We start from the raw sequence: 71,167 nt of genomic DNA, 5'->3' as shown, positions 1-71,167 counted from the left end.
TACGAAAAATATAACAAAATGTATCTATTTTGTTCATAACCTTTTTTATTTTTGTACCCAATTTACTGCTAGTATAAACAATGTATTTTTTTTTCTATGTTTGATCTTCAATGCATTGTATCTATCAAGTATTTGCTATATATACATTTAAAGAATATTTGAATGCATTTCCATATTTGTAAAGCCGAAAGAGCTATGGCTGTGATATTACCAATTTCTTATCCTTTTTATTAAAATGCCATGTAAAACAGAACTGTTTCGATACATACATACATACATATGATCACGTCTATATCCCTTGCGGGGTAGACAGAGCCAACAGTCTTGAAAAGACTGAATGGCCACGTTCAGCTATTTGGCTTAATGATAGAACCGAGATTCAAATAGTGACAGGTTGCTAGCCCATCGCCTAAAAGAGGAATCCTAAGTTTATAAGCCTATCCCTTAGTCGCCTTTTACGACATCCATGGGAAAGAGATGGAGTGGTCCTATTCTTTTTTGTAATAGTGCCGGGAACCACACGGCACTGTTTCGATTGTTGATGTTAATAGCACAGAATGTATATATTAAAGTGCGTTTAAACCACAGGTTTTAATCATTTAAGTATGAAGTATAAAATTTAATGAAATGGGTGTACCTACAGATCAACACTGGTTTATATAAAAACATCACATTCTGGGATTTACATATAACTAACATTCATTTGTTAAATGATTGAAAATAAAGATAAATATAATAGGATTAACTCTAAATATTAGGCATACAAAAATGTGTAAATACTACTTTGCTACTAATTTTGTAAAGGATTTTACACATTGTACGTAATTTATTTTGGTAATAAAAGAAAATTTAAAATTATTAAGGCATTTTATTTCATAGTCGTCCTTTCATGAAGAATACTTGTAAGAGTATAATTTATCCGTAGTCGCAGATAGAAAATAGTATGTATGTATTATAATATCCTAAAATACCTCCGCAGCTATTTTACGGCAAGATATTAAAGCGTTATAATTATATTGTTAATACAAATATATAGTTTAATGCTCATTATCACATGAAAATATTTTTTTGAAAATTCGGTCTGCTTTTTAATTACCTTACCTTACTGTTTTACTTAGTGTTTGTACTTTAATGTCGATACTTTGTTTTCCCATTGCTTTATTTTTGCAATGTTTTAACCCTGTGCATTATCAAAAAAATACTTTTTTTAATCTTCTTATTTTTGCTTCTAACCTTAAAAAAATTTTAATGAATAATTTCAATTCGATAATAAAATATAATGCTGCCATTTCTATCACCATTATAAAATTTATCAAAATAATTTCATAAATTTTATAACGAAGTATCACAAATTGAGTAGTTATATCTTCACATGTTTGTTATTTCTTGTGATTATTGTTGTTAGTGTATCCATACGAATTAGCAACTGAAACAAAAAAATATCAATTTTAATATCCACAGAATATATGATTGAAATACATTGTAAAAAAAATATAAGTAGTATCTAGGTGTTAGGTATATTATTTTTATGGTTCAGTTCAATCCGAAGATTAGCACTTACATAATTTAATGTAAGCTTAACCACTTTTTAATTTTAAAGATTACAATATTACGTTATTTAGGGACGTACTGGTGAAATGTCAGGTCAAGAATACACGAATCAGACAAGCGTGTATGAAAAGAGGAAACAGAAGTATGCAGGGATCATGGCAAGTGAATGAAAGTGAAAGTGAAAAGTTATAGTCTCTGCCTACTTCTCTGAGATAGAGGGATGATTTTCTGTATGTTTTATTTAATTAACACAATAGGTATCTTACCCTTAAAATCTTCTTCATAATATTGCAACATCTTCCACAACACTTCCCCTGGAATTTCAGGCTCTGGCAAAGCGCCACCATGTCGTTTCCTAGTCGCCTTAGCGTCTATATGTGAGAGAAGAGACTCAAAGTTCGTTCCGTGGAAATGAATGCGAGACCGTAATTTCTCTCTCATGAACGGTTTGAATATGGCGAATAGCATATTGAAGACGTAGGGCTGGTTAACAATATGGACAGCCTTCAGACGGATTGGAACGCAGTCCTGAAAAAAGGAAATTTTATTTTCAGTATTATTTTTTTGTTAAATATCACTGCCTGTCAAATTTAAATATCCTCATAGTACCCGGTTGACCGAGCTTTGCTCGGTCTACCAGAGATGGCGCTGATATAGTTTCTTAAAACGCGGTTTTTAAAATGTTTATATATCTTGGGAACCAAGCTTTTCTCGAACCTAGGACCTTGATAAATCGATTCCTTGAGCCGAAAAGCCCCTAATCTGTAACTTTCATGCAAATCGTTGGAGCCGTTTCCGAGATCCTGATTATATATATACAAGAATTGCTCGTTTAAATATATTAGATTAGTGGCATACGAAGTTAATCGATATCAAAATAACTATAAAACTATGTACGTATGCATGAATAATTTTTAATGCTTGTTGTGCCAGATTTTTTGGCACAGAAGGCTTTTGATTGGAAGGAGTTAGCCTTTACGATCTTTTATAAGATCTAAGACGTATTTATGTAAACCTTCGATCTGACCTTTTATTAGAAGATAGATCCAAGGTTTACATAAATAGGGATCATGGCAAGGGAAGCATGGCAAATGGCAACCCTCTCTGGCAAAGAAGTGGTATGATATGTATTCAAGAATTCCTAAGAATAATTTTACAGAACAACTCACCTGAATCCAGTCTATAACCATCTTAGCGAACGACGGCGTAAACTGCATGACCTGCGTCAAAGACAGGCCCTTCATGTCCAGAATAGAGATGACTCCGTTGACCTGGGTCAGAGGCTCGTCCATTGCAGCCTCGAGCCCCAGTTGGACCCCACGGAACACCTCTGTGAGGGACACCTTGCGTGGGTTCCACCGCTCTGAAATGCAGCGACAAGTTCTTTGGCTTCACGTTAATAAATATTTATTTAGTCCTAATGAACTGCCAATGTTATTTTGCACTTTTTCAAAAAAATATGAAAATATTTTTAATGCCAAAATCTAAATATATATTTTTTTTAATACAACGGTTCTTAAAATATGAACATCTTCTTATTACTAAATGATTTTTTCAAATAGTAATACTATTATAACTACGCCCTTCATTAGTTCCTTCATATATCTTCAATTATCCTTGAAAGTGTATCTTTATGTTTATTTTGGTTTTTAGAGGCTTCTTTTGTCTATCATTTTGGTCAAATGCCATCAAAATATAAAGCCACATAAGTAGTTGTGACAGCTATTTGTGCCTAAACTACGGAAGTTGTGAGTACCACGAGTAAGTAATACTTCCACGGACTAAACACTTGTTTGGCAGCCGACGTAGCAACTAATCATTATCTCCTACCAAAGTTGCAAAATACATAGCGGACCTTAAACGTGGGATTAGTCAATGACAAATGAACCGACACTTTAGAAGAACAATTTTTGTCACGGAATATTTTACATATACATACATATAGTCATGTCTATATCCCTCGCAGGGTAGCCAGAGCCTATAGTCTCGAAAAGACTGAAAGGCCATATTTAGCGGTATGATAGCTTCATGATAGAATTTAGATTAAAAAAAAGTGTCAGGATGCTAGCCCATCGACTACAAGAGGAATCACAAGTTTATAAGCTTATCCCTTAGTCGCCCTTTACGACATATACGCAATATTTAACTGTCTTAAAAAAATTTGTTGGTCAGAAATCCGTCATTGGAACATTTGATGTTCTTTTAAAATCATTGATCATTTGTATATACATACATACGTATAGCTACATATTTTTTTTCTTATGATAGCTAGGGACAGTATTTTTCCTAAAGATATTAAACCCAAGTCAAAGCTTAAATATTATATTCATGTTCAAGAGCTTCATTTTTTTTTCCATGTGCCATTATATCACCACATCAAGGTCACGCTGATTGTGTCGTGTCTATCGTTGAACATTAAGGGCGACGTAGAAAGTTAACTACGAAGTGATTACACATCTTGATACAGCCGCATTTTCTAATAAATCATAGCTAGAAAATATGTAAACGAACTAGGTATAAAAAAGATCATTGGTTACTTTGTACAATTCATGTCATGCTTTATCAAAAAACTGCTGGACATTTCGGACAGGACATAGAGTTGGCAATCACAGAGGCAAACTTTTTGTCGGCCCATCAATTATTTCAGAAGATTTTTAGAATGCCACATTTACCTCAATGTTCACTATCTGTGTTTATTTTATTTAGGTGTAGATATCTTTTGAATAGTCGCCTAAAATATTTATTACCTCCGAAGTAGGTTTTTATTTATTATGCGCATGCAAAATAAGTAACATCTACATATAATCAAGTCTATATCCCTCCCTCCCTTAGAGCCAACATTCTTTAAAATACTGATAGGCCCCGTTCAACTGTTTGGCTTAATGATAGAATCGAGATTCATATAGTGACAGGTTGCTAGCCCGTCGCCTAAAAGAAGAATCCCAAGTTTATAAGCCTATCCCTTAGTCGTCTTTTACGACATCCACGGGAAAGAGATGGAGTGGTCCTATTATTTTTTCTTTTGGTGCCGGGAACCACACGGCAAAATAAGTAACTTATGCACAATCGTGTTAAAACAATAACTATGTAATTGATTGTAGCTGTATGACGCAAACTTGTCTTGATTGCTAAACACATCTTAGATTCGAGGTTGTTCAATTCGTTGCCATTGCTACATACACTTTTCGCATTACTCAACCTAATAAGTGTACTGAGTGAAATAATAAGCCCTTAACAAACTTTCATCACACATCGCCATAATACTATTCTAATTAAACTACTCTCTGGGATCGGTATAATATGTAATAGGTCTGTTTAATTCGTACTGACCGCGCCTTCTTTTTATTTTTACCTATATGGTCCTATACTAAGTATAATAATGATGACGAGTAGGTATACAATCAAAAAATCATCTGTTTTTACCTACTTATTAAATACTTAATACAGAAAACTGAAATTGCTTCCCAATATCTCCCGTATTGGGCAGTACTAGAACGGATTTTAGAAATTCCCACGGGATCAAAAAATAACAGAATTGTGTACCAAAAACAAAGTCTTGGAAGAGCGGTGGTTTTTAAACCCTAAAGATTATAATAGGAAACATAGACCATTTAATGTTTTATACTCTAGAGGAGGAACCGACACCAATTCCAAAACCAACAAGTTTGATCTCAATACCGCAAAAAGTTAGTCAAGTAAGCAAGGTGAACATGAAGATAAGTTGGTAATCTGAAACAAATGTGGTAAAATTAGCATTGAATCTCTTCTAAAGTAGTATATTCCTCGTCACACTGCATATCATAAAAAGTGAATACCTAATTACTTAGAATTTTTGGTATGATGTCTTCATTATTTCATTTAAGAAAAGTTTTTAATAAGAATCCATGTAGGTAAACTAAAATACTTATGTTAAAAGAGTTGGGAGTAGGTTTTCATTTGACCAATTACAAGAAAAGATGTGCACTGCAATGATAGGTACCTACGTATAGTGACAGGCATGAATAACCAATATCATGGATACAATTTTGAGAAATCAAATAAAAAAAATATGAAATGAAAATGTGAAAGCCACCACACACCACACTCATATTAATTATGATGGGCAAAATATTGTATGTATGTATTATATTATTTTTATTGTTAATGGACAATTATACTAACTACGTATGTACTAAGTACTGTTAGGACTATACTATACTAGTAGTACTAACAGAACTTGCCAATATCTTTACTGATAAAGTTCACTTTCACGAAAATTTTACCAAAGCTTTAACCCTAACTTCGGAATTTTAGCCATCACAATATGAGTGTGCGTGTAAACCAGGCCTTAGCCTAAACTGACCACCTGACTCGACCACCATGATGCGCCGGCCGTGTTGGTCCCGGGGCGAGAGGATGGACACTATGGACTCGTCGAAGGCCGGCCGAACAGCTGATGGCATCAGGTCATGGCAGTGCTCGGGGTGCGATCTTCGGAATTTGTAGTACGCTTGTATCTGGTGAGGAGATCGAGGGTTAAATTAGCGAGCAAGAGATATTTTCTCTTTGATTTGCTTGATCTACGAAAACATCGTAACAGATACTAGTATCAGTTCTTGTTTCGTCCTCTCTAGAGAGGAACCTGTAAAGTCCACCTGTAACGATCTGGAATGATAAGGTACATAGGTAATAACAGTAAACGATTTCAGTCTGACGTACACAGGGAATGCTAACCAAAGTTTAATCATGATTTTTTTTTTCCGGTTGCCTGAATGTGCAATTGTCCATAAGGGAATTTTTCATGAACATGTAGTTAAATTACAAATAAGATATTTGTAACATGACTGTGGTCTGATGTCGATCGGCGCTTTTTGAAACAGGTACGCTCTTTTTATCGAATACCTTAATCACTCAATTGCCAATGCTCAATTATATGAATAGTGTTAATGGTGGATTACACTTCTTCTGAATCGTGGATATAGGCGGACCTCAGGCTCTAAGGAGGAACTGAAGTCATGAGGACTATACGTGTAAGATGTATGATTAACATTTAACAAATAAATTAAAAATAAACTGTTACATACCCTTTTAAAGGCGCTTTCTGCATAGAACTTGCACGGTCTCAAAAATTTCATGAGGAATTCATCCTTGTTGATTGGTATAGCAAGATTGGACTCCCCTAAAATAAGTTTAATTATTTTAATTTAAGCACTTATATTTAAAAAAGAAAGAATCGTCCCTTGTATATATTATGAAAATAAACTTATAAGTACCTACTTTACAATAGATGTAAAGTAGGTACTTATAAGTTTATTTTCAAATAAATATAGGCATGATGATAGCATCATCCTATATTTATTTTATTTAAAAGGTATCTTCTTAACTTTAAAATTATGATAAAATGTAGCAAATTAATATCATCGTCATTTGCCCTCCGGATTTTACTGCCAAGTTGTAGTTCAGGTAAATTCATAGAATAAGGTCATTAGCTTCAAAACTTACCGAATACCTTCCTAGCCGTTATATGAAGAAAGATAATATCTTAGTCTTATATTAGCATTATTAAGTATGCACATAAAATTGGCATAGGTATGCAATAACTTCTCTTAATGTTTTCTCACTTGAACAAATAGTGTCTTAGAGGCAATCATAAAAATAATTACGAAAATTTACATTTCGTATGACATCAAATGTATTTTTTTGGAATAACCTCAAATAATTTTATACATAACTAATTATAATTTATAGAGATTTAAGGAGGACTAAGTTGCTGTCAACAGCTAAGAAAATTTTTTGTTAAGATTATATTTGCAAAAATTATTTATAACGCTTTATTGGTACAGATCTGTGATAGTGAAATTTTCATAGATATAGTTCGTTGACACTCTCCGGTGTATCTCCGGTATTTATGATCCATGAAAAAGAAGAGCGTCAAATCTACATTGGCACTAGTTACATTATTTTGAGGTCCATTGTAAATGGAACTAATGATGGAAATCATTATATGGTACTTAGTTCCGTCATGTAACTATGAATAGTACCTACATACTAGCCTCAAGGAAGGGTATGTTGGTTTACGTTATTGGGATTTGACTACGGAATCCTAAAAACCATAAGCTTATGCTTAGCAACAAAATAAAATAAATAAAAACCTACCATAATCTCACCATACTATTGCATTTATGCATTCATACCTACGACTATTATAACAACAAATAAGTTTCTTGCAAAGTGACATTAGCAATCATTAGGTTTATGTTGAATTGTTATAGCAGTTTTTATAGTGTACTTCATTAATATTTGCATATAAAATTAATTTTAATTTGTAGTGTGATTTTCTTTAGCCTTCTGACAGGTCAACAAATTATTGTATAAGCTATTTATATAATTGTTTTTTTTGTTCAACCAGCTAGCTACCCTGTAGCAAATATCATTTCCTGACGCGTCATCTTAGAACATTGGTTTTGTAATACTTTCTTCTTCATTCGTGCCTTATAAAATTATCAAATACCCATGTTTATATCCCCGGCTTCGCACAGGTAGCATTTAAAGATTAAACCTTCCTTAGAAAACCCTCTTTCCAACATTTCAAAAAGGAGAAAAAAACCTTTACTGTAAGTATCCGAAGCCTTTGAATCTTTTCGAGACTTTTGGCTCTGTCTACCTCACACGGATCAAAGACATGATAAAAATACGTGTCTACCATTTATTTATAAATTTATGTTATAATAATTACATGTTACCGAATCCTTATTATGTACTAGAGTTTTTGGACTCAGAAAACTATGTTTACGTTTTCTTGTTTACCTACTCTAAAAAAAGTAAGTAAATTTCTCTATATTTAAAAATATATTTAAATTTACGAAAAAAAATTTTAACGTTTCGCAAGTTTTACAAGCAAAATACCGGATAACAACTTTAAATAAATCTTACAAAGTTCATAATGACTGACATTTCCATCTAATTGAGTTGAAAATGCTACCGGTTATTGCGACCTGAGATTAGTTACAAAACTTGTCAAACATAAATTTCTTAAGTAACATGGAGGAAAGTAATTATAATTCGGACTTTTAAGCCTTATGATTGACTTGTTTACGTATGAAAATAAATCATTTCGTTTTTTGTTATTATTAAAGTTGGCTAAAGTGCTACAACAACAGAAAAGCTATTTAAATTATACCCTTTCCACTCGGCAAAAAAAGGCGCAGTATACTCGTACAGACACAAAAACTCATACAATCAGGTTTTTAACCCTTATCGGATGGGGTAAATAAAGACAAAATTCTCGAAAATACTCCGAGGCCACGTTCAGCTTGCTGTCTTAATAACGGAACTTACACTTAAGATGGTGATAGGTTGCTAATGCTAATCCACCGCCTAAAAGAAAAAGCTCAAATTTTACCCCTTTTCCCTGATTAACTTTTACAATTTACATGGAAAGAGAAGCAGCTGACACACACTGTTTTTCCACACTCTTAGAGTAGCATGGAAGTTTACTTGGAAACAAACAAAAATTCAGCAGATATCCCCTGTACGTTGTTTTCACATGAACTATGGTAACGCAAGAGTTTGTCATATATTGGTTGACGATTCATAAGCGTAGGTAATACAAAGTAAAGATAGGTAAGTACTGATATCGAATATTATGGCTCCGGGCACAAAGCAACTGAGCTATGATTGTGTGCAGAGTACGGAACGCACTTTATGCTCTGAATATAGTAGGCCCAAAAATTAAAATTAAAATGTCATCATCTGGTTGCTGAATAATCATGTATCTGAAACAGCGTAGAGTTTTATTACATCACGTCTCTTTGCTTTTCGTTATTTGTTTTTGTGTAGGTACTCATCAAAAAGCGCGTTTTCAATAATAGTAATAATATCTCCCTTTTTTTTACTAGAACATTTCGAAAGATTGAATAACTCGTATAAAGTGGAGGCGATGATCGTCTATTCACAGAATACAGGTGGTTCTATCGGACACGGACAACCATTACTCCCATCGATGGATTTAAATGTGAAGCGTAAGTGACTTGAACTAAGGCATAGTTTAAAATAAGTTTTATTGTCAAACACCGTAATTTTGGTAGAGCTTATGTGCTTACTTCTTAGATACACTTCCCATACATTTATGTAAGCGCTTAAGTTGACTTGACACCACTTAAGCGCAACCGTGTTAGAATTTTTTTACAATCTTCCGCTTCTTGAATCTTATGCATTTGAAACAACCATCGTATTCAAATTGAGAATGGTGCTTGCTGATGCGGCTAATTACCACAATGAAGTTGATATGAGTATCAATTTATAGGTACAATGACCCGTGCCCGACATTTCGTTGTGAGTTCAGTTGGCAATTGATTATAAGACATATCTTAGCGAAGAAATAATCTTCAAATAATAAGTACCTACGTAATAAATAAGTGAAAACGTAAACAGAAAATACTGATAAAATTAACAACAAAGCAAAGAGAAGTAAATACATATACACAAATTAATATTAATGTACTTAGAGACATAAAAAGAAAGTTATATTTTTTATCTTAAAAAGGGTATAAAATTACGATGATGTAGGTACATAACATGATAAATTAACGTAAAGGAATAAAAAAAGAACTGTTCTAAATTATTATGAACTTAAAAAAAGAACCCTGAGAAATACGGCCAGGGTCAGAATTGAAAAAATACCTACCTATTCGAATTCACTCAAAAAACATACGACTCGCCTGATGGTGAGTCTATGGACCGAAACAATTAGATGTCATGGCTGAGTTACTAATCTTTAGTAAGGATTTTGATTCATCTTCATTATTATTCGACTTATCAATTCTATTCGATTTTAGGTAGGATATTTTGTTAGGTCAGTATCGATAAAATTACAACACGTTTTTCTTTTTGCACCAAAACCAGTGACAAAACAAGGACTCCCAAAAATATTTACTTTTGCATAAAACTGTCTTTAACTTGACTAAATATTTTTTTAAATAGGTATGCAGTTACTGAGATAACAATATGTCTTTACCAACTCCAATGTGCAAATATCAATCATATTATATCGAGGCTTATCTAAGCCATGTCTTATTACTTATTATCAATAAATGATATCATTGTTAATTCAATGCTTCTGTTGAAGTAAATATTGTTTAATTAAATTTAACGATACCTACATTATATTATTTGGTCTACTCTTAACTTCCCAACAATGACCATCTACTACCTGCTCAACATTGCAATGGACAGAAAACAAGATGATGATGATGTGAGTGTTTCATAAGACAAACTTTGAGAACACAAAGAAAATAAAATTTTAAAATTATGAGAACACAAACAAAATTAAATAAGAAAATTAACTTAAAACAAAGCTTATTTATTAATAATTAAAGCACAAATTAATAATAAAGCACAACTGAATTTATGTAATATATTGTGAAACTAGAAAAAGCGAAAACAATTCCCTTGCGAAAGTCATTGTGTACCATTTCCTCTTATATGAACCTGTATCCTACTACTGCATAGATCACGTACTTATTTGCTCACAAATATCAACACAGAAATAAAACTAAGTTGCTAACATTTCGCAACACATTTGAATACTTGTTTTACCAGTCCAGTTACCTTTCAATAGTTTCCTTAACTCTTCTAGAGCTGCTTTTACAATTTCAGGGGTTTCTCTCAATTCCTTCTCGGCTTTTTCTAAGTAGATTTTGTCTGTGACAGGTCCGTTTTCCAACTGAATCTTATTACCACCCCACATAACAAAAGGTGAACCATCAGCATTAAATTGCAACTCCATCGTGTTCTATCTTTCAATAATCTTCAATAATAATTTTTTTCACACACTTAACATCTATTTCTATTGCGTCTATCGCAACAGCCGGGGAGACCAACTCTGCAACTTCTGTATTTCGACAATCTTAACCCTTCACTCGCATTTTTATTTCGTAACGACACGGATATGAAGAGACGTGAGATCTATAGACGCGCGAGCTCCACACTAGTTTTATACTACACTACACTAGGCTCGAATCGAAAGCTCGCAAATGTTTGTTTATATAAGGACGACGACAAAACACAGTGCGCGCGGACCACGCTTAGTGTTGGGACTGGCCGGCTTTCTGCGCCCGCACATCTTAACGGTATCCCACCTCTGACACCGACAGACGATGGCCACTCACTTATTTTACCTTCTCTCAATAGTCGACATTAAAGATAAACTACCATGGATGAACACCTCGCTGTAAATCCATTGATATTTAATATTTTCATGTCATATGGCAATATAAAACGTTTTTGGGCAAATCATTATCTTATCATGAGAATACAAAAAATAAAACATAATTTTCACTTGTCCGATTGCATTGGATAAACAAAAGAAACTCAAATTAATGCTTGTACTAACACAGATATCAAGCTAATAAATTAAGCTTAATACTCGTATAAATATTAAAAATTTGTTAAATGCATCCTTCCATTGTTACTTTTTGTTCTATTTTGTATATTTAATCGCACCTTCATGGTAATTTTCTAAACTAATATAAAGTGTTTCTCAGTAAGAGAAATATAATTGCGTTGTACGAAAAATTAAGTACTTTCTAACTTTAAATTCATTAGGTAATTAATTCACCTTCATTATCATTGTATGTTCCAAAATATGACAAGCAAGGTTCGCATCAATTGCGTTTACGTTGGCATTTATCACGTTCAATGTCTGAACTGAAACAATGTTTCCATAATTCTTTTATTCAATTCTGATTTTCTCATATTTATCTCTCTGAGCATGGCGGCCTGTTTGGCGCAATTGTCGGATTCTCGCCTCTGAACCATTGGTCCCGGGTTCCGGTCAGGTCACAGTGGAAAGAGATTTAATCTTAAACATGCCACGAACTGACTTTGCGGCCAACGCAATCTTTAAGATTGTCAAAAAAATCATACTGTATTTCTGTTTGCACTTGAAGCGTCGTTCTTTATCTTATATATTTTACACTTGAAGATGAGCATCTTATAACTTAATAAGTATTACTTGATACTGAATTACGAAAATCAAAGTTAGTATGTATACAATTACCTAAGTATGAATAAAGAACGGGTAATATAGACTGTCTATCAAAATAGTCAGATAATGAATCTCTTACGATATACAAACTGTGTGTACGATGTGTAGCAGTGTAGGGAACTCTTACACTTGGACTTGTATCATGAAAATCTAAATAGCAAATTAGCAGAAAAAACAATAGCTGAAAGTTAAAATCCAGGCGCAGTATTATTGGCGTCAGTCTTATTTTGTTTGTTTGTTTGTTTTTTTAATCGCGCTATTCTATGCATCTACAAATATAATTTTGTACTTAGTGTTCCGAGTTTCATGGGATATTAATTTGAATATAAAGTAAAAATCAAATTAAAATAATATTTTAATTTTATTTACCAATTACCTTTATAACATTTTTAATATAATTATTTGAGCAATCCAGGCATAACATAAGGTGCTCTTATAAGGCACCTGTTGTAAAACTATTTTTGGAATGTTTTCTTACCAAATTTATAAATACAATTTGTACCTACTTAATAACCTACTTAACGACATGTACCACCAGTGGATTTTAGTCAACTTATGATATAAAATCGTATATTCCTAATCGGTTCCATTCCTTTACGTGTCTATTTGGCTGATCCGCACCTTGTGTCACGGAATCGGTGTTTCAAACCCCAATGTAGAGTAAATCTTTAGCTTTCCAAATTTGTACATAATTATGGTCATTATTATGAAAACTGTAAACCAACCCTTTTTATAATTATAAGGTGTGCGTCCTTTTTGTCGCCTATTCCATGATCTTTTTTTTATCAAACGAGTTTAAAAAACGCATTTGACAAAAATACTAATACTATACAATAATATTACAAATACTTAAAGAAAAACTCACAAAGTTGAAAACTAAAGTAATTAAATAAAGCGTCGTATCAAAAACACTGTGCTTAGATTTTAAATTAAAACTGAGGGGTTGGCTATAGTACCTACACAGGACATGCAGCCTCGTGAGACAGTTATCGCGCGCCACGACTATATATACGGTCGCATAAGGGAATGATTAATGTAGAACCAATTGTCATGTCCTCACATCGAGTAAAATTCAAGGCACACTTTGTTGATATTACTTACAATGTATAATTAACAAATATATATTAACATAAAAAATTCTACTCCCTGCCCTAGTGCCCTGTAAAGTTTCTTAATAAATAGTTTACAATATCACTTCAAATAATATTATTTCACAAAAAAAGTATAATATTATTTAATATCAATAAACGTAAAAATCCATTCAAAAACCTACGAAGACACCACAGAATCTAAAACGAAATAAATTAAATATCTAAAATAATGAGAGCGAAGATGTCTTAATGCTGAATAAGAGTAAGTAATACACTTACATTCACAGCCTTATTATTTTAAAATAATAACTAAAATTCATTAAAAAAGATACATATGAATTTCATAAACAAAATTACATTTATAAAAAAATAAACATAAACTCAATTAATGAAATGATTCTGTACAATTTTACGCAAAAAAAATAAATAAGTCCTTTATTTTTCCACTAACTTACACTATGTAGAGATGCATTATATGATAAAATTTAGAGTTAAAAATTAGAACACAAAAACCCTATCATTCATACTCAACCAGTTTAAATAGATACCTAAATAAAAACCTCTCTTTACGTACATAGCTACAACATTTTTAGTAGTATAAAATATTTCTATTTTGAACTTATATCTACTTGGTCTTTAAAATATGAGATATATTTTGTACGTATAACTTACTCGTAATTATATTTACTCATTTGCAAACTATGAGTGATAGGTAAATGGAAGGAATAATAAATGTGTTAATCTAGGTGTTTTAAATGCAGTCTGAAAGAGCACTTACATGGAAAAATACATTAAATTTTAGTATTTTAATGTTTTCAAAGTATGTATAGTGCCAATATTATGCATTTAAAAGTCCTCATGTAACATTGGAAAGTGGTTGGCAATTTTCCAAGAAAATTCCATTCCACTGATTCCGTGACTCAACTATTTTTATTTACTTTTGAATATGTTTTCATTCAAATTAGAAAGGTTTATGAAGACTATACGAGAATCACAAAAATCTAATGATTAATTAGTAGTAGATTAGTGCTTGAAAAAAAAGAAACAATCATCCACTTATATGCAATACTAGCTTTCCGCCCGCGGCTTCGCCCACGTGTAATTCGGTTATTTATAGCGTTTTTTAATGATCTCGACAGGGCTTTTTCTTCCACAGGCTGAAATCTTGTTACAACTGGAATTAAATATAGCCTGTGTTACTCAGGGATGATGTAGCTTTCTAATGGTGAATGTTTGAAATCGATTCAGTAGTTTCGGAGTTTATCGATTACATGTGTAAACAAACAAACATATAAAAAAATAGATTGTTCCTCTTTATAATATTAGTAGAAAGTTGTCATACAAAGTCTTTTTTTTTAAGGATGGGAAATCATCAAATGACCTCTCCCGCTCTGGGTGGAACGGAAGGGAGTGTCAGACTTTTACTGACTAAAACCCACCTCGTTCCTTCAGTTGCCCTTTGCGTTCCGGGGCCACGGTATCTCGTTAGAACTTTCCCGCAGCCCCGGCTCAGTTTATCCCGTTTCCCCCCCTTGGGGGTTGACATTTCAAAAATCCCTTCTTAGTGCTCACTTATGTTACTAAAGGAACCTCTGTTCAAAATCTCAGACTCCTATACCGAGCGGTTTCGGCTGTGCGTTAATAAATCAGTCACCCAATCGCACCCCCTAAATCACGATTGGAGGGTAGTTTGAATAAACTTATAATGTCAAACATATTTACTTGCCTATGTACGTGTTCATGCCAAGTTTCAAGTTTATAAACCCAAGGAATAAGATTTTTCATAGAAACGTTTTTACCCCTTTTCCCCCCCTTGGGGGTTGAATTTCCAAAAATCCTTTCTTAGTGCTCCCCTACATATCCCAAGGAACCTACATTCCTAATTTCAGCTGTCTACGACCAGTAGTTTCGACTGTGCGTTGTCTGTCAGTCAGTCACTCAGTAACGGAAGAGTTTTATATATATAGATTATCTATAAATACAAATAGGTACAGGTTCACAGTATAGCCCGCTTAAAATTGTTCTTTGATTTAAATTAGGCTACGGAACTCTAATATGCTTATAACACTACCAGTGCTCGATTCCTGCATACTTCATGGCAATCACTTAAATAAGACTTGTTCATACCAAAGACAATATTTACATTACACTGTAGCCCTTTCTACTCACTGCCTCTTCTTGAAAAAAACATTATACATAAACAAAGAAGAATTAATGGGTCTTTATGTAGTGGGAAACGAAGTCATTTATCATTATGAAGACGGCTCCCGTAGTATTTCCGAATTGTAATAAACGACAATGTGAACGAAAGAAGCTGCAGAAAAATCCAAGTTTAACAAAATAGTGATATACCTCATAATTTAAGGCATATAACTTTTACTTGATACATACACATCTATATCCCTTACTGGGCCCTAGGCTTATGGCTTAATGAAAGAATTAAGAATCAAACAGAGACAGGTTGCTTTTACTTTGATACTCGTAGTTATTGCAAACTCGATCTTTCAATCACCTATCATATGCGCACAAAAAATTGCTGCACATTAATACGCACTCGACATATAAATAGAAAGCCTCAATGTAAACATTGTCTTCAATATGCATACAACTATAACTAAATGCTCTACTTCTTCGCAAACCCGAAGGTGTCCCAGGCCTTCAAATGGGGTAACGCGTCGTCAATGGCCGGGTACCAGTCAGCACCACCGTAGTCGATGGCTGGGAGGTGGCCGCCGTAGTCTGCGGGGAGGTGGCTGGGGGGAATGTACTTGTGGAGAGAAGACATCTTGGAGCCGTGGAAGAACATCTGGAAATTTGAGAGAAGTTCGTCAACATTTTTTTCTAATAGTTCATAATACTATGTTATAATAAACATACAGCACTTAAAACATTCACTATTTCTTACGCTTACATTTCAAACAAATAAGGACTGATTGTCAACAAGTTCACTGTCGTGTGTAACCAACCCAGTTAAGTTTATATAATCACGTCTACATCCCTTGCGGGATAAACAGAGTCTTGAAAAGAGTGACAGGCCACGTTCAGTTTTTTTTTGTTTGTTTGTCCGACTCCCGTCCAAGAAGTTTGCAGACAAAGTCACGAAGATATACTGGGGTATCTCAAAATAAACATTACAAAATGTATAAAACTTAATTCAACTCACTCTGCTCTTTAGCTTCTCCCTGACGAAGGGCTTGAACATGTTCCAAACGACGTTGAAGATCATCGGCTGCTTGACCACGTGGACCTCCTTCAGTCGGGACGGCATGGCGTCCTGGATGAACGTCAGCATCCGCTTGGAGGCCGCTGGCGACTGAGCCATAACCTGAAAAACAAATTAGCTTAGTGAGAAATCGTTTGCCTTTTTTTTTTTTAAAAAAGTTACTAGCTAATGCCTGCAGCTCCGGCCGTGTAAAACAAAAACCTCTTTTCCATTCTCATTAAAAACCGCAATATTCTATATTTGTGCTCCCCCTTACATTTCCTATGAAACAAACTTGCCTTTAAGCTATAATAAGCTCAATACTGTTGTCTGTCGGTCGGTGACTAAGTGAGGTTTTATACATTTTTATTGATAAATTATTTACCGGTCTGTGATTGTTCGCCCAGAACTAAAATATATTATCGGTTTCATTCAAGTGCAAAATCAGCGAATATGAACAAAAAGAAATATCGTATCTTGTTTAATCTTCTTCTATTACTCAAGAATACATTATCATCAGTGTACTTGGTGTATATGAGTGTATGTTTAAATCATACAATCATATGCGTCGTTGCTTTTACAGTTTATTTACGAGTCGCAAATACTTTCCATATTTGTAGAAGTAGGTATGAGAATAACTACAAATATTTTAAATAAAATGTCAGCTTAATGTTGTTCCTTTTTTAGGACATTAACCTGCGCACTCCTTGTCACAAGAATTGGCAAAGTGACAAAAGTACAGAGCTGTTTTAAAACAAAAGCGTTGTAGTAATTAATTAACATCAGCGAGACAAAAATTATAAAATAAAACAATAGCATAAATAAGATGACAATGTTTGTACCGTTTACTGGTTGTACCTACAAATTTGGTTTGTTAAAAACATTTGTCAATAGTTACCAACTCTTTAACACCTATTTATATTGCGCCTGCTGATGATATAATATTAATAACCCTGGTTAAAGAAACATGAAGTATATTATGACCTAGTTGCGGTCGACCACTCGAGCTGACCGCATAGGTCAATATTGAAGATCACACCCATATCGAACCAAGACACAGACCTAACACTTATTTACTTAACAACCGTATCTTTAAAGTCCTTTTGAGACAAGGTAACGCACTTCCTTCAAGCAAAGGATACAGTAAATATTGAATTACCTATAGTTAATCAACTGAGATAAAGAAACACGGAAAATGTTCGGTGTTTTAGATAAGCAACTGAGGAAATGTATTTCGATTGTTTCAAGTACTTAAACAAAACACAAAAAAAAAATGTTTTCTTAATGTGATAAAGTCTAAGGCCGGTCTGAAGTTTTCATATTATTATTATTTAATATTCCGAAGAAGGAGTAACCATCTGAGGCCGATCCGATTTTATACAAATATGTTCTTGTATAAAATAAACAAGTACGGTAAAACCGCATTAACTCTTAAACCTTGAGTTTAGACGTGATGCCCCTTGAATGCAGCCTCCCTCATTTTCCTCTCAATGATTCAACACTTAGTGTAGCTATAACTGAATCAAATCACAGCCAAAGTTATTATAATAATCCTATATATTACAATAGACAGAGCCAATACTCAGAGGCCAAGATTGTCTGGCTGGCAGTGAGATTGAGTGACAGTAGGTCATCTCCTAAAAGAGATCATTTTCCTAATTCAGGATCTGTAAAAAATCTACTTCATACATATAAAAACTTGCTGTTCATTTTAAAGCAAAGAAGATCATAAAAACAATTGCCACCTTTCAGGAAAGCGATAAGAGTTGATATTAATAAGAGATACGATAGTTACCCGAAAATCGCATACTAGTCGTAAGATCTACAACAAATTACAAAAAAAGTACTTAACGCCATAAATGGTGCCCATATGCTACAAAGTTAGTAATCATAAATAAAACAGTGACATTCGCACGTGATCAGTTTACGAAAATGAAAGATTTTCTCAACATTCCGCTTCCGTCGTGCACTTGACCTTTCGTTTGGCGTGATTCGACGTGATTGGATTTTGAAAAGGCAAATAAAGGCATCGCTCACCTTCTGATAAGGATAAGGAACGTCACGGAACAGATTTAAACACAATATTTTGGTACAGAGATTAGGACGATTACACTGGTCCGTGGAATATTCTTATGATAAATAAGCAAGATATCTATAAATAATTTATTTTATTCAGTTTTCTTTTGCATATTTTTTAATGTAAAAAATAATGTTTATTTCATGACAGCGGTTTCATGAACGAAGTTGCCTGTTAAAAATATAATTATTGTCATTTCTTTACAAGAAATAACGAAAAGCCCAGGGTAGGATATCTAGAAAACACTGGATTCCGTACAATTTCAGAAAATCAAAAGACTTCCAGTCATGATAGCTATTTAAATGGAATTGCTAATATATTGTAATATTAAAACATATGAAACTTATCAATAAAATCATTACTACTATCAGAATCTTCAAAATAGCTGGCTCTGTCTATCCCGCAAAGGAATATAGACGTGATTATATATATGTATTACTAGGTGGGCGTTCTTTAAGTTCAGATTAGAAAAGTTCAAACAAATCAGTTAATTTTTAATCAAACATGAGAGTAGGATGACTAACTATAAAAGTAATTATTCATGCAAATGAATTTATACAGATAAAGGAACAATGGCGGGAACATTGTACAGACTTTGTTTACCAAATTCTTTGTTGACAAACGCATTTACCCTTTGTTAACAAATGCGCGTACTTACACAACTCCGTACTTTGTAAGTTTGTTTCATAAAGGGCAACTACTTATTTTATAGCACGTAATGGTAGTTAATATTATATAGTAAGTATCGATGAGAAAGTATTCCTTAACGCAAACCTCAAACATACTTTGGAGCTACCTCAACCTGTTTTTGACTAATATATTTAGTGTTTAGATAAAGTTAATTTTTTTTAGTAAAATAATTATCATTTATTTATTTATGTATATTAAGGACAAGAGTAAGTATAAAACTTCAACAAAAGATAAACTTATACATTGTGTATTTTGTATTTTAAGGCTGCCTTTTCCACATTATTCATTGACTCCAGATTAAAAATAAATGTTTTTTATAATTGATCACTGTTTTTAAATTGGTTTGGAATATTTAGTGTTCGTTTAATAAATATGCTGAATTAGTTCATATACCTACTTAATAATAATATTATGGGTGCACAATACAATTGGTCGAATAAATAGTACAAAGTTTTAAATTATTTAAAAAACACTGACCTCGAATCACTATGGAAACACTTCCTAATAAATTATTCGAAATATTGTTGATCCAATAACGCTAGCTGTACATAACAAAGAGAGGTCAATGACGCGAATCTTTTGTTTTACACTACAATTAAATTACAGCAACACTGGGTTAACTAAAACAAGGCGTAATGCTACTACTGGAACTACTTACTATAGGTACCTACTGCACGCAAGTCTGAATAACTTTTGTATGCAATTAGAGCTGCCTGAGTATGCGATATCCCTTGCGGGGTATACAAAGCCACCAGTTTTAAAAAGTCCAAAAGGCCACGTTCAGCTGTATGTCTTTATAATGGAATTGAGATTCGTATTGTGACAGATTGCTAATCGATCGCCTACAAGAAAAACCCTAAGTTTATTAGCCTATCCCTTAGTCGCCTTTTACGACGTCCATGGGAAAGAGATGGAGTAGTTCTATTCTTTAGTGCCGAGAACCATACGGCACTACCTGGGCATTTGTCATTGTCCAGTTATTAATACAAATACACAAACGCACTGAAAAAGTATTGATTCATTACTATCTATGTATTTCCTTTGATATTTCAGCAACCGCTTATCTTCCGTATAGATAAAAGGAAAGGAACTAACTCATCTATCAACGCATAACTGATAAATTTAAATCAGGAAAAGATTTTTGAAATTCCTAAAGTAGCAATTACGCTGGCAAAAAAATAGTTTTATAATACGGGATAGTTATAAATTTATGTTTTCATCGCTTGTGCCTACGTACTACTACTACGCTAGGACCGAGTACGACGGTACGACCTCTGCAGGTCTAACTACCGGTAGCTTAAACACTTCGCTGCTGGTAGACAGCTTAGTTATTTTGTATAATATAATATTTTATGATAAAAATTGTAATAAGATAAATTAAAATAAATGCCTAAGTGAATAATAATAAACCAAAATTAAATAATAAACTTGATAAACATATCAAGTAATTAAAGCGTTAAGAGAAGACAAATAAACCATGCTTGCATTCATAATATTAGTTTGAATGGTTTTGACAATGGTCATGTTGTAAAAATGTTATTTGTCGTATTTCAAAACAAATTGAGAAATATTAAAAGGATGAAGCTAATTAACGTTCGTCTAAGGGAATAACTACATAGTTGTGGAGCAACTGTGGGATATTTCAACACGTAATTACTCATAATTATTATATGATATCATCTCAAAGTTTACAGCTATAATTGTATCACTTAAATAACCGTATTGATGATGGCGTCTTCGTAACGTGTAGCTCATTTCTTTTTGATACTTATCCACTCTATTATTAACGAAAAAAGGTTTGTATGTGTGTAACGAATTAACTCAAAAACGACTGGATTGATAACGCTGGTACAAAATTTGGCACAGATATACATAGAATAGATCTTCGGAAATGTTGTGGTGAGTAAGACCTATCTATTATCATCACGATAAGATAGTTCTAAATATAGCACACGTCATTGAGATTATATTTAATATAAGCAACTACTATACTTTTTCAAAACATCGCCAATCTGAAGCATCATAACCCTTTTTTATGACGACATAAAAATGAATATTAAGCTTTATACATATATTAACTAGTGCAGATATTACCAAGATTCAATACGGGTAACATTCCCCTGTAAAGATTGCGGAAGTAAAAAAGAAGTCGCTTCGTTACCTAATGCAGGATCCAGGATTATCATGGTTCATGGGCGCGCTCCCTAGTCAGGTGAAGATAAAAATCTTGGATGTATATAAGTATCAATGGGTATTATAGTATCGTTACGTTAGTATCCAATAAGGACAGGTTTCGTAGTTACTATCCTAACTCAATAAGTGTGATATTACTCGTATTTTTTGCCCAAAAATAAATAAAGGCGTGAGCGTACAATAAAGATCTGGTTCTCACCTGCGCCCAGCCCATATTATTGAAGTCCATAATGACAACGCTGCCTCGGACTTGGGTCTCCGGCTCCATCAAAGCGCATAAATGTATGATATAGAACAGTCTGAACACTTGGTCCATGCTCACTTTCTTTGGATCCCATGCACCTGCACAAAAGAAATATAATAAAAAAAATACAAAAATTATATAATTAAAAACATACACATATAAAATACGACACTTTCCTGGGGGGGGGGTAAACTTCCACTTGCCACGATCTCTACATACCTACTTATTTCGCTTCAATCACATTCATTACTCTCATTATATATTCTTCAAAATAACTTGACCTACATCTACGTCGTAAGTTACTCAGAATAGCGTATGAGTAAGCCTACTTTGTACATAAGATATCAGATATCTTGTTACTACCTAACGCTGAAATAGTTGGTGTCATGCAGCCGACCAAAGTCTTCGCTAATGCTTTTCTCGGTAAGGTGTCACTTATGTATATACCTACCCGTAAATGGACCCCGAGCGTTGAAACCTGAATATCATGGAACTAGAACATAATCCAATATGAATTAAGTTCCCCTGTAAGGTTACGGAGGTCAAATGGGAGACGCTTCGTGTAATAACCTGACTCCTGGACCGGACCAAGCTCCTCTGCAGAGAGATAAGGACACAATTGGGACCACCGGGAGGATTACGAGGGAGAGGATAAAATTACTCACTTCCACTTGATACCAGCAGAACTCTCCTCCCTTTGTGGTCCCGGTGTTTCAATACATTTGCAATTTTATGGTTTATAAATGTATCTTTCTCATGTTCAGGCATCAGCCCATCCAATAGTGCTGCATGTTCTAGTTTAAATTCAGCTACCCGCCGCATCTGGAAAAAATAGGAATTATTACAAATCTTGTACGAGTAGGCCATAATAAACAGCGAAAAAAAAAATTACATAATGAATTTGGAAGACATAACAAGACAACGGATCATTGTAACATGATTCGAAACGTCCGAGATGAAATAAACATACATTATCTACCTGCGAGTTTAATGCCTGTTTTATTTTTAAATATGGAAAACATTTCCTAGGTATGACTTTAAGTAAATAAGGTATTTTAAGTAAACACTAAAATGGAAATTCATAACATCCTACAAACTACCAATAAATTTTGCAAGATTATCTGAATACTATAGGAAGTACCTACTAAATAAATACGAAAATCTACTCAACCGATTCCATGTTTTATGTTTAATGAAGCAAAGGAAGAATTTATGGAAATTCCAACCTGGCAAAGTTCCGAGAAATATTCAAATTCTTCTTTAAAGGGATTTTGGGTATTTTCAACAAAATTTTGTACCCACATTTTTTTTACCAAGAAAGACTTTGTTTACACTCCCGTAATTTACATACAAGTACATGAATATAATGTAAGTTTATAATATTCTACTACTTTCACCAAGGAACATACAGGTTTTTACCCTTGAATCTGATCTGTATAAGAGCAGGCTGTTATTATTATTTGATTTATAATGGCCTAACGACCGGTAGTAGATGGCTGATCGCGTTTTCTATGGAAACCCGATTAGTTTTCCGCAAGAACTACTTTTGCATAGAACTTCTATTTAAAGAATATTTTAAAATACTTCCAAGGAGCGAACAATCAGCGCTTAATACTTATTAAATTTTCAATGATACACGAAGTCATTGTTGTTAAATCTCAATACTTACTTATTCCATTTTAGTTAGACACTTAAAAAAGTTAAGCACTTTAATTTCTAATAAATTTATGCTTACAAATGATTGCCTTATTAATAATTGTACTATATAAATATACTACCATTTCTTTTGGTAAACGCGTCCATTTGATTAAATTCAGAAATAAAACCCTTAAACAGTTAGAAAAGTAGTATACTATTATACAAACGAAAAAAATAAAAAAAGAGTTAAGGAAATTTCAAAGAAAAATTCAAACCAATGAAGCGTTATTGTTAGTGTGATTTACAACGTAGAAGAGATGTTACAAAACCGCATACAAAAATATTGTCGGTTCAGTCCGCATTCGAATCATAAGTTGTTATCATAATATTCGAACAGTTTACATTATCTGACAAACAATGGAGTCTGCTTCCTCACTGCTTTCAATATTACGGAATATAACCAACATTATAAACCATTTTTCTAATTTCTAGAGTAAACAATAGAATTAGGAATAAGAAAATACTAAAGAATAACTAAGTCCTGACGATGTGTCGTCGCAACTGATAGTTATCACTACTATGAGTTTTCATAAATATTTTCATATTAGTTGAAACGTTTAAATTAGGTTTGGCCATAAAAACTTAGATCGTAGTATTTTTAAAAGACTTTATTTAAAAGGGCACAATATTTATGAATGTGAATTACCTACGCCTAAGTTTTCCTGAAATAGTGTCACCAAATAATAAAATATTCTTAGGTATTAAGGAATATATAGGTTTATATAGGTTTCTAGTGATAATAATAAGTAAAATAGATACTTTCTTGCTTTTTATTTTTAGTTAAACTAGTGGATATCGTAATAATAGTTTAAAAAAATAAAATGATCACATATTATTCCAAAATTTACTCGCCTTATAGTACATTACACGTCAGAGCATTAACATATTTTTTTTTCATTTCCGACCTAACACTTATGACATGAGCTTATGACGAATATTTTTTTTTTGTTATGTCAATTATCCTAGGGTCAAATGTACAATGTAGAACTTGTAAATCTCTTTAACAATACAATAGAGGTTTCTTACGGAAAAGAGTTTGGTTTTTGTAAATGGCGATATATATTTTATCATTGACGTCAATTGGTAGATGGCCTTCAAACTGAAATGTAGATTTATGTATCCTCCACGAACATAAAAAGTTAGCTATGAAATTATTTTTTATATCTATATATTATGCTACGTCTACCAAAGCTCTTAACTAGTTTAGAACTTTCGCAGGCGTCTATCAATGTAAGCGCGTCCATCTCATTGTGTAAACCTGATAGTTATTATCGAGAAACTAAACTGTTATAAGTTTGAAGTTCAGATCGATGTCTCCAGACTCCAGAGACAATTTCGGTTTTATACATTCTGAACAAGGAATGAAATATTTATCTAAAATCGTTTGTACTCAGACTGAATCATTTCATTACAGGATATACAATGATCTTGGCCTTTCCCATCAAGCTTTTGTTACCCAGTACAGAGAAACACTTAGCATTTGGTCTTGCGCCACCCACTGGAGAGGTTAACGACTGATTGCCAATACCAATGTCCACTACACGTGTTTCGTGCCAGGCAATACAATGCGCATGTAATGAATTTATTATACAAACAACCGGTAATGACTAATAACATTAATATAATAGAGAAAATAAATATACGGTGTTTTGCATCCGATAAGATTTTTGTTTTATGAAATCATCTTTCTACCTAATAAGTGTATTAAAGTTAACCCTCAAGTCTATAATAAAAAGCACGAGGATCGCCTGTGATCACGAGTCTAGAGTGGTCAAGTTAACACAAAGCGAGCCCCGTCAGACCATCGTAAACTCCAAACATGTTTGGAAATTGTGCATTAATCAAAACTATGTTGAAAAGTAAGGGCGCGAAAATGAACCCTGAATTTCTCTTCTTTACGTAGTGCACATTATACTCTACGATATGTTGCTTAAGTCAGAAAGTTTTAACACATGAAGAATTTTGTTCATTTTTAGATTTTTTTAAATAAGAGCATGATAAGGAACTAACTCTTTCTGATTGGCCTGGGTCTTGGATGTTTACGTATATAAGTATTTATTATAGAATACAGTGTCGTCGAGTTCGTAATACAAGTGTCGAACTTACTTCTAGGCTAACTCAATCTGGGTAATTTGTCCCGTACCTATATATTTATTTATATTTAAGTATGTTGCTTTCTCATTTTAATTTTACGTTAATCTATTTCATATACCTATTATTAACACTGTCCTATTAAGGTTATAGGTTTTTGTTTTAACTTTTATAACGTCAAATGAACAGGATGCCATCGGCCCTTGTATCAGAACAGCTGGCCGCCCTTCATTGTCGGAGCGATGATAACAAACAGTCCACACATCACGTCCATATCGAATTACTCAATGCACTTTAACCTTTGTTTTAAACTTGGAACATAACTGTTCATTGTACTGAATAGCTTAGTGATAGAATTGTGTGTGTTCATATAGTGACAGGTTGCTAGCCTACCGTGTTATTAACAACAAAATTTTTCTTTTTTTTTTCTTTGATTGACTTTTACAATCGCGCAGAAAGAGAAGAAGATGTCACACGCTATGTATTTAGTACAGACCAGCCTCTATCAGTATATCTTGTACAATTACGAGTCATCCATTGACTTACATATAACTTGGAGTCATCGAACTTTCTGATAAGAAGATTGATGATACGGAGCAAGTATGACCAACGTCTCTGAACGAGGCTTTGTTTGAACATTATAAGTACATGATAGTTGGTAAAATATATAAAAATAATAAAATAAGAGGAATTCCTAAAACGCTATATCGAGGTATCTGCATATTTCCTGTAAATAATATGTTGTGTATACAGAAACGGAGGTTAAGATGAACATATGGGTAAACATTTTATTTACCTATGTAAATCTTGGTTTGAACTGATGAGTTGATTTACGGATATCAACAACAAACAAAAAAGGATTGCTCTTGTTCCTATGGATGTCGTGAAAGGCGACTAAGGGATAGGCTTGCAACCTACTTTTTCCCCATTCATTTGAATCGCAATTCAATTATATGTATGTATACAACAAACTTACTTTCGCAAATTGTTGGATTAAAGCAATAGTTTCACAGTCAAAATTCTTTTCATCTAAGTTACCGTTAGAATCTTCCATCGTGATATGCAAATTTTAACAATTATTATAAATACTCACTTATAATCTTATTGTAATGAAATTCAAGCTAAAATATTTGTTTGTGAAATTTCAACAGTATTGCCTGTTACTTTTTAAGGTAAAATAAAACTTTTTAATAAAATACATAAAGAAATTTGTTTAAGTAGATAAGTATTATTGCATTTTTACTATACCTATGTCTTATATGAAGAAAATTTGAATAATACAAGCTCTTTTGTTGTTAAAATCAGCCAAACATGGCATTTTCCATCTACACATAAAGTTAAAGAGGTATATCCGGGTTTATTTTTTGACATAATATCCAACATCATTTAGATTATACATAACACTATCTATACAAAGATATTTTTAAAGCTTTGATAGATGTTATTTTTTTTAAATTGAATTTTCATATTTCATGTGTTTTCAGAATGTTCTTTGTTTTTTAGTAAATTACCCTTCTCCTTCATCTGACATTACTACTGTTTGTTATAAGTTTTACTTTTTCTTTTGATTTATTAAAATCCTAGTAACACCCAGGGTCTACCTATGTAAATATAACCACAATCTAGTTGATGTACGAGCTTAAAGAAAATTAGGCGTACTAGAACAATAAATCAATGATAATGTAAAAATGATCTTTGTGGAGTCCAGAAAAACTACCACACCATGTTATCGAAATTATATTTGTGAAATTGAAGCGCAGAAAATAAAACCAGTTACTATTTAATTAGACACTAATATTTTTATATATACTAGTATTAATCTAGAAATGAAGTAATCATAAAAATTATAAAATTATAATAAATTGTATACGTACGAGTAATTGTAAAATATATTTCGTTTTTTAGAATTTTTTGTATGTTTTACTATCTATTTTTATTTATATCTAAAACTTCAAAACCAAACGGCCTTTACTTAGGGTTAAGCTATTTGACATTGGAACAAAGGTCTTGGACAATTAGCGACATAACCATTATCCATTCTTGAGCAAGTTGCATAAACATGAATTAGCGAGTTACGCAAAATTGCATGAAAATATCGCATAGCACACTTGTACGTACTAACAATCAAGAGGTCAAGTGTGTAAAAAGAGTGTCTAGGTATTTCTAATGTTGATAAAGTCTTATTTTTCAGGTAGATAAAATAATTCACTAAGGGTCTAGTATAGAACATATACATATGCCTCCTTGGCATTGACTACGTTACTTAACGACATATTTGTATTCATTTATTCATATACCTAATCACGTCTTTATCCCTTGCGTGTTAGATAAAGCTAACAGTCTCGCAATATATAGCTTTATACCTGGACTTTCAGTCTTTGCGAGACTGTTGGCTTTGTCTACCTTGCAAGGGATCTCAATTACATCTTTAAGCCATACGGCTTAAGGACGGAATTGAGATTTCAATAGTGACAGGTTGCTAGCCCATCACCTAAAAGAAGAATTCCAAGTTTATTAGCCTATCCCTTAGTCGCACTGTACGACATAGTGGGAAATGTTTTTGACAAAATAACTTTATGCTCACATCAGTATTCTGAGATTTACTCAAGGACTATTCCAAAGTACGAATAAGATGTTGGTCGTGTGGATGAACGCTGTGTGAAAAACGCTGCATGGTTTTATCAGACTGTTTATCGGGACTCTCATAATCTAGGTTTAAGTATTTATTTTCGTAGTAATTTATATTTTGTTATCAACTTATCACTTGCTCATGATGGTCCATTCCTCGCATTTCCTTTACCGATATAGCTTTGATTATTGTAATGTTAGTTAAGTTTGAGTGCGGCATTTTTACTTGTATGTATAAAAACAAAAAACCTTAGGCATTTAAATCACTTTCAGTTTTAAAAAATGAAACATCAGAATAAAAGACATTACCTGAAAATATAGTAAATAAGAATGATATGAAAGCAGAAAGCAAAATTTAATAAGGTACAAACTAAGTAATTTTTTATGTCTTTTAACTCGCTAGGTATACAGTACCCAATTTTTACTGATGTTTATGTAAATTTATTCATTATATACTTACAAATAAATGTTAAAATATTGGAAAATTATTTCTGGTTTAATTCAACAAAGAACTATACAATTAATGTTTATCACATTTTGAATATTTTGACCCTTTTCTACCATGTGTTTCTCTATTATATTTATTTATCATTTACTAAGTACTTAAGGTATAACATGTTTTTTATTTCACTGGCGATAGCGGTTTGACAGAAAAAACTATATTTCTAACGCCATGGTGCTTCTTGTTAATTAACCCTGCTTACTTCAAATTAAATAAAATATTTTATCCATTACATAGTTACTAGTAATTTTTACGTAATATCTAGGTTTTTGACGCATTTGGAAGTTACACAAAATTTAAGAAAGTCCATTTCATGGAGATACCTACCTTCGCAAAAATCGTCGAGAAAAATCTCTGCGCAAACGCAGATATTACTTCGCACGTAACTTTCCCACCAAAATTACGTGTGTATAATGTAAAGCACTTTGCCGCAATGTACTCGTAACTTCATATTGTGTCATGGTTACCTCTACTCTATGACCCGTGGCCTTACGAAATCCCTTTAAGATCGTAAATCTTAAACAACATCTGCATTGTCTAGATAACTATTAAGTCGCTAATTAATTTCAATTACTTCAAAAATAATCTAGCAAAATATTGTGTCATAAGCCTTTATTGCAAACCAGCCTTTGCCCGGGAACATTTTTCTTATCTGATGATTACATCATTATAAAAACTATCGGTATGATAAATTTTAGCGAGTGCAATGGTCACAGTTATTATCAAAATACACGCAATACAAGATACATTTATGAGGAGCTGAAACTATCTGTAAAAAACTATCTGTATCTCTATTTGGAAAAAAGTGAAATGTCGGGTCAAGATTCAAGTACCTTCAACTCCCATTACTCTCAAAAGTTTGATAAATGAGGATAAAGCGTATGCGCATTGCACAGTCCTTGTTTTAAAAATTGTCAGCTGGGTCCTACCCCTTCCTAGAAAAGGCATATATTTTTTGTATTTAAAAACTTGTGTATTATTCGTGACAAGGGCGAATAAAATACAAAAAAAAAGTTTTAAAAGATCAAACTGCCAATATTATTGTCATCGAACTATTACATATGTATGAGAAAAGTCAAGGAGAATTTCATTAGCATTTATAAGTAAAAGATAAAAATAATAATAAGAATACGAAAGATAGATAAATTAAATACAAAATGTGTAAACCGTGCCGTGTGGTTCCCGGCACTATTACAAAAAAGAATAGGACCACTCCATCTCTTTCCCATGGATGTCGTAAAAGGCGACTAAGGGATAGGCTTATAAACTTAGGATCCTCTTTTAGGCGATGGGCTAGCAACCTGTCACTATTTGAATCTCGGTTCTACCATTAAGCCAAATAGCTGAACGTGGCCATTCAGTCTTTTCAAGACTGTTGGCTCTGTCTACCCCGCAAGGGATATAGACGTGATCATATGTATGTATGTATGTATGTGTAAACCGTTAATTTGCGAATTTTATATTCAAAGTAACGTCTCGAGCTTTATCAAGGTAGGTAGTCGAAACTAAAGACAAACGGAAATAAAATATTACCGCTCTACTACAGCATACTAAATAGTTTTTATGTAAAGTTATATTAAATGCCTTTGAAAAGTTTGGGACAAGAAATAAATATCCTATGATCAACACTAAATTAATACAAATATTTTTTCTTATTCAAGCCTTTTCCCAGCGTGTAAAATATCCTGTTACTGTTGGGATTAATGAATGATTTTCCGAAAATCCTCTCCGTGCTCACCTGCGTTTCCATAAGTCCAAATTTCAGTAAGTATGTCTGTACTAACGTTCTTTCAATTATTAACGCAATACTTTTATGAATATTGCTAATACCTAAATATTTAACTTACATTATAGTTTACATAATCGGTAAGTTTTACTTACAAGTGCTATAGCGCTCTCTGGATACCACTTGCAGGGGCGCAGGAAAATTGTGAGAATTTCGTCTTCATCAGAAAAATAAAGGTCATCGTTCTCCTTGAGTAGCTCCCTGAGTCTTTCCAAGGCTTCCCTGACCCTCTCCGGAGTTTCTCTGAGTTCCCTCTCAGCTATCTCCTTGGTTTCCGGCGACAGTTCTGCGCCCCGTTCTATCTTAAACTCGCCCGCACTCATGATTTTTTTCCTATATCTGAAAAAGATGAAAAAATATTTCAATGACACTTGACCTTCATAGGTGGACCTTTTATTTATTAATAAAGTACTCCAACAGATTACAAACAAACAACAAAAAGTAAGTACTTTATTTTTATTTAATTATTTATTTTAAAACGTTTAACACGATTTAACACGCTCGTACCGTTGTTAATGTTGAGCCAAAAAATCACCCTATTGTTCGTATTGGTATCGTTAATCTTAGGTAAGTTTCATATTTATTACTTATAGAAATCTCTTTGTATAAACTCTTAAGAGTAGTCATCATCGCATATATTCTGTGCACATTCCTTTAAAAATCTATGTTTTGATATGTTTTTAGATGTCTTCCTCCTTATACAGAGTATGCAAAGCCAAGGACATAATAGAAAATAAGTCAATGTATTTTTTCCTAGATTGTCAATAAAGCGCGGTCACACAACCATCAGACATGTGACGAGGATTTCCTTTTAAATTAAGTATATGGTGATTGATGTGCTTGCTTCAAATAGGAAACTCAATTTACTAGACTACTGTGTACTGTAGGAAATAGTACGCAGTTACGGTCACGCAAATCATAGGTATAATTTCGAAGAAAAGACGACCAATTACTTGGATATTAACTAATGGCTATAATAACATCATTTTATATTAGGTATTTTATGTTCGTAAATAAGTGCAATACCTACTTATCAGAATGATCTATAAATTCATTCATAGATTATCGTTATTTTTATCAATAACAATAAAGGCGATGTCGTGATAATACATTCGTTTGTTGTTAATATACTAAGTATCGGTACATATTGGTACTTTACTTTTCCTTCTTGATACCATCTTTTAATTATATTTTTTTATTTACAATCAACCACAGACATACACGATTTGTAGATATACATATATATTAGTACCTAAATTGGTATATTTTATAGATTGATGTTAACAAGAGGCATGTGTTTGTTTTGCAAAGCTGGGTATGAAAAAATAACGTTTCAATGTTGCTTGCTTGACTAACCGAAGCTATAGGCGTGAACGAAATCACAGTGTATGCAAACGCCATTGCCTAAAGTGTGACAGGTAAGATGAATCGAAATAATCACTATTTTATCATAGGAATCACGTTTTGGGTAAAAAAATGTTAAAATATGTGAACTGATATCGTAAAATTACATTTGCCTAATTAAACAAAAAAACAATGTAAACATTTACCAGCTAAAAGCTATTTAATATTCATCAGTGATCGCCATAGATAATGTTATTAACATTAGCTTAACAACATCATGGAATCGCATTATTTTAAAGTTGATAGGTAAACAATATCATACGAGACTAAACTGACTATCGGAAATACGCGCGTCACGAACGCATTTAGAAGATTAGTAGTAATAATTTAAAAAATCTCTTAGTCTTACTCTTCAATTGTACTTACCTACCTACTTTCATTATGTAAATCGTAGTTTGTCCATCAAGTTTTGTGTTACCTTCTGGTACTAAGTAAAGCTTTCATAAGATATAGCAAATAGAAAAAAAATAAAAATACATCAGTGAGAAATATTAAAGAGATTTATATTGGTCTTGTTAACAAACAATAACTGAAATCTACTACAATTATCAATGCAAGAGTAAGTTTATTTATTTGAGATGGGGTAGATACGTTAGTTTTATGTCTTTGAGTTTTATAATGCTGATCATATTCTTACGTAGGTACCCCATGGGTCAAATGTCGAACTCTCTTTAAAATTTTACTTACAAAGCAACCTATCGCTAGGAATATATGATTATATAAAACAACAGGTAATTTCGCTCATAGTAGATCTGTATTACTATAATTTTAAACCAGCCTATTCGTAGTTTTGTTTCCGTAATCCTCGACGGACTACCTACCTACGAGTATTATGGCAGCTAGAGATTCTAGGTTCATTAGTAGGTTTGTCAAATGTCATGAAAATGAAATGTAATGTAACTATTTAAAACAGCATTAGCACATTATTATCAATAGACAATAATATGTAAAATTATTTAGATATTCCTCCCCTTTCAGAAAAACACAAGTTCGGTACACGGTAAATGATTGATAATATTAGAATAAGACGTGTAGGTATATTGATAGGACGCGTCGAAAAAAATCGTTTAAATGATATTATCAGAACATCATTTAAACGATTTTTTCGACGCGTCCTATCAATATACCTACACGTCTTATTCTAATATTATCAATCATTTACCTTTATCAATATATAAGGATATATAAGTATTGATAAAAGTACCTACCTAGATTTAGATAGTGCGGATGTTGATATTTAACGCATTGAGTTCATTTAATAATCAGGTGCATTTCTTTCCTACTTTTTACCCTAAATGCATTTTGGCATTTTCCAAGACCAATGTATATAATAACCGGCTATAATATATATATATATATCTTAATAATAAAATCATAATGTATATATTATTAACAAGCTGATTGCAATAAAAAAATATTCAATAATATTTAACTTTGCGGAAAAAGTTGCTTAAATTGATGAGACTATCTAATCAATTTGGACAACTTTTTCCACAAACCTTGAGACGATGATTCATTATTAGTACTAACCGTAATTAGAAAAAAAATGGTTACGAAATCGAATCCAGTGATATCATTAGATAACAGCAAAATTTTGAACACATTTTTCATACACAGATAATTTTTATTGAAAATGCGTACATAAAACAACGCATCAGTCTACCCAAATTCACTGCGGATTCTCCTCTATTACCACGTCATAGAGTTCCATACGGGATAACTTGATATGCGGTTGACTGTACCTTAGTTCTGTGCTTCCCGGTTGCCGGCTTAGAAAAAGTAATCCAAAACAATACCAGCACTGTTAATAAAGAACTGGAATTTAATTAATTCTTGATCTTAGTTCAATACCGGTTTACATTCCTGATGCAAGGCGACTATAGCAATTATAAATGCAAGCGATTGCACATCTGTAACTCTATTGTTTTATTGCGCTAACTAACATTCTCTATATTCTAAGTCTCGTCAGTAGGATGATCAGGTTAATCGATGATGCCCACCCTGGTATTAAAGTGTCTTAAATAAACCTCCTCCGAGGTTCAATCAACTCTATCAGTCTACGCAACTGTAATCATATTGCAATCGCTCCAAATAAAATGCTTAGGTATTTAGTCGATTTAATTATGCGGCATCACACATACAGCTATTACCGAATAGGCAGTTCAATCAGTTTTTTTTGTTTAGGCATTCAATCAATTTGAATAAATCTAGATCAGCAAACTTTAATTACCATTATTCTTGTAAGTAAAATTTTACGTTTAAAATTTTTCTGTCCATGTGTAATTGCGAAATATCTATTTAATAAATTTTTTGTAGGTTTTTATCATTAATTTGCCATTGTCTAATCAAAAAAAAAAAAAATAGACCATCTTACCTCGCAATGTATTCGCGAACAATACTTAAATGTCTATTAACACAAATATTTTACACAAGTCACGACACCACCACGAACTGAGATCCGCTGCAGATTTTTCACAAACAAAGAGTTTTTGTTATTAAGAAAGTCTTAACCCGAATTGCCCGCGCTTTGAAAACGCTCGTCGAAGAAAAAAGGGCAGGAAAAGTGTACAGTACGACGACTGACAAGAGAGCGAGTGTGCGCGCGCGCAGTCCGACAGCTGTTTTATACAGACGATAACGCACACTTTGTTTTCAATACTGCGTCTGAGTGACAGCGTTGGCTGAAGTCGAGCCAAAGGGTGAAAAGCGGGAATGATAAAATAGAAGAAATCTTAGATACGAACATTCATCTCTATTATTTATATTGTCCTATGGTCTACCTTCAGCGTACATTATAACCACTTAAGTCTTATTCATCATCCTTTGTACTAACATAGGTATTTTTTACACTTTCATGTCGGAAGAATGATATCCCAATTACTTATATTGATAATTGTCGCTGCAAGGTCAGGTACCAAGAAAGTTCTGGGTAAAAGCTAAGAAAAACACAGAATATAGGTAGGTAGTGTAATTAGGCGTTGCTCACTGAAACCTACCTATATGATTCTCCTTATCTGAGTAACTTTATTGTTATTCTTAATTACTCTTCAGACGGAAAGAAATATGTAAAACTGTAGTAAATCTTTTCACGGAATATACCACTTGCTATCCCGTAGTTTATACCAGGTACTTTTGTAACTTTGATGCCTACAGCTAATAATGCAATAAGATATTGGTTATATATTCCTCTCCTCATACACATCTTGGGGATTTTTAAGGCAAGAGTAAATTTGCATTATTTGAGCTTGCATGCAGCACCATAGGCCTCATCTTTCTGACAACTAGACAGATTGACAATCGCGCTGACCTGCTTTGGACCATGTACCCGCTTTGGGCCCCCTTCCCCTATACAAAAATATATGATGAAAAAGAGACATATTAAACGACATTAAATGATATTTTTGCTGAAATGACAGAACTTCCACTTTATTACGAGACTGTTTACGTTAACTAGGCATTTTTTTTTTGTCTACGAATTGATACGGTCCTAACAGAGATAAGTGGAGTAGATATGTTTTTGTTATAAGGCCCCAAACCAGAGATAAAATTATGAACACGACGCCTAAGATATTATACGTAATAATTTATTTTTAAGTATTAAGCAAATCTTAACTCCAAAAAGAAAGAAAGAAAGCATTCAAAAAGAAGAATACATATCTATACTTTTTGAAATCCATCTAACGAATCTGTTAGTATATTCAGTTTTCTTTTGATGATACCTACACACTAACATATAATCACGTCCATATCTCTTGCGGGGTAGACAACAGACCAAACAGTTATCAGGCTTTTCAAGACTGAAAAGTTTTTATTTATTATGATTATGATATGATTATGCTACGATTGCCCTTGATGAGTCATCCCTTTGTTGCGGTTTCATAGGGGTCAACCTGAACACTGATAGTAAGAAAGATGGCATACTGACTAACACCAATGACACATACGCTATAACCAGAAGTGAAGAACTATGATCTCTTGGACATATTACTACCTAAATACAAAGTACACTAGCTCACTACCGATAGGCACATGCCTACCATGATTTAATTCCGCTATAAATACGTTATTCCATACTAATGCCATTTATACATACCTAAAAGTTTTACTCGTCTGTCTTCTCCTGACTTTAGTCCTGGTTGCATCCCCACCACTTTGGAGAGGACCCCGTTGCAGTTGCCTGAATGTGCAGGTTTCCTCACTATATTTTTCCTCATCATTAGAGTAACTGTTGGTATTCAAACTAATGTACATAACTTCGAAAATAGTCATTGGTACATGGCCGAGGTGGGATTCGAACCTGTGCCTCTCTGCGCAGCACGCATTTTAACCGGTATCTTGCCGATTCGAACTTAAGTTTGCTTGTATTATGTACAAAATAAAATTATAAATTAATATATTATTCATACGTCACTTCTACATCCCTTACGGGGTAGACAGAGCCAACAAAATAAAAAACATTGTGCTACATTAAAATTGCTCTTATGCTCTACACAGTTGAACTGCTCAACTGATTCGGATGAATTTTGTGTCTTAAAGCACCGCGATTAATATAAATAACTTTTTCAGCTTACATCTATTTTTGATTTTGTTATTCATGATAATTATTCACAGATCGAATAATCTGCCGATCGCTTAAAATTTGTTTGAGATAGCAACATAAAATTAATTATTTATATACTTACCTAATCATACAAATAAACAAGACTACAGACAATCGGTACTTACTTATCTCGACGAGCCTGTAAATACTGATTAGATAATAGCGGAACTAACAATCATTAGTTCACAAATATTGGTGGAATTAGTTAAAAAACAATTATTTACGTTCATCCAATCGCTTTTACATCGGACGTAGGAAAGACTACGGTTTAACATAAAGGTTTTTTGCCTTATAATAACAATGAACTATTGTTGTCGTACAATAGGTATATATTTATTCTCCTGGCGTAAGTCCCGGTTGCATCTTCACTTCTCTGGTGAAGAACCCGGTGTGCGCCTATCCACGATCCTAGAATGTTTAAGTCAACATTTTTTTTTATTATAATTTGAGTGCGTTTGACCTCAATCTGCCTGGAGGTAATCGATAGGAGACCTATGGTGACGCTTTTACGTGAAATGGCTCCAGTCTGACCACCGCAACCTATCCAATACTGTATCATGGTTAAACACTACAATGCCTGAATGTGCAGGTTTCTTGACGATGTTTTGCCAAACCATAAGAACTTCGTACAAACTCAAAGTACAAAAACCGAGAGAATAATGTAACTAAAAAAATATTCTAGAATTTTCCTTTGACTATGACTCGACAATATTTGCTCAAGGTACCTAATATCCTGCATGTATTGTTTGTACAAGTATATGATTTTACTCTTAAGTACGTATTTATTTTGTCCATTTTAACATTTTCGTCAACATTGTGGTACTTCATCACGTCACGAGTTGTGAGGATGACAAATAATAAACGGTGCTTGTTTTAAAATTTATTGTAAAAATAACAACAACAGATACGCATATATGTATCTTCTTAAACGATTATCATTTCTTCTTATTAGAAATATTAGGTACAATGTTGTTTTTTTCACTATTTTCCGCTTCCTCGGCCTCGGCTGCTGCCGACGTACTGGCATCATCTTCATAATTCTCATCATCACTGCTGGCTTGCTGTTAAGAAAATAAGATAATATTTAAAAAAAAATAAAAAAAAATCTGTAAGATTCACAGATGAGACCAAAATCTAAGAGAAAGTCGCTCATTTTTATACGTCATTTTACCAATACATACGATTCAAAAATGTATTGCAATAACACACAATCATTAAATGTCACGTACATATATTAATATCACGTCTTTTTTCCCTTAAGGGGGTATTCAGAGCCAACAGTTTCGCGAAGACTGAAAGGTTCAACTGTGTGGCTAAATGATGGAATTGAGATTCAAATAGTGACAGGTTGCTAGCTCGATGATCTACAAGAATCCCTAGTTTACTTGCCATTCCCTTAGTAGCATTTAACGACCTCAATGGGAAAGATATGGAGTGGTCCTATTCTATAATAAATACGTACACAAATAGGTTCTGAGCGTACCTTAGCGAACCCTTGACTTTACCGCTGGGTAATCACACATGAAAGATAAATACGAACCTCTATCTTCAATTCCGCGTTGTAAGAAGACTTCAAAGCCTCTTGGACATACTTGTAGAGGTGATCCCGGACCAACTCGTCGGTATTGGGGGGCAGCCATCCGCGTTTAGGGTGACAAAGGTACCCGGGGGGAGGGTTCACAGCCATCAGCTCTTGCACCTCGGGTAAGTCGATGTCACAATACTGAAAGGTTAACATTTTTTGACAATAAGTTATTTCTTTTCTAGACTGTCGGTTCTGTCTACTCTGTAAGAGATAAGGACGTGATATTATGTAATGTATACGTTGTGTAGGTATATGCTGCTACTCTACGATTATATCAACAATGATTTTCTGATACATTCGCGTAATGGGGCTACGCAGATTATTTTTTATGTATTTCTTGGCAAACACTTTCCCATTCGTATCTGAAAGTGATAGTATAGCGTAAACTTGATATACAACGAGCCCTGTTAATGCTTATATATGCAGAAAGATTGATTTATTTATTTAACACTTCATCGAGCCTCAACGCTACAAAAGATGAACCTAATGCTCATAACTTTCTCTCTATCCTATAGAAACTATCACAAAAGTTTATTTACTTGGTAATATATTTGCCGCTGGCTCGGCACCATCCCTGGACGGAAATACACGGCGCCTTCAGGCACGACCTCTTCGGTGGCAGATTCATCAAGATTGAGACGCCTCTTTGTACCTCGCACTCTGTCCGTCTTCTTTAGCTTGTGAATTGTTTTGTCCCGAGTCTGCACCAACGTGTGGAGACTCGCTGAAATATTTCACATGATGTTAAAAAAGAACTTTTGCAAGAGGCACATTCGTATAGTGCAGTTTTTACCGTGATCCAATAATGCAATGATTGCGGAACACAGATTCGCTTTGTCTTAAAACCTGGCTTTCCCAATCCAAAATCATGGTCGAAAGAACAAACCTGGGCTTTTCTCCAGATGCCAACGGGACTAACGCAGGGGATTAGGGGATTCATAATTATGTAAACACGCAAAAATAATAGAAAGAAATGTACAGGATGATGATATGAGTCTCATGAGTCTAGGCAACTGCATTTTATTTTTATAAAAAGCCAAATTAACTCTGTTTGAGTTTAAGCATGCCTTTATAAAATACACATAAAGATGTAAAAACTCATAAAAATCATGAAGTCTGTGATTTTTACACTTTGCATCTGTGATCATGGTCTCTTCCACAGATAAAAAATATGCAACAGGGCAAAATACCAATAAGACGAAAATGAGTACCTTGACATACCGGAGGGGTAGACAGAGACTAGATCTTTCCATTCCCATTATATCCACCTGCATACTTCTTTCGCTTCATCTACATTCATAACTCTCTCCAAGCAAGCTCGCCAGTTAACGATCTTGACATGGATAATATAATATAAAAACTACTTTTTAAACTTACTTGTGGTCCGCAGCCTAAAATCCACTACTTGGTATATCCGAGAGGCCGGATCTTTCCGCGGGTCGTAACCGTACCTTACCCAACACATCTTCCAAGGGCCATCCTTCATCTGGATTGCTAAACATGGCAATATCACCTTTAGCGACTGCATACGCAGTTTTGTTTCGTATCTCAACAGATTGTTTGTACAAATTGGCCTGTCCTGAAAAAACTGTAAAAGGGATTTTGCTATGATTTTTTGTAAGGACACCATTTAAAATAATAAACATAATATATTCCTCTTTAAAATAATTTTAAATTAAGTATTTCATAAACAACTGTGAAATTAATCAATGCTATCATAAAACTTCTTTTTTCAATGCAAAAGTGGCTTACTTCATTAGCATATTTGCTTTTTCATTTTCATTGCAAACCAATTGTGCGACAAGACGATGGGCAATTAGAGCAAAACAATAAATCTTTATAGATCCACATCAGCAGCACCTACATTCAGCTATATGAATATATTTTTTATTTTGTTGATACATAATATATTTAGATATAAAGATGATTTGGAATGAATGATTCTTTGGAGAATGTTAGCTTTGTCCTCATAAGTATAGTTTGTATAATTAATCACAGTATGTTTTCACATTAACCTACCTTGGCAACCAAGGCAGACTCTTTCTCCAAAAGGGGATAAACTCTCTGTCGCTCCTCTTTCTGTTTAATATAAAATTGGTGCGGCTCTGTCGCCAGTTCATCCACCAGATTAAACACAAACAGCCTGCCTGGCAATCCACGATCACCGCGAAGTTTTTGGTGAAGATCATCTGCCTCCAATGCAGCTTTTCGCTCTGGATATTTCTTAAATGTATAGAGGTAAGGCATTGGTTTGTCTGAACGAGTAAAATTCGGTGGGAGAATGAAAGGTAGTGCTGGTTCACTGCAAAAAAATTGTCATGAAGTTATTTTTTTGTTATATAACTGCATTATTGAATATCTTAGCGACATGAAGGTCAATACATGACCTATTATTATTGAGTTATTATGTTATCTACTAAAAGGTAAATTTAATTCAGATTATTAGTATCAGTGTGTACTTATTCATAATATTCATGTACTCTCTCTGAGGGGAGGCCTGGTGTCCTGTATGACAGGTTCCTTCGGATACCTAGTTCAGGCACCAGTTCTCCACAACAGACTTATGTATATTAGTTATGGTATAGTTAAGACACCAATTGTATTGTTGTGAAGAAAAAATAAAGTTCCTTTTATTTATTTATTTATGAAGGTCTGTGTCTATATTTTAATTCTTACCAAAATAAAGCAGCCTGTATTCGATGTATCCCTGAATTTAATAAGCAATTGAATGTTAAGCCACCAAACAGGTTGCTGCACTTGCTGGTATATTTTTCTGTCATTACCTGTAGTTTATTTGATAGGTTCTTTTAGGTAAAGCTTAATGAAGGTAAATTTCAATGAATCTAAATGAAATATTCATTGAAATTTTATTCGACAACACCCAAAACTTATTGTAGAAATGTATTTATAATATGTAACTACTAAGCAAATGGACTTTAGACAAATTTTATAAACAAATGCTTACTGTAGAAAACTAAGAGGTTCCAATCCTGATGGCAAAAGATTCTCTATCATGCATTCTCTGCTTGATTCTCCTCTATTTTGTACAGGAATCATTTGAAAGTCACACATTGCTGTAAAGAAATAAAAACTATAGTTAGCTTATATATGGCCAAAGCTCAAATGACGAGAGTTATCAAGTATTGTGACAAGTGGAAAGATAATATAGATAATAAAATAATATAGGCAAGTGAAAAGATGTCCTTGTCCAGGAAAGAGGTGTGATTTTATTTATGCAATTTTGCAGATGCAAATTTTAGCATTCCAGTACTTTTTAAAATTATTTCACTTTTAACGTTTGTTACATGATTTTAGATATAGTTATTTTAAACAAGACCAGATTATGTTATCATTCTGATGTTTATATCCTGATTATGACCTGCCGTGTGGTTTCCAGTACCATTAGAAAAGAAAGAACAGGACCACCCCATCTCTTTCCCATGTATGTTGTAAAAGTCGAGTAAGGGATAGGCTTTTAAACTTGGGATTATTCTTTTAGGCGATAGACTAGCAACCTGTCACTATTTGAATCTCAGTTCTATCATTAAGCCAAACAGCTAAATGTGGCATATCAGTCTTTTTAAGACTGTTGGCTCTGTCTACCCCACAAGGGATATGGACGTGATGATATGTATGCATGTATTATGACCTCTCAACCTAGAGCATGATCTGAGGAGGTTTCAACTAGGGTGTATGACCAAAAGGAAGTCAACAATAGACATTATAGGTGCATTTGTTATTCTCCGATCTTTATCTATTAAGTATATTCAGTTTGGTTATTATTATTAAATCATCAACCTGATTGTGATATTTATGTGAATAGATGGAATATGATTATTAGACAATTTTGTTATTTTGTGAGAAAGGTGAATGTTCTTCAACTTGTTTGTTTCTGTTACTTCTTTGTTTCATATTAACATTATACTTCTTCTTTGTGCTTTGTTTTTAAAATGAAGACTGTGAAGAAAATTTTTTGTTATACCTATAAAACTTTTCAATTACTATGACATGCACCGTGAATTATTTGTTTGCTAATGATTAAGCAACTTGTAGTTGAAAGACGCAGAGTGAGGGGTGTATCAACGTGAGCCAGCCTTTCAATCGCCATGAACCTGTTTGTACTTGTTTACGCACGCGAAATGAGTATTTGATACTCTAGTATTGTGTTTTCATGACAAAACTTACAGTTAAACTGGTACATCAGTTTCACACGACCCACAACAGATGTGGACAGCACTTCTCTCTTCACCTCATTGTTTACTTTGGTTTTCTTCACTCTAACTCTTAAAAGAAGGCCTGCTGATTTACAAGCATCGCCATACAATTTTTTCATGTACGGATTCTCTGGTTGAAATGATAACCCCAGACGCCTTTTTGAACTTTCAGAGTAAACCTAAAAAAAATGAAATGAAAACATGGCTGGCATTAGAGAATTCATCATCCGATTACCATTAACGTTATAAATTCAACTTATTATTTATCGAGTTGCATGAGATTGAACGCAGCACTCGCAGCATACCCGATTTTAACACCATTATTAACACGTGAAACAATTAAAATTACATGCATGTCACCCTAAACAGAATTTCGTTCGATTCGAATTGCTTGAATAAACACACATTAAATAAATAATAAAAATGCACACTTGTTACCTGAGAAATTTCTCTGATTCCACCTAAACATTGAATTGCCCTCTCATCATTTTTTACTATTCCGGGAAATTTCACGCATATAAGTTCACGATTCGATTGTACATTCTCCATTTTGTAAAACCGCACTTGGTGAAATATTAAAATAATAGGTAAATTAAATATAATTCTCCGCGTTTTTCATGCTCATCGGCCGTCGCTCGCACACGTAACGTATAATCAAAACAATAACAATAATATTGAGCCGTACTGACAGTAAATTGACAAGATCAATTTTGACTTGCATTGACATAAAATATTTTTTAGCAAAAGTAATTACAATTATTCTGCCATTTAGTTTTACGGGCAAGCCTTTATTGACAAAATATTTATTGAATGAAGTGGTTCCCGTCACCAATAAAAAAAGAAAAGGACCATTCCATCTCGTTCCCATGGATGTCGTAAAAGGCGACTAAGGGATAGGCTTATAAACTTGGGATTCCTCTTTGAGGCGATGGGCTAGCAACCTGTCACTATTTGAATCTCAATTACATCATAAAGCCAAACAGCTGAACGTGGCCTATCAGTCTTTTCAAGACTGTTGGCTCTGTCTACCCCGTAAGGGATATAGACGTGATTATATGTATGTATGTATTTATTGAATACATTATTTCTGCGTTTGTCTCAGTTGAATTTTCATTATGGACCGCGCCTATCTGAGTCTACTTATTTAATAAACTGCAGCGACTAAATCGTTCAATCTACGTAAATCTAGATAGCGTTTAAATAATATTTTCGTCACAAGGAATAATCTCATAATAGCATGGGTTAGCATTGAATCGAATGTATACTCGCAGCAGCAGGATCCAAACCAATATTTGCCAAAATTCATTTAACACAAGCAAGCAGCTCTCAAAAATGTGTGCAATTTATAACAATAAAAAGAAAGGTAGTAAGGTAGGAAAATAGAAAGACTTTTATTTAATATTTTTAAAACTTTTTTTTAAGGTAGGTATAAAATACTTCTTATTATCATATTCACTTAAGAGTATGAAAGCATGCACTTAAGGGTAAGAAAGCGGGTAAGGCTGCTGGGTATGATAGTGTCGGTCGAGATGCTAAAAGCAGGAAAAGGCGTAGTAACTAGTCAGTTGTACTGCCTTTTCAATTTGAGTTGGAGAAGCGGCAGAGTACTAAAAGATTGGTGTAAGGCTGTTACCGTGCCACTTTACAAAGGAAAAGGGTCACAGCTGGACTGCAGAAATTATCCTGCTAACCATCGTCGACAAATGTTTGCTCTTTGCCGACGATCAGGTTACTGGCGTCATCAGCGGAAGAGTTACAGGAGATGGTAAACTGTATACATGAAGCTTTGAAAGAAAAAAGAATGAAAAAAGTAAAACTAAAACACTGGTTTTTGAAATGGCAAATAAATGACAGCATAATATTTTGATTGGAGGAGAAAAAGTTGAGCAAGTGGAAGAGTTTGTACATCTAGGATCAAAGTTTACATCATATGGCAAGTGTGATAGTGATATTATAGTGATATAAAGGAGAGTGAACGCAGGGAACATGGTGAATGGAGCTTTGCATGCCTTTATGAGCAGTCAGAAACTATCCAAAAAGGCTCGACGGGCTGTGCATAGGGGCGTGTTGGTCCCGACATTAATGTATGGGAGTTAAAGTTGGGTATGGCAAGAGAAGCACGAAAGCAGAATAAATGCAGTGAAAATGAGAGCGTTAAGGAGTATGATAGGTGTGAAATTGAGTGACCGGATAAGGAACAGCGTGATAAGGGAATGTTGTGATGTGAAAGAAGATGTAGTTACAGGAATAGAAAAGGGTATGTTAAGATGGTTTGGTCATGTGGAGAGAATGAATGAAAGCAGGTTAACTAAGCAGATATACAAGGACAGTGTAGAGGGAAAGGTTGGAGTGGGAAGAACTAGACGAACGTATCTTGATCAAATTAAGGACGTCAATTAAGGGGTCAGGTCAAGAGTACCCGAAACCGCCGAACTTGCATGAAGAGAGTTATAAATGTGGATGAAGTGAAGGAAGTATGCAGAGATCATGGCAAGTGTAAAGAGGTAGTCTCTGCCTACCCCTCCGGGAAAGAGGCGTGATTTCTTGTATGTATTTATCACATTGTTTTCTAAAAATAATATGGCTTGTAATATAATATGGCTTGTAATATCTGTACTGATAAAAGTAAAGCCAGATATTATTTTCTATTGGCTACTGCTTCAACAGCGACCAACAACCTAAAAAAGAAATTAAGGATAATTAATTTACACTCTTGTATAGAAGGAAGTGGTACCTATTAAAGATTTAATCAATGTTCAACACTACTGATGCATGTATGTCTGTTTATTCCTAACATATAAGGTATATGCAGGGCGTCAATATGCAGAGTGGGCCCTGCCACAATGTACCTATTTATATTAAGCTGTATGGCCCTTTCCCTCTCACATGCACCACAGTTTCCAAACGCAGTTAAAAAATATGTACCAGGTCTGTGATCACCTTAGTGGTATGACATCATAGAGTTTAATTTTATTCCATAAGAAAATACTTACTTTTCTAGTAACAAATTTCTCTGTTTTTCTATATCCAATCTGTCTTTTTCAATCTTAAACCTTATATTATTACTTCTCTTCTTCTCTAGTAGCTTCTGCTTTTCAATTCTTATTCTTTCTTCTTCTAAATTTAGAAGCCTATCATGAACATGTCCTGGCAAAATTAGAAATAAAAAATATATTATATAGTGAAGATTTTTGCTTTCCTACACAGTTGTGTTTCATAGATATAACTTGCTATTAGATATAGATATATTTTTTGCCGTTGGTGCACTGTAAAATGTTCACTAAAAAAGGTGACCCCTTTTATTCCCCCTTAGAGAGGTTGGGGGAGAAATTTTTGTATACCAAGCTTCTGTTAATCTTATAGGTTATATGTATGGATATGAATATGGGGTTCTAAAGCAAGTTTTTTCATATTACTATTCGAAAAATAAAAACTGACTCACTGACTGGTCTTCCTCTTTTCCACAATGGCTTTCCTGGCAAAGGTGCTGAAGTTACTTCCTTGGATTCCATACCAATATCAGATTCAGTCCCCAAGCCATTGTCTAAACTAATACCAATGTCAGCTTGGGTGTATTGTGTTGGGTCCATAGACCATTTCTATAAAAAAGAAATATAGATTCAGTTCAGTCAATGGTGCACTGCATAGGACTTCAGCAACTTTTCCTGTAATATACTTTGTTAAAGACTTGGCCTTTGCCTTCTCAATAAAACAAGGGAATACAGTATTACATGTACCTTAGTGATACCTTACTTATAATTTAAAAAAGCTTTGAATCCTACATAAACATACATAGGTACATATAGTCACGTCTACATCCCTTGCAGGGTAGACAGATTGAATGGCCACATTCAGCTGTATGGCTTTGAGTTTTAATAGTGCTGGTTGCTAGCCTATCCCTTAGCCGCCTTTTACGAAATCCATGGGAAAGATATGGATTAGTTCTATTCTAAAGTGCCGGTACATATACGATACAGCTATCCATGTCTTGATCTTAAAAATATAAATACCATTGTACTTGTGGATGGATCAGGATTACATAAGTCTTCAGTGATTATATTACTCTGATCTTCCGTCACCTGCAAAGAAAAGTTGACTATGTTACCTATATTATAAATTATACATATGATTTTTTTTAATATAATAGATTTACATACATACATACATATGGTCACGTCTATATCCCTTGCGGGGTAGACAGAGCCAACAGTCTTGAAAAGACTGAATGGCCACGTTCAGCTATTCGGCTTAATGATAGAATTGAGATTCAAATAGTGACAGGTTGCTAACCCATCGCCTAAAAAAGAATCCCAAGTTGCCTATCCCTTAGTCGCCTCTTACGACATCCATGGGAAAGAGATGGAGTGGTCCTATTCTTTTTTGTATTGGTGCCGGGAACCACTCGGCATATTATATTATACATATGACATATGATTTTTTTTAATATAATAGATTTACTTTATAAAATTAATTTTTTACCACTGAATTAGATGAAACTGCTGAAGTCTCCGATACTCCGGTGATGCCAAAGACTGAAGTATTGGAACATATCAGACTTAGAATCTTCTCTTCTGCCTCTGTCAGTTGAATATTAGCATTGGAGCCAGGTGTGAACCTGTTCTTGCGAATTTTAAATGCTTTTTTCTTCACATTTGATTTCCAGTCTCTCCATGTCTGAAATTAAATGAAGTATTCATTTATGCACTTTATTAAGAAACTTGTTAAGAGTGTAGGTATATGGCGGTTGAATAAACAAGGTTAGAATTCGTTTACGGCCATTTAACAATTTTTTTTTTATTTCTGTGATTTTGCTATTCAACATTTAACTAGTGTTGGTTAAATAGACGGGTTCGGTAACATCAGATACCTGTTGCCATTTATCTGGAGTTTTAATAGCGCCTGATCCAAACCCTGAATTTGCATTTAATGTTTCCGTTATTTTTATCCAAGCATTGGTTTGCCGAATTTTTCCCTCTAAACCTGTAAATTTACCAATGGCTAGTTCTTTGTCCTGTTCCAAAAAATGTAAAAGCATATTTAATTGCTCTGGGCTTGCTTTTCTCCGCTCCATCTATAAGTATATAAAATAAAAAATCATTGATAAAAAATTATAAAACAAATACCAACAACAGGTACCTATGTATCAAAAATTTTTAACAAATTTTAACTAGTACGTTTAGCGTACCATTGTTTGTAAATAATAAATAAACTATATACGTAAGTTAGGTTAGGAATGGCAAAATGAGATCGATTAATCCAAAAATCGAAATTTTTAAAATTGATACGCAGTATGTACTTAATCGATTCAGCGAATCCATGCTTCTCCCTCGAATACCGTCATTCCATTCGTTTTTTTTAAAGCTTGGATATGAAGCATTAGGAGATTTTACTTCATCATGTAATAAATCATTTTGAAAATAAATGTCTTCTATAACAAAGTCACATCAGGTATGAAAGCTGATCTGACTTTGTTATTGTAATAAAATGATTGTTATTGTAGAATTCCCTGAACTAAAAAACTGATGAGAGATCAGACATTATATATATATATATATATATATATATATATATATATATATATATGTATAAATGACATATATATTATATATATATATATGTCTTGTTTTTTATAAGATGGATTTATATTTACAATTATAAATGTAAACTTGAAAAAAATCGATATTTTAGACCGCGATTTTTTTGTGAATTGATACATCCACTTACGATTCGAATCGATTTTTCTTGGATATAAACGCTATCCCTAGGTTAGGTTAGGTGGGTTCCCACCTATATGTACAAATTTTTCTATATCTACATACCTACGCCTACTACAGATTTAAAAAGATAAGGTGCTTTTGAAGCTACCTTTCTATTCTTTCGAAGTTTTTTATTAACAATACCTACATACATACATAATGGTATATATCCCTTGCGGGGTAGACAGAGCCAACAGTCATGAAAAGACTGAGCCACGTTCAGCTATTTGGCTTAATGATATAATTGAGATTCAAATAGTGACAGGTTACTAGCCCATCGCCTAAAAAACAATCCCAAGTTTGTAAGTCTATTTCTTAGTCGCCTTTACGACATACATGGGAAAATGATAAGGTGGTCCTATTATTTTTGTATTGGTGCCGGGAGCCAATACCTACGAATAATATTTATAAATACGAAAGTAGACAGAGTTACTTTCTGAGTCTGTTATGCTGTCACGCATCAACCACTGAACTGATTTTGATGAAATTTGGTACAGATATAGAGAAGAGTAAGAACATAGATATGCTAAATTTGCGAATCGTTTAAATTAAAAAAAGGACAATGTCTGCGCGCGCAAGTCGCCGCTCCTGAGAACATCGCCGAGCCGACCCTTCAATTCAATCCACATATAGCTCTTGTTCATATCTTACGTTCTTGCGTTTCTGTATAAAACATTTATTTAAAGTACACCAAATTCGAGGCAACACAGTCCTTCCACAGGTCCTATCTAGCGCTTTTATTAGGTTTTATCTATGAGCGCTTTTATCAAATGTCGTTAGCAACACTGAATGTCACGTCAGTCACGCACAGTCGCACATCAGTAAACGTCAGTCAGTCAGATCAGCGCAATTTTTGAACTTTTGAAGAAGTTCATAATTCGCGAGAAAAAGCTTTTTTTAATTAAATATTAATTATCAATAATCTTTAAGGACTAAGCATCGCATTAAGAACAATGCAGGACGATAAAAACGCTATTTTTCAGATGCGTTTTCCGCAAAAATTATGGTATTTGCTCAACATGAACACAGAAGCTATTTTGTGGGGCGGCACAGGACGCACAATACTGTTGAATTATCGAATCCTCCATTATTATTTGCAATGCGACCATTCAATATTCAAAACTACTAATATATCTAGTTTTGTCAGACAGTTGAATTTATATGGGTTTCGAAAAGTCACCTCCCACTTACAAGACCCTCTTTGTAACTCTAGTAATCCCTACATGCATGAATATGTGCATGATTATTTTCAATACGGAAGACCAGAAATGTTAAATAAAATAACTAGAAAAGCATTAGCTATTAGAAAGACATATAAATCAAAGGTAAATCTTTAAAATGATTGTTGTTATTACCTCATATGTTAGTAATGGCAATATTTTAAAATTAACTTATATTTTAGGGTAGTCCTGATCAAATGCTGTACTTGACACCTCTGCAAAAAGCTCGTCGAGCTTTCCATGAAGCCCTGAAAAAAGCTACTCAAGACTTGTTCATGCAAAGCTCTTCAAAACATCTTTGTAATCTTGAGTCTGAAGGTATTCCATTCACATCATACCTTTAGGCCCTTTCATGTCATGTATGGTACTTAAAGTTGCACTCCATGAAGGGCATCAAGTTTGATGTCTAGATTCTCAATTCCATCATTACGCTGATGGCTTAATGATGGAATTGAGAATCTAGATGATGATTTTTAGACTATAGGCTCTGTCTTCCCTATAAGAAATGATGTGATTACATAGGTCATCTAGAATACTCTTCAATACACTTAATTAACAATATTATGGATTATTCTTACAGATGGACAAGATGATTTTTGTGATGATGAAGAGGCTGAATTTGATTGGTTTGGCACCTCTAACAATTTTAATAAAGATCCCGAAAAACCTATCCCACCAACAGGTTTCTTTTCCCTTATTCCATTTTTATGTTCATTTCCTTACATTTTCTTAATACATCATTTTCCATCCTTTTCCTATGTACAGCCAATGGAGATTCTCAAGACTTTAAAAACACCATGCTGAACAATGAAAGTTATGAGTAAGTACATTGCAGGCAATCTATACTAATATTATAAAGCTGAAGAGTTTGTTTGTTTGAACGCACTAATCTCAGGAACTACTGGTTCGAATTGAAAAATTCTTTTTGCGTTGAATAAAACATTTATCGAGGAAGGCTTTAGGCTATATAAGATCACACTGAAACTATAAGAAGCAAAGAAATAGTGGAAGATGTAAAACAACTATTCCACGCGGACGAAGTTGCGGGCACAGCTAGTAAATAATAATTATTTAAATTATGTTCATTCTCATTATTTTGCATAGACTTAAAAATATAAGATTATAGAAGTGGCAAGTACTGATGAATGTGACATTGCACCTGATGGTTGTGACATTGTCATATTGTATCTCTAATAGCCTTAAAATTGCATAGAAAACTGCGCACATTAAATATAAGATACATAATTTCTCTACTTTCAAGTACAATACTGTCATTGTACATTACTATTCTGATTTCTTTGAAATTTTTGCATTACAGGAATTCTACTCAGGAAAATCTGGTAAACTTCAATGATGAAGAGTCATGTCAACAGAACAATGATAACTTTCCTATTCAGTTTTTGAGTATGCCAGAATTGGATACTGAGCCTATAGATACCAAATCTGTAGAATTGCTAGCAGAGTTTGACATTCAGCATGATGTTCATGATGGTATTGTAAGAAAGGCAACAGGGAAAGAAAATGAGCACATCTCTTTGAACTGTGTTCTTCCTTCAGTGAGCAATGATCCCAACGATGATGGTACTTCAACTGAGGTATTTCTTTGTCACTATTATTTATTTAATAAAAGTTGTTTATACTCTTTTATGGAAACTTTGTACTTTTTCAGAGGATGAATGATGACTCTGACCATTACCATGGAGAATGGGACCAAATGTTTAATGATTTTATGACCAACAAAGAACCTAACCAAGAATGTGGGTCTGATTTAAAAGAACTATATTCTCAAATATCAAGGACCATAGATTTGCTTAATTCTTAGATTTAAGTTGGTCTTAGTAATTAAAAAGGTGTTATTATTTAAAAAATGTATTCTTATGCCATGTTAAAGTAAATAAAACACAATATTATTTCTTCTGCTTCTTCTTCTCTGCCTCTTCTTCCTTTTCCTTCTCAATGACTGAGACATAAGAGTTGATGGTATCTGCATCAAGCATTTGCATAGGTTGTCCACGTCTCATTACTGCAATCTCAAGGTTCTTCTGTCCCGATTGGACAACCTCCAAGAGGGCACGAATGGCGAGCTGGAAATTATAGTAAAATATGTATTTTTTTGTATTGAATAATATTCAAATGGGAATTTATGCTACCATAAATTATTTAATGAAAAACACAAATTTGTACCATAGAAGTCTGAATATAATGTCTATATTTACCTTCACAGCACCCTTCTCATTAGCAACCTCTTCAGCCGTGTAGTTTTTCTCCAGGAATTCACGGACAGTCTTGGCTGATCTCCCAGTAGCATTTGCCTTCCATTCATAATAAATGCCTGATGGTTCCGTTTGGAATAAATGTGGCAAACCATCATAATCAAAGCCACCAATTAGACATGATATACCAAATGGCCGACGACCGTTACTTTGAGTGTACTTTTGTTTAAGACTGGCAATGTATCTTGTGATGTATTCTAAAGTAACAGGGTCTTCAACTGTCAACTTATGGGACTGACACTCGATTTGAGCCCTATTTATCAGGATACGAGCATCTGCCGTTAAACCGGCAAATGCCATCACAACATGATCATCAAGTAAGCATATCTTGCGGACAGTTCTTTCTTCTTGCAACTTTGCAACAGACTTCTTTTCAACTCCCAAAACAACTACATCAGCACCTCTGACGCCAACCTGTAGGCAAAATTGAGAAATAATAGTGTAAGTGCAGTTCAGTTTGCTTCATGGTTAGACTGCATGCTTTGGAGCGCCGGGTTATTTTTAAAAGCTTTTGTATGTTGCAATAATTCTTTAGAATAAATTTCAACCTAATTGGCAAAAAGACAACCTCAGGGAGTTTTGTAGGGGAATTTCTATTGGATAAAATAATATTGAACTCATTCTCACCAAAATTTGATCATCGAAACAAAAATACATACCGCAGTAGATCCTTTGCGCACAGCTTCTTGAGCATATTCTACTTGTAATAAATGGCCATCTGGGGAAAACACAGTAATAGCTCTATCGTATCGAGCCGACATTGTTTAGATATATTTGATTACAACCAGAAGAAATCTGAAAACCGCTTGTTCACCTTTATTTTTTTTTTAGGAATGACTTGCTCGACTTATATTTGACGGGAAGTAGTGTTGTAGACTGACTGAATTGAATATTGTATTGTACTCACTCTGTCTTAAAAAAGAATGTGTGTGAATATTCGATTGTACAGAACGTTTAGTTGTTACTATTTGCACCACAATAAACTTTATGCTAACAAAAAGGTAGATAGATACTTACTTAAATTTATCAGTAATAATTAACATTAAACACGGATTGTTCCCCATAGCATGCTGGGTTTACCTGTAACTGGTCGAGCAATTAGAACGAACCTTATTGTATGTATAATCTCTGTATTTATTGTTGTATCGACTGTTGGTGAACTGAATAAATAAATAAATAAATAAATAAACGTCGACGTATGTAGTCGATTATTGAGCTAATCGCAAATGACTAAAGATTTTACACTGACCATGTCACTGTCAGACACTTGAGACACTGTCAAAGTCAGTCAGTTCGGAAAATATGGCGGCTGCGGTGAATGAGTTTGAGCCATGGCTTAATAATAAATTAAAATCTCTTAAAACTGACGAAGGGGTATTTGGATCTTACATAACTGGTATATTAGATAGCGAAGATTCTATTGATGATAAGAAAGATGCCCTGGAGGATATTCTTTCCGGAATCGTGGTAAGTAACCATCTATTTCAGCAAGTGGTTACTCTTGCACCACACCGCATTAAAATATTTCCTTTTCAAATGCTATTATGTATTTAACAGGATAGCGACATCGCCTTTCATGTGAATGAGATATTAGAGAAGTGGGAGAAAAGTCGTCCTAAAGACGAGACCCCAAAAACGGCTACAGATGTTGATGTCCAGCTAGCAAAATTATTAGAATCTCAGTCGCTTGCTACCACAACTCGTCGAGAATATACAGATGAAGAGAAGAAAATTCGAGAAGCTATATTATCGCAGTATAGTCAGCTGTCTGATAATGAGGTAAGAAACATTTAATTTAGATATTGAAAATCTAACCTCAACAAATAAATTGGTTTTGGTGTGTCCCCAAGCCATCTGGAACAAATAAATAATTTTTTTTATACTTATATTTTTTTTATTATTTATTATTTTTTTTACAGGAAGAGAGTGCACAGGATGATGATGCGGACAGTTCTGATTTAGTCAAAAACACAAATGCTGCAGATGTAGCAGCTGCCGCACGTGAACGCCGAGAACAGGCTCGTCAAGAAGCCCAACGAAAAAAAGAGAAAGATAAGGAAGACAGGTGATTATTCTTCTTTTGTTAATAGTATAAATTGCAATGTGACTGACTTTATTATTATTTAGATAGAGAATAGAGTTGTATTTATGTTTGTGTTTATTTTTGCTTCATTGCGTGATGAAGACAAGACTGTCAGAAATAACCTTATTTTTAATTTTAAGTTTATGAAATGAAGCAAGAATAGTTCAGTTAAAATAACACCATTATAAGGATAATATTAGAGAAAGTTGTGTAACTTGAGCATCATTATGTATTGAGTAGTTATTAGAATGTTAAAAATATAAAAATTAAGAAAAATAAGCCACTTGAAAATTTTCAATAATACAGTTTACTTTTGTTTTCTTTTTCAGAGAGAAACAGAAACAACTTAAAGAAGAGAAAAAGGAAAAGCGAAAGACACAAAAAGGTGAACGCAAAAGGTAGCAATCTAAATATGTAAAGTAATTTATTAGTTTTATTATTTAGTTATTCCTACATACTGACGGAAGTGTTTAGAGGACATTGTTATTTGTAAGACAATGAACTGTTTACTGTATGTATACATAAAATTTGTATGTGGATATTAATATCTCACTTTGATACCAAAATTGGAAACTAAATTGCTACAGAAGCATAGATAGCCTAATTTTTAATTTTTAGTTAATTATTTGTAAAATATGATAACAAAGATTTACTCCAAAATGTATACTGATTGATTTTTAAAATAAAAAGATATTCATTATATTTAGTAACTTTTTGATACGACATTGGAAGATTTTATTCCACTGCTTCGTAGCTTTAGAGCAGTAGTTACTTTATTTGCAGTGATGTTTGACTTCAATAAGTGACACCTTATAAGGTTATCCAATATTAAGAAAACAAAACTGAAGATCATAAATTTCCTAAAGGAATGTTCCAATTTAGGTGTCAAAGCCAGTCGGTCTAATTCTCGTCCATTTTGTATATCAATGTGATTAATATTTATAAATTGAATAAGTGTAAGTCAACCATACTGGGAAGTTGATAATGAACATGTATGAAACAATAAGATTATATGAAGTATTTAAACGTAAATCCAAGTGATGATAGCTTTCATCACTACACATCTGGTAACATTAAGATGGCGGTGTAAACGAATTTAAAGTATTACTATCAAATTGTATTGATTATAGACAAGGCAGGTATTCATTAATAATCAATGTACTTATTATGGCAGTGTTTCTAATTTCACACTGGGATGTGTAAATCAACAAACATGACATAATAACAGATAGCACTCATGTCAGGAAATAAAGTTTATTATTTCCTAGAATAATATTAAAACAAATTTAATAACTGTAAATTAGTTTTATTTTAAAAAAACAACAATAATCTCCATAAAATTAAGCACCATAGTTGTTTAATTTTGACTGAACAATCTGGACATAATATAAACTATTTAAAATCAATGAATAAAATTTCATATGTTAGTTTGGGTAGTAACATGCTTTTCCCCAAATCAACCCCTGATGATGTACCATAAAAAGCACTTTTGCCAGGTTATTATAAGATCATAACATTATTATTATTTTAATTACTTATTCCGTGCTTTCCTCATCATTGATATCAAAAGTCTCGTCACTTATAGTTTTAGTTTCAGTATTCAAAGTTACTATTACAAAATTTTGAGCTCCCCCAGCAAACACTGTTGATATTTTGTTTGCACCTATGTCTAAAGGCACTAAAGTTGGGGTGTTTACACTGTCACAGGTGCCAGTCCCTGTGTTAGCATGTTCATTCCAGCCCCATGCCCATAAAGTATTGTCTGTGGCTATACACACTGTATGTTCAGATCCAAGAGCAACATCTTTGACTTCTCTATCATCTGTAATAAAACATATCAATGTAAAAAGATAAAGTAATTATTTTAAACTGAATGCTAGACAATAAGTAAAGCTATATTATAATGAAGTCATACCTGGTAGATTTATCTTAATTATTTTACCAACAAATGCATCTTCAGTTCCAAGTTGACCATAATTATTGCGACCCCAGGTATACATAGTTCCATTCTCCAACCATAAAAGAACATTGGTCCAGCCGCTAAGCAATTTTTTTACTTCCTTTTTAACATCAATATCAATCTTTTGAGGTGTGAAAATCTTCTTATACTTTTCAATGCTAAGCAACAGTTGCCCATGTTTATTGTCACCCCAAACATACAAAGCTTTTTCTTCAGAACACCAAGTCACCGTGTGATTCTGTCCACATGCTATATGGGATACTTTACCAACTTTGGGTACTTGCTCAAATCTATCTGAAGACAATCTCTCATTTCCTAAACCTAGTTGACCATGTTTGCCACAACCTGTTACCCATACTTCGCCTTTAGAATTTACAATGGCTGTGTGCCTTAGTCCCATAGAAACATCCATTGCATTGACTTGCAGTCTTATTGGTTTAACAAATTCTGAGAAGTGATCTCTGGGTAATCCTAGTTGGCCATTGCTGTTGGATCCCCAAACAAACAAGAAGTTACTATCAGTGACCCCACAGCTGAAATCCCAACCACATGCAATATTTACAAATGATATGCCACTGAGCTGCCAGACTCTTTCAAACCTGTGTGTTTCTTCATCTTTCCCTAATTGTCTTTTGTTATTCCACCCACAAGAGTACAATTTCCCTTCCGCATCAAGCAGTAAAGTGTGGCCCCCACCGCATGCAATCTGAGTAATTTCATCACAGTGCAAAGATTTTATTTCAACCTGTGTTGGTTTCTCTATTTGTTCATTGACTATACCCTGACCAAGCTGGCCATGAGAGTTGGCGCCCTGTGAAATACATTATTTTACTTACATTCTTGATATTTCTGTTCTGCCATAATTTAATTAAATGTTGATCTCTTCCAGAAAAAAAAACAAGTTATATCATAAACGCAAATGCTTCATACATACTTACCCAAGATAATAACATGGTTATAATAAAAAATATATAATTCTGTGCTTCATCACAAGTGCCCTAGACACTATCATTCAAGATTATCACTCATTCATTATGTCATTTAGAATTGTTGAATATCAACTGTACCTATGTTGTGTTGTTTAATTCATCTGAGTAAGATGACATAATATTTTTTTGGTTTATCAACAAGCTCAAACAATTGACAGTGATAGACAGCTAAACCAGCTGGCTGTCAATGTCAGACTCAGTTTAAAAAAATAACATTCGCATCGCAGTTTGCACGTTTGCTTGAACTTGTTTTTCAATGTCACTTGTTTAACATTTTTCCGAAAAAGATAGATTATTGAATCGCTTCGAATAGGCTATTTGACTGTATTAAACATATACATTTCTTTTATGTCATCAGTCTTAATATTATTTTTTGGAGCGATTTGTAATAACGCGAGATAAAAATATTGCATTATATTAACAAAATCCGTCTCAGAAAATTAGGTTTTTTTATACAGCTATCACGTGACTAAAAACGAACGTGATTGGCTATTTATATTATGACGTCAATTATCCATAAACAGACTGTGGATCGTACCGTTCCTTAGTGTTCGCTATTATTTTTCAAGATTTTATAAGTGTTTGATCGCTCAGGATTACTCAGATAACATAGGTATTTAATAATGGAAACCAATTCCGCGAAAGCTGACAGTCGAAACCTACCAAAAGTGGACGCAATAATGGTTGGCGTCTTCTTCAAAGACAATCCAGATTTCTATGCTGCCGAACTGAGGAATGTGAAAACATCAAAGTAAGTATATTTTGGTAACCGCAGATCTTAGATCATGATCTGAAACCACTTCTTGCAAATATTCAAATCCATCGGCATAGAAAAAAACAGTTTCGTAGGAGATTTTATTGTTGTATTAGTGCATTGAGGCACTGCACAACATTTATAGGAACTCATTTTAATAATTTTCACACATATGACGTGGCACAAGTTAAATAAAACAAGAGAAAATCAAAACTTTTCGAAACACCAACAAGCTTTGTATGATATTTACACGTTTACGTCACTGCACGCCATGGCCGCCATATTGCTAAAAGTTGCGTTTTGGCGGCATATTTGAATATTTAATTTTCTTATTCGATTTTTTAATAAAATAGCTGTAATAAAGGCAGAAAAGTATTTTTGTAGGGCTCCTTATAAACAAATAAATACCCTAAGATAGTTTTTAGAACTTTGTCAAATAGCCTATCGTAAGCGGATGTGTCGGTTCACAAAAAAGTTCTACAAACCGATATTTTTTTCAAGTTGATTGCTATGGCGGAGGTGGGATTTGAATTTGAACCTAAGGCCCCAGCTCTACGCATTTCAATCACACCTACTGATACTGTTCGATCACCGACACTAAAACTACAGCGCTTTCCGCATTAAGGGGTGAATGCGGGTGAAACAGTTATTTTACTCTCCAATAAGGAAGTGGTGAGATACTCGTATCTAAATCCTTTAGAACAAAGTGAGTTTCCGATGGGAGTATCTGTTTTATCTACTTTTCCGTTAGGGTTAGGTACTGCATTTTGTGTCGTTTTTCGCAATTATTATGACCTACATAAATACATAAATCATAACTTAATAAAAAATAATGGACACTCCATTCGGGCAGCGATTTCAAAACCCCAACCTGTCCTATTAATGTTGTCTCTCAAATTTACCGGTTGGGTAGAGGCTGCAGCGTACCGTGTCGATCCCTTGATTAAATAACAGCTCGGTGCACGGCGCCTGATGACCCGACGGTACCGGATGCCGGGAAGGCACGGCATATTGCATTTTAGCACTGGCAAATTCGTGAACTGCAAGGCACTTAACCGTGCGAATTCGTCGATCGCTTTCTGGACTGGACCTGCCACGACTAACCTTGTTTATCGCTAGCCGTACGTAATTCTATTTACTGTACCGTGGGTGTGTTTGGTAGATATTTTCATTTTGATAGCAAACATATTGGGAAAAAAAAAATTATGGTCAGTCTACTGCATTTGGCTTCCTGCATTACTACTAAGCCTCGGAATATTGATGTAGTAGTCTTCGAAGGGTGAAGAATGTCTTTATGATAACGCAAACAGAATAGAGTAGAAGATAGGAACATGTTATAATACTGACATTTAACTCCTCAAACAAATCCAATAATATGAAAGACTTGGGGAACCTTGGAAATCGCGCATGGGATAGCCAAGAATCAATTATTTTGGCACAAATTAACAAAAAGATCTGACCTCAGAACGATGGAACAAAATTCTGAGAAAACAAGGGACAAGAAACATGTTTTGTAGAAAAGCTGACTTTGTCTCAATAATGAAAATATGCGGACTTCTAGTGGAAAATTTTAATTTATATTCCAGCTCATTCAACGGGGTCGCCTTTGAGAACGTAAACCTTCAGCCGTCATTGATTTCATAAAATAGTTCGAGCGTCAAAATTCAAAACAAAGGGGTTTAAAATCAGAATTTGAAATCAGCTTCGGGTCAAGTTTGTCGTAGGCCAGCTTTAGACCACAGTTCCGTTGCAATGGACAAACATGGTATATAGTATTGGTATTATGTACTATATTACTATATACCTTAGGACACTAGTCTTGTTTATGTCAAGAAAGTATATAGTACCTATACCCAGAAGATGGTAATGGCAAGGTAAATATTGTGGTTGTCGTGGTCACATTTGAAACTCTCTCGATAACTTTAAATAAATCCATTTTTTTATGTAAGTAGGTAGATACCCTGGGATAAAAAATAAATAATAAGTGATATTTTTAAATGTTCTGTGTCGTTTGTAAGCTTTCATGAGGTTAAATAAAAAGTGTACAACTTAACATAGTATATTAGTTTTTTCTTGTACTCAGTTTGTGATTATTTGGCGAACGCAGTAATGAAATTGTATCCTTATTGGCTCGGGTTTTAGTGAAGTATCACAAAGCGGCTTATGAGTCGCGAGCCGTAACAACTTTCGCCTCTCAAAAGAATAAACAAAATCGCGCCGTCTAACTTTCTGTTGGAACTTCTCGAACGGAAACTTCAAGTTTTGTTTACGTTATAGTTGAATCTATTGGACGAAACTTTTATGATGAGGTGGAAACACTGAGGCTTTACGCGGTCATTATAAATTAAATGCCCAATTTCATTCTTTTAGCTTTTTCGCATTTCAGATTAGTAAATGTGTTTGTCAGATAATATAAAAAGTAACCTACTCAAATGAAATTATAATTTTGTTTATGTTAAAAGTTTGCAATCTAATTCTTTTTGGAGGGAGTACGATTCTAAGGTGAGTTCACGGCTAAAGTTTTCCGGAAAAAAGTCTTTGCCTCGGATGGATACAACGATATGTTACAAATTGTTAGAAACTTATGTAACTGTTTATTCACAGGTTATACCTAACCTGTGAATAAACAGTTACATAGGTTTCATATCAAACTATTTATTTATAGAAATTGTGAAACAAACTTTAACAAGTTTGGGTTTTGACAAATCCTGCAAACAAGCTTGAAGTTCCCAACTCGACAGATGCGGACGTAGCGTGATTAATCACTTCGGAACACACTAACGATATACCTTCACTTTAAATAGTAAATACTCGTACTATTCAGTATACCACCGAGACTATTTATCAATTTACCAGATGATACCAGCGGCAAAAGTGATTTTTTTTTTTATATTATGTTTTATATTCAATTATTCATATTCAGTTTATGGATATTCCTCTAACTGCCTAAATTTAACAACGCAAATATGTTTTGTATTATTAAAACGGGAAATATTTTTGTTTGTTTTGTTGTGGAAATATTTAAAAAAATACGTCAAATCGTTTACTTATATATCTTTGATATTTTTTACAGATCTAAAATGAATTTTAATTTATATCAAAAGAAAATTTTATTATTGCTTCGATATTGCTACGATGCTACGTCAGTGCTACGAAACTACGTTATTGTGATTTGACGATTTCAATCTATGTAATTTGTCCTATTTATTTACTTCACAACTTCCACACCGTGGCGAGTGTTTAGTGCATCATAGTCCTTTATTATTCAGATTTAATAAAAAAACTAGATATTCTCTTAATTCAAAACAGCCACACACAACGTTAAAACAGCCTTTGTAATGTTAAAACCAATCTATAGCCACTTAACAATATTAACACCTAATATTTTATCTCGTAATGCGGCACATTTGTATCTGTTATTGGTATTTTATACAGCCGCAATAAAAGTCAGATGACGGCCACATAGCCCGCCATTTTATTGCGAGTTTTACACCATTTTACTGGTACACCAATGACGAATTGAAATTCAAAATTGGATTTTAATTTTTTTTTTCTTTTATTCAATAATTGAACAGTTGTAGGTATGTATTTATTATTTAATTTTCAACACGCAAGTTCTCAGCTTACTTATAAACGAATATGCATATAATCACGTATTTATCACTTACGGCGTAGAAATAGTCACAAAAATGCTGAAAGGCCACCTTCAGCTGTAAGTAAGATTCAAGAGTGTCGTTGCAAGTCCATCGCTTAAAAAATAATCTTAAGTTTATTATCTTTTTCAGTGATTGAGTTTTACAATCAGCACAGGAAGAGAAGAAGCTGGCACATATTTTTTTTCCTTTGCTACCAAGCCAATACCATCATGGAAGCTTGCACTGGATGAATGAGTGCCGACAACGTGAAATAAACGCAACATATACAACGTGAAAAATATAACCAGTGGCGGCAGAGAAAAACATAAAGTCAGCCTTCGGGCCCTTAGGTCTAGTAAACCCGTAAAAAATTCACCGCCGTGGGCAGCCATGTATTATTTAAGACGTGCGCAGTGCGGCGCCTTCAAATATTTAGCAACGACCATTGGGACTGTGTAAGTGTTATTTTTTGTATCTCAATTTTATCATTAAGCTATACAGCTAAAATTTACATTTGAGAATATTGACTGTCTACCCTGTGAGGAATAAAGACGTGATATATGTATGTAGTTTAGTCGCCAGAAATTTATGAAAATGGATCTTATTGTTTACGTCTCGTTCCTTAAGTTGCAACGGAGTTTTCCAACTGTTTTTCTTTCTTGATTTACAATATTTTTGTGATGGTAAAATACAAGCTCCGTGAAATGTAAATTTGAAGCTCTTCTGAATGCAAAGTTCACGGTTGATTTCATTTCATGGCGTGGCGCCGGCTGAATTTTAAAATCGACGCTACACTTATAAAAATTATGTTTCATTGAATTATATTATTCCTAAGGTAAGAAAAGGTGTAAGTACAAGGTAGATACAATAAACCGACGAGCTTGTATGAAGTAGACAGACGTAGTCTCTGCCTGCCCTTCCGGGAAAGATGATTTTTAAGTAGAATGATTTTTAAGATTATTGTTAAGTAGACATCTTGTATACTTATTTAAAGCACATTAATTAATTTCCTAATTTTATTGACAAGCCCGTCTTTGAATTTATGTTACTCCAGGGTTAGGTATATCCGTCTCTACAAACTTTATATAGGTATAATTCAGATATCGATAAAACAAGTACAATTACATTGTAACATAAATTATTTGAAACGATATAATTGCATTAAAAAGACGTTCCGTTTTATGAGTCAATGCGGACGATGGCACAAGCTAGCGCGCGTAAAAAATATATCTGCATTTTTTGCTATTTACCCCGTTTCGCGTGCCCGGCGGTTTCTCGCTAGGTTCCCGAGAAACGGTTCGTTGCCCCGCACTCGTTTCTACACCCATAGGTTCTGCTTGAAACGCTTCTTAAAAAGACCTGGGAACTTCGTAATTTAGAACGTTGGAGCGAATTCTTAAAAGCTTTTAGCTTGCGTTCTTTAAAATGTGTGTGTAAATTAAATCTGGTTAAAATCCTCGATTATATAGGCGTAACTATTGCATATATGGACAACACTTAAGTTGCATTGGCGACTGTTATTCGTCGTCATAAGAACTGTACTTAATTTCGAAGAATTAGAAATTTATAGGCTTTACTTGCCTCTGTTGGATTCTTGGTATTACCTAACTGGTTCTCCATTACTTCTTTCGCTTTAACTACATTCAAAAATGTAATTATTTAAGCTTGTCGGTTTAAGTACCGCAGTTCCCATTTACATAAAGTTTTACATATGTATATGTGGTACTCATTGTGCAACGTACTTGTAAAGTACGTAGTGTAAAGAAATATTTAAGTTATAGTTATTGCTTTTCTTATACATAATTCAGAAAACATGCAGCGCAAAAACTAAAACAATATGTCTTTTTATAGTTCATAACCTAAATTGTTAACCTGTTTTTTATCCGCACAAATCCCACTACTTATATCGTAGCTAACACATATTTAATTTTATCCCAATCCAAACTTGTGCCCGACAACGCGGGTCGGATATTTTGTGGGGGTGACTTCCAGATGACCCGCCAGTGACATTTTTATACGCCAAAGTTTCCGAAGTCGAAAAAGGTTTCTTTGTATTTAACGTTCTCACTAAAAAGGATGCAATACTGACACTTTTGAAATCTCTTCAAGTGTCCAGTAATTAATTTATCAACTTCACTTAGGGTAATTAGATAAGTTAACTTAGGTATATTCTTTTTATTAAACGAGCTTTTCATGGCTTCAAACTGTTGGAATAGTTTTTGTCAAGGTAACACTTCAGTTCTTGTTAAATTAGTATAGGTATGTTGCTCAGGCTTAATAGCTATAATACAAGAAAAAAGGTTCATCAAAATAAATAGACACGAATAGATATTTTCGTGTTTATTTATTTTTTAAGTTATTTTAATTTTCAATGTATTATTATTAAGAAGCATTTTTCATACCTATAAGTGTTTAAATTCATGAATATAAGAGATATTTTATAGAATAATTTAAGTCTTCTTACACTATAATAATGCAAAGTGCAGCGTCTTTGGCACGCCCCCAGAGCGTTGCGCCGAAGAAGCTCAATTTCACTATAACGGTCTTCCTACACGAGATAATTTTATACTGTAATTGATGCGATTAAAAGTTTTATTTTAATTGTTCGTAACTGTATATAAGTATTTAATTTAAAAAATGAGTTTCAATATTGTAAGTAGGTACTACCACACAATTTATAGTAGTACCAAATGCCACACAATTTTTAGTATCAATAGTCAATCCCGATATTGACGGGATTTACGATCCCGCGGATCTAGATATTTTTCTGGATACCAAATTAAAACATGAAATTACGGAAGAATACCTAATTTAGGGAATTTGTCATTATCTCGCTTTCATCTTTGTTCCTAGTTGCTCAATTCGCTTTAAAGCGTGTATTCGGTCCCGGAAAAATAAGAAAAATAAAGCTACATTTCAGACGTCCAATGTAGCGTGTCTTTCTAGCCTTAGAGGAATACAGTAGAAAATATATCTATTTGCGGGAGGGATAAGTCCTCCAATAAAAACGAGGTAGTTTTTCTCATTTTTCATCAGAATCTGCCTTATGGGGTTAAAACATTAGCATGCAAGTGAAGTTTAATTATGTTTATACAATTGAGGAATTTAAAATAAAACTTTGTTTTAAAGGTTAATGTACCTAGGTGGATGATAGCGGAATGTTAAGATATAAGATTGTGAGGTGATACTGAATTTACCTTTTAAGCAGCTATGTGTTAAATTCAAATTGCAAGTAGATTCTTAGACAAATTTAATAATAATAAAGACATTTACGTCATAACCACTGAACCGATATGTATGAAACTTTAAATATTAACGAGTAGATAGAGTACGTAAAAGAACGTAGGCCTTTCACGCGGGCGGAGTCGCGGGTGATAAAAGTATTACCTAAATGTTTAAAAATCCATTTTAATATTCAACGAATACAATGACCGAAAACACTCTAGGTGAATGAATTTCACTCTCAAGCTTAATAAAGGCATAAATAATTCTATAGTGTAATAATTTAGTAATTAATTCGTATCGGGAATGGATTGTTGGATGCGACACTAGAGAATTAAACTGGAATCCAATATTAATCACAGAGTATAATTAGAGCTGCGAGATAAACGAACCACGCCCGATATCAATTAAAATTTGATAGCTACGGTCCAAATTAACTGAAGTATACGATTTCCTCAAATAAACCGCGATAGGTATTTTAGCATAAAATTTTTGGTAGCGATGAAAAAATATAGTGCATGCCAGTTGCTTTGCTTCCTTTGAAGATTGTAAAATCGCAGCAAAACTATCTTTTATTCGATGGGCTGGCAACCTGTCACTATGTGAATTTCTCCATTAAGCTACACAGCCGAACTTGGCCTTTCAGACTTTTCGGGACTGTTGGTATAAAAGTAGATACCTACTACTCGTACTGCTTCCTTACAAATAAATTATGGAATGAAAGAAACAGCCAACAGTCGTGAAAAGACTGTTGGCTCTGTCTACCCCGTAAGGTATATGGACGTGATTGTATGTTGGTATGAAAGACTTACCCGTGCTAAGAATGGAAAATCAAATGAAAAAATTGTGAAAAAGTAAATTAATTTGAACAAATCCTCTCTCTATATCACATTGATTTCAAAGAAACGTACATGCAGCGTTCCGAATCAATAGGCGTTGTCAAGGTGAGGGAAATTAAGGGCTTTTCATTCAGTATGTACCTATATTATGATTAGGGATGAATGTGTATAAAGAACGTAATTGGTATCTGGAATCCCGTTGGCACAAAAGAAAAAGCCAAGCCGTTCTTTTCATATATACGCTTAGCACTGTTGAAGAAAATAATTTTGATAAAAAAAATTATTTAATTTTTTTTTTACATACGTTCGCCCGCGGCTCGTGCCGCGTAAATCAAAAATGATAATTTCTGTTCTCGTGATAAGGGAAATCCTCTCTTAATGCACCCCTAGGCATCATAATAAGTATTTCAGTAACGGAAGGGTTTTTTTATATATATACAGGTTTGACTATGATGATCAAACTAGACTTAAATCAATTATCGCTATTCTCATCCTGGCGTTTGTCCTAGTCGCCTATCCCTCTTTGGGCAGGAGCAGGTGTCCACCGATAAAGTGTCAAAGTCAACCTTCAACAAAAGCTTCCACAGAAAAAGAAAATTGTATGTGCACAGTTTTGTCAATTTAGAAAAATTCTTTATATGAATATAATTTGTTCGGAATAGAGATTTTCATTTGTATTCCTATTACCAACACATACACATTATTACGTCTGTATCCCTTACCCCCGTAGACAGAGCCAACCGTTTTGAAAATACTGAAAAGCTTTGTTTGTTGGTAGGTAATAACAAATTGAGATTTGAATATTTTCAGGTTACTGGCCCTTCGACAAAATAATTACTACAAGATTTTTAATTTTAGGATTATTCTTATCGAATAATGGATAATTTAATCTTTATTTCGTCCTCTGTACTACTATCGGCTTACTTCCACGACTGTACATAGTAGCTCTTTACAGGTGCAAAGGCACAATACAAGTTAATTACTGTTTAGATTGTTCTTCGTCGCCAAATCGATTGTGTTGTCGATAACAATACCACAATGTTTCGATCGAAAGTAGTGCTTATTTGTTATGCGTTGCTTGCTGTGCAGTTTTTAGGATCACAGGCATTGGACTATTTAATAAAAGTGCACAATAGTAGAGAAAAGAGAGGCACAAGTAAGTAGACATATTTATTTATACTTATACTAGTTTTATTAATGCAACCACCGAATGGACACTATAAGAATTGACTTTACGCTAGTTAAATTTGCCATGTTTTTTCTAAAAAGGTAATAAGGAAAATGCCCCGTTTATAATCCCGATAAAAAGTACTATTCCTATTTGATTGTCAGTCAGTAGACAATTTTATACGCGAAAGCAAGAAGCTGATAAACCACAATGTACTTGCATAAGTAAAGTAGGTAAATCTGCCGTCAACTGTACCTACCTGCATTTCAAAAGCAGCGCTTACTATAGCCCTGCACTTGTTTCACATTTTGCTCACGTGTGCATACGAGTGCATACAAACTGACATGGGTCATAAAGTCAACGTAAATACTAACTTGCCTGGCGGGTAATTTAACAAAGCGAATTTTCAGAACGTGTTCTTAACTTTACTAATTATGAAACGCTAATTTGCACCCCGCCCGCTGGAACACAATTAGGTATATCACAACTCAAGCGAATAGTAATGGACATATACATACATACATATGGTCACGTCTATATCTCTTGCGGGGTAGACAGAGCCAACAGTCTATAAAAGGCTGAATGGCTACGTTCAGCTATTTGGCTTAATGATAGAATTGACATTCAAATAGTGACAGGTTGCTAGTCCATCGCCTAAAAAAAATTTCCAAGTTTGTAAGCCTATCCTTCTAGTAATGGACTTATTGGGTGTAAAGATGAAACTAGAAAATTATTTGGTATTTTACATTTTCATTAACTTTTAGGTTACTACCCTATGGATGATATTAAAGTACAAAAGCATGCAAAGCGTTGTACACTCGTATAGGTACTAGAAGAATAAAATTTCACATTTTTTTTTAATAATGTTTTGCGGACGTTTTACCTTTCTGTTCTTGAAACAATTAACACATTAATCTAAATCATCATTTGATCTTGATTTTAAAGAATTTTCAAGATTATTAAACGGCATAAAATCTAAGAATTATTTCGCTTGGCCAACACTTGTAAAATTCCACACGAATGGAGTTGTAAGTTGTTCTTTTCGATATAAATTCGCTTTAGAAGTTGAAGGAGAATCGCTGAATCAGATACTTGGCAGACTCGGACTGGCCGCTGTTAGGTTGAGTTAGACCGCAGCTCCAATTCCAACTTAGAATAACTTAAAACAGTTGGTAAGACTTAGAGTCACGTAAGTTATCTAGCTTTAAATGCTGACTGTTCAACGATGCTACGTTAGCACCACAAGAAATAAGTACGAGATATTTATAAACCTTTTGTATATAAAGCCATTTGTTCATCATCCTCTTGGTGGCGTCCTGATTACGAACTCACATCACTGGAGAGGATCATTAAAACATACGGCGAACAAAGAATTTATATATCAAAGAATTAAAAATTCATTCAAAGGATTTCAGTTGGGTTTTGTGAATAATTTATCGACACAATCTGGCATTCATGCAGTATTTTTACACGACTCTGCCCGCAAAAAGGTTTGTTTTCTTTTTAGGGAGATTGTACTGTAAAACATAGATCAAATGAAAAGGTAGACCTCGCACCTAATTGTGCTAGTTATGGAAAATAAATCTTTTTAACTTTTTGATCTAGTTATATTTGAGTCTTATTATACAATTCTTTCTTATTCTGGGTAATACACTAGATTACGGCAAAGAAATCATTTAGACTTTAAAACATTCATTTGATAGCTTTACAGATGCATAAAGTTGCATGCGATGCATGATGATGATACATTATTCCTAAAGTATCTAGTTAAATGCGGCATTTCTATTTGTTATTTCATTCCGATTTGATTTTGGTAAGTAGTTTGTTAAATAAAGATTTTTAATGTTTGTTTATTTTTTTAAATTACAGAGTTGCATCTGATGTTCTGTGCAAAAGGCAACGGGATTTGCCTGGAATCCAAAGCATGCCGATGGAACCAGCTGATGGAAGACTCGGCAGAAACGTGTGACCAGGAGAGAGACCACGTTTGCTGCAAGGTCTTCCGGACTAGGGTACAGCCAGTGGATATATTTAATCAATAACCGTTACATACATATAAATATTATTATGTCTTTATACCTTACGGAGTAGGCAGAGCCAACAGTCTCGAAAATACTGAATATTAATGTATAACTAATGACATGTATGTCGTTGGGTTAGTGAAAATATCGAAATAAAGATCGATAAAAACTTAACAAAAAAGATAACATTTACCTAATTTTATTATCATACGAGGTCGGTCATTGACTAATTACTAATTGAGGTTAAAAGTTAAAATAGCGATATGATAGAAATATAGACAGAAATAAAAACTACTCCAATGATTAAAAAATTAATGAACATAACATCAGTACCTTCGTATCTTCATGTCTTCGAACTGTAGAATACATCCGAAGCATGTTTTTATTAGGTAGTATATTTTATAAAAGAGTGAAACCATATATACCTACTCACGTTTTCAAAAACTGTTATAAAGATTTTGTTGGAATAGGAAATACAGGGGCAAAAATTATTCTGTCCGGATTCCACGTCTGAGAAAATTCGTAATTCCTATAATTTTATCAAAAATTCGCATAAAAATTGCTAAGCTACGAAAATTATTATCTTAAGCAAAAACTTAGCCAGATAAGTCTTCATAAATGATAACACAGTAGCAATAAATTCATTTATACTTAATAACAGTAACGATGAAGATAATCTAATGTCACCCTGTTATCCTGAGCCGGTAATGTAGTTTAGTTAGGGCAACCAGGTCGTGCAATCCAATTCACACAGTTCAGTCATGGGCGGGCTTAGTAAATCTGACTGGATTTACCAAACGTATGACAATTTGAATTTGCAATAATAAATTCCAAATTTAAATATGGTGTGAAATTGTACTGATACATGTACTTGTTTATTTTATAGTCTTAGCTTATGGGCAATACCTACTCTTGAAAGGATACATTTCTAAAATTACTTTTAGTTAATAGCATAATTTAGTGAACTTAACAGAATTATGTATTTCATTATGAGTTTTTTTTACAAGATATGTAGTTGTAATGTGTTTTCAACCATCAGACGTATTGACTTAGATATAAGGCTGCTAACGTTTATATAAGTACCATTATCCAAAAGTCCTTGTAAAATATACATTTAGGTCATTAAAGAAATATATTTTCATACCGACATAATTGAGTTTTTCACTCGTGAAATATAATATTTTTTTGGATAAATTTAAAACAGTGAAAACGAAGGTTTGACCTCTAGGGGGTGAGCCGACCCTTTATGTAAAATTAGGCACAATGTGATATTTTTAATTTTATTCACAGTCCGTGTATTGTTTCGATCCGAAGGGCGGCCCACAGGCGCCATTCGGTTAATTTCATTTCATGTACATTGAAATATGGGAATGTCCGTCACATTAACAATATTCATTCCTGTACCATGCGCTAGATTATTTTTTATATGGTTATTAAGGTACTAACTTATTCATAATATTATTTTAGGGTTAAAAATAAACGGAAGAGCAAATATATACCTAATTCAATTATAACTGATTTCCATTTGGGTATACAAGGATCGTAACAAGTAGAAAAATATACTTAAGTAGTCTCTGCCTACCTCTCCGATAAAGATAAGCAGGAGTGGTTTCATTTATGTATAATCTATCGTAGTCTACGTACTCTTTATTTAAAAATAACTATGATAACTGGTAGTGATGTGAAACTATGTAACAGATAGGTGAAGCTTATTTGTTACTCTTGTTTATTTAGAATAGGAAAGAAAGAGCCTTATTACTTAGTCTTTTTTTTTATTAATTGCAATGACTTTAATATATTAATCACATGAGATGGTGATCTTTGGTTAATTGAGAAGCAAATTGAGGTTAAGCTCAGACATAGATATTATATAGTAGGAACTATTAATCATGATGTGGTATAACGTGAAATTAGGAATTGCTATTAAATTGGATTCCTATAATTAATATGCTTGATTATTCACACGGACTACAGGTATGCTTTAGCTTACAATACTAATTACTTAGTTTATAAAACATAATTGAAATGCTGATAGAAAATCATCATTTGATAGTTCTTCCACTAAATACTGCCGTCATTATGTACCCAATCAAAAGCGAAAATCTAAAAATATTAAAACGTAAAATTACATAATATATTCCCCGATATACTGAACATTTTTAAGACTGACTTAAAATCCTTCTATATAGTAATTTATGAATCTTATACATCATCAAATTAAACAAGGAGAGTTTGAACGTTGGACGGGGATGGCCCAGACGAATATACTTTGATCAAATCGGCGCACGTCCTGGCCAAAGTTCAGGTGTAATGTACTACAAGTATATTTCCTTGAAATTAAACCAACACTTTAAAGCATAAAAAGTTTAATTTAAACAACAAAACCACGACAGAGCCCGAACATCGCAAGGACTGTATTTCCATGAACAGCATATTAAGTTGATTTAGCACCACACTGGGTGCTGAGTAAAAAGTAAGGAAAAGCCAACCAAGAGTGAGTCGGACTGGATTACTTACAAAAAACTGACAATATATGTCAGTATGAGAAAGGTGCATTTTGTCGCAAATTTAATTACTTTCTACTTTTTAAGCTTTTTCCGATCGGCTGTATCGGCTTTGAGAATCACGAGTGGAGTTTTTTTAATCTTTATTGATTCTGCTACCT

At 33.6% G+C, this 71,167-nt stretch overlaps 7 protein-coding genes across 10 annotated transcripts; 2 read left to right on the top strand and 5 right to left on the bottom strand.

The window, feature by feature from the left end:
* Positions 1-848: 848 nt before the first annotated feature.
* Positions 849-11,818, bottom strand: LOC106143692 (alpha-tocopherol transfer protein-like). 2 transcript variants are annotated; one of them, XM_013345829.2, is made up of 6 exons: positions 11,140-11,818; positions 6,615-6,709; positions 5,897-6,047; positions 2,721-2,914; positions 1,818-2,079; positions 849-1,426 (listed from the first exon to the last, which is right to left on the bottom strand). In XM_013345829.2, the coding sequence occupies exons 1-6, from the start codon at positions 11,315-11,317 to the stop codon at positions 1,380-1,382; spliced, it is 927 nt and encodes a 308-aa protein (XP_013201283.2). In that variant the 5' UTR covers positions 11,318-11,818; the 3' UTR covers positions 849-1,379. The 2 variants fall into 2 exon arrangements, with proteins under 2 accessions (XP_013201283.2, XP_013201282.2); XM_013345828.2 differs by having other exon boundaries at positions 5,894-6,047; positions 11,140-11,811.
* Positions 11,819-15,641: 3,823 nt separating this feature from the next.
* Positions 15,642-34,804, bottom strand: LOC106143690 (clavesin-1). The gene is made up of 6 exons (XM_013345827.2): positions 34,558-34,804; positions 30,875-31,118; positions 22,740-22,896; positions 22,030-22,172; positions 16,832-16,993; positions 15,642-16,474 (listed from the first exon to the last, which is right to left on the bottom strand). Exons 2-6 carry the CDS (start codon positions 31,100-31,102, stop codon positions 16,292-16,294), a joined length of 873 nt encoding a protein of 290 aa, XP_013201281.1. The 5' UTR covers positions 31,103-31,118; positions 34,558-34,804; the 3' UTR covers positions 15,642-16,291.
* A 2,854-nt stretch (positions 34,805-37,658) lies between these two features.
* LOC106143659 (general transcription factor 3C polypeptide 5) lies at positions 37,659-45,045 on the bottom strand. Its single transcript, XM_013345792.2, has 8 exons — positions 43,021-45,045; positions 42,554-42,761; positions 41,334-41,442; positions 40,388-40,670; positions 39,746-39,956; positions 38,908-39,092; positions 38,324-38,506; positions 37,659-37,844 (listed from the first exon to the last, which is right to left on the bottom strand). The coding sequence occupies exons 1-8, from the start codon at positions 43,129-43,131 to the stop codon at positions 37,719-37,721; spliced, it is 1,416 nt and encodes a 471-aa protein (XP_013201246.2). The 5' UTR covers positions 43,132-45,045; the 3' UTR covers positions 37,659-37,718.
* A 126-nt stretch (positions 45,046-45,171) lies between these two features.
* LOC106143663 (uncharacterized) lies at positions 45,172-56,888 on the bottom strand. Of its 3 annotated transcripts, XM_060950711.1 has the most exons (8): positions 56,813-56,888; positions 53,647-53,685; positions 47,450-47,653; positions 47,062-47,256; positions 46,593-46,661; positions 46,025-46,181; positions 45,576-45,729; positions 45,172-45,260 (listed from the first exon to the last, which is right to left on the bottom strand). In XM_060950711.1, exons 1-8 carry the CDS (start codon positions 56,825-56,827, stop codon positions 45,221-45,223), a joined length of 873 nt encoding a protein of 290 aa, XP_060806694.1. In that variant the 5' UTR covers positions 56,828-56,888; the 3' UTR covers positions 45,172-45,220. The 3 variants fall into 3 exon arrangements, with proteins under 3 accessions (XP_060806694.1, XP_013201251.2, XP_013182917.2); XM_013345797.2 differs by lacking the exons at positions 53,647-53,685; positions 56,813-56,888 and adding an exon at positions 47,768-47,841; XM_013327463.2 differs by lacking the exons at positions 45,172-45,260; positions 45,576-45,729; positions 46,025-46,181; ... (2 more) ...; positions 47,450-47,653; positions 53,647-53,685 and adding exons at positions 54,640-55,736; positions 55,830-56,685.
* Positions 49,197-51,418, top strand: LOC106143593 (uncharacterized). The gene is made up of 6 exons (XM_013345722.2): positions 49,197-49,663; positions 49,741-49,876; positions 50,139-50,240; positions 50,324-50,378; positions 50,877-51,153; positions 51,228-51,418. The coding sequence occupies exons 1-6, from the start codon at positions 49,292-49,294 to the stop codon at positions 51,378-51,380; spliced, it is 1,095 nt and encodes a 364-aa protein (XP_013201176.2). The 5' UTR covers positions 49,197-49,291; the 3' UTR covers positions 51,381-51,418.
* On the bottom strand, positions 51,412-52,724 carry LOC106129031 (proteasome subunit alpha type-7-1). Its single transcript, XM_013327464.2, has 3 exons — positions 52,491-52,724; positions 51,775-52,245; positions 51,412-51,642 (listed from the first exon to the last, which is right to left on the bottom strand). Exons 1-3 carry the CDS (start codon positions 52,590-52,592, stop codon positions 51,466-51,468), a joined length of 750 nt encoding a protein of 249 aa, XP_013182918.2. The 5' UTR covers positions 52,593-52,724; the 3' UTR covers positions 51,412-51,465.
* On the top strand, positions 53,107-55,208 carry LOC106129033 (coiled-coil domain-containing protein 43). The gene is made up of 4 exons (XM_013327465.2): positions 53,107-53,298; positions 53,389-53,610; positions 53,751-53,896; positions 54,244-55,208. The coding sequence occupies exons 1-4, from the start codon at positions 53,134-53,136 to the stop codon at positions 54,314-54,316; spliced, it is 606 nt and encodes a 201-aa protein (XP_013182919.1). The 5' UTR covers positions 53,107-53,133; the 3' UTR covers positions 54,317-55,208.
* Positions 56,889-71,167: the final 14,279 nt, after the last annotated feature.

This window comes from Amyelois transitella, chromosome 2, assembly GCF_032362555.1.
Source record: "Amyelois transitella isolate CPQ chromosome 2, ilAmyTran1.1, whole genome shotgun sequence".
NCBI lineage: Eukaryota > Metazoa > Arthropoda > Insecta > Lepidoptera > Pyralidae > Amyelois > Amyelois transitella.
This window is presented reverse-complemented; position numbering and strand designations above follow the sequence as displayed.

What these genes read in the sequence shown, in the direction of transcription:
- LOC106143593 (XM_013345722.2), top strand. Translation starts at nt 49,292, where the DNA reads ATGCAGGACGATAAAAACGCTATTTTTCAGATGCGTTTTCCGCAAAAA. An exon ending in GAAAGACATATAAATCAAAG is followed by an intron (nt 49,664 to 49,740) that starts GTAAATCTTTAA and finishes CTTATATTTTAG; the next exon opens with GGTAGTCCTGATCAAATGCT. An exon ending in CTGAACAATGAAAGTTATGA is followed by an intron (nt 50,379 to 50,876) that starts GTAAGTACATTG and finishes TTTGCATTACAG; the next exon opens with GAATTCTACTCAGGAAAATC.
- LOC106143663 (XM_013327463.2), bottom strand. An exon ending in AATTAAGATAAATCTACCAG is followed by an intron (nt 55,737 to 55,829) that starts GTATGACTTCAT and finishes GTTTTATTACAG; the next exon opens with ATGATAGAGAAGTCAAAGAT.
- LOC106129031 (XM_013327464.2), bottom strand. Translation starts at nt 52,592, where the DNA reads ATGTCGGCTCGATACGATAGAGCTATTACTGTGTTTTCCCCAGATGGC. An exon ending in TGCGCAAAGGATCTACTGCG is followed by an intron (nt 52,246 to 52,490) that starts GTATGTATTTTT and finishes TTTTGCCTACAG; the next exon opens with GTTGGCGTCAGAGGTGCTGA. An exon ending in ATGAGAAGGGTGCTGTGAAG is followed by an intron (nt 51,643 to 51,774) that starts GTAAATATAGAC and finishes TATAATTTCCAG; the next exon opens with CTCGCCATTCGTGCCCTCTT.
- LOC106129033 (XM_013327465.2), top strand. Translation starts at nt 53,134, where the DNA reads ATGGCGGCTGCGGTGAATGAGTTTGAGCCATGGCTTAATAATAAATTA. An exon ending in ATATTCTTTCCGGAATCGTG is followed by an intron (nt 53,299 to 53,388) that starts GTAAGTAACCAT and finishes TGTATTTAACAG; the next exon opens with GATAGCGACATCGCCTTTCA. An exon ending in GTCAGCTGTCTGATAATGAG is followed by an intron (nt 53,611 to 53,750) that starts GTAAGAAACATT and finishes TTTTTTTTACAG; the next exon opens with GAAGAGAGTGCACAGGATGA.
- LOC106143690 (XM_013345827.2), bottom strand. Translation starts at nt 31,102, where the DNA reads ATGAGTGCGGGCGAGTTTAAGATAGAACGGGGCGCAGAACTGTCGCCG. An exon ending in TCTGCTGGTATCAAGTGGAA is followed by an intron (nt 22,173 to 22,739) that starts GTGAGTAATTTT and finishes TCTTTTGTGCAG; the next exon opens with GTGCATGGGATCCAAAGAAA. An exon ending in GGGAGAAGCTAAAGAGCAGA is followed by an intron (nt 16,475 to 16,831) that starts GTGAGTTGAATT and finishes TCAAATTTCCAG; the next exon opens with ATGTTCTTCCACGGCTCCAA.
- LOC106143692 (XM_013345828.2), bottom strand. Translation starts at nt 11,317, where the DNA reads ATGGAGTTGCAATTTAATGCTGATGGTTCACCTTTTGTTATGTGGGGT. An exon ending in GTTAAGGAAACTATTGAAAG is followed by an intron (nt 6,710 to 11,139) that starts GTAACTGGACTG and finishes AACTTATTTTAG; the next exon opens with GGGAGTCCAATCTTGCTATA. An exon ending in TTATGAAGAAGATTTTAAGG is followed by an intron (nt 1,427 to 1,817) that starts GTAAGATACCTA and finishes TTTTTGTTTCAG; the next exon opens with TTGCTAATTCGTATGGATAC.
- LOC106143659 (XM_013345792.2), bottom strand. Translation starts at nt 43,131, where the DNA reads ATGGAGAATGTACAATCGAATCGTGAACTTATATGCGTGAAATTTCCC. An exon ending in ACTGATGTACCAGTTTAACT is followed by an intron (nt 41,443 to 42,553) that starts GTAAGTTTTGTC and finishes ATTTCTTTACAG; the next exon opens with CAATGTGTGACTTTCAAATG. An exon ending in GAACCTCTTAGTTTTCTACA is followed by an intron (nt 40,671 to 41,333) that starts GTAAGCATTTGT and finishes ATTTTTTTGCAG; the next exon opens with TGAACCAGCACTACCTTTCA.